The sequence below is a fragment of the Lipophrys pholis genome (genome assembly GCF_963383615.2).
Source record: "Lipophrys pholis genome assembly, chromosome: 15".
Lineage (NCBI taxonomy): Eukaryota > Metazoa > Chordata > Actinopteri > Blenniiformes > Blenniidae > Lipophrys > Lipophrys pholis.
Window position 1 is genome coordinate 16,969,856 of NC_137642.1, and position 72,089 is coordinate 17,041,944.

Sequence of the window (72,089 nt, forward strand, 5' to 3'; positions counted from 1 at the left end):
TGATGCTCTTAGCACTGTGGTGGTGTAATTGCACACTCGTAGGATTTAGTCGCCTTTGACTCTTCCTGCTTACTCACTCATGCCGTCCATCCTGTCAGCCTAAAAGTAAATGAAGGCCTTAACATATGGCATAAGGCTGAATGGAAGAGTTAGACTTGGGACTGTGTATTATCCAGTGTCGTACAGCTCGCTGGAAATGGGACTCAAGAAGTGTATTTTCAGCTGCATATTTATGGCGGGAGGGACTTAAAACGACATTGCTGAGCTCTTTCCCTCTGGCATGCAAACTTCAAAAGGAAAAACATTCACCATGTCACCATTAGTTGATTATGACTCAGCTATGGACCTTCTCTCAGAACAGTTTCACCAAGGCCTTTCCTTAACCTCATCCTCTGAAGATGAAGGGAAGAGGATGAACCCAGAAATGTGCACTGCAGGCGTAATAGCCTCTCAGAGTGTTGCCATGTGTGCATGGCCTTGTCTGGCTGTTGTCCCACTGTAGTGACAGTTGCCCTCAGGGTCTTAAGGATCTGCAAAAAAAAAAAAAAAAATGGCCAGTAGACTCTCGATCCTGGTGGAGTGATGTCAAGTCAATTCAGTGGTGTGAGCCAGTGTTACCCTCTGAGGAGAGAGCAAACGAGGGGAAGGAGAATGACAGCCATTATTGGCACATGGAGGGTTGGTCACCTTTGATCCGGCGGTGGAAGTATCACTCCTGTCTTCACAGCTGTGTTTGTCCCTTCCCTCCTCTTCCTCCTCCTCCTCTTCTTCCGTCTCTCTGTCTCTGCTCAAAACACTGGCAGCTTGTTCTCTTTCCCCATTCACGCCGGCTCTCTTCAAATACTGACTTAGCAGCTCAGGACTTCAGAGGTGCAGGATCGTGATGCCAACAGCAGCGGTGCTCTCATTTCCTCGAGCCACATTGTATTTACCTCCATCGCACGCGTGTAATCAACCTTTCTTGACAACATATCTATTTACAAACCCTGCAGTTAAAAACATAAATTGTGGTTGTGGCTTAGGGCTGCCCCCACAACACCAAGGAGCTGTGTACTCTCAGGCAGAACAGATTCTCTGGGCAACCCAAACCACCTGGGTCATAATAGAAATCTGCAGGAGGGTTGCAGGGGTGTTATGGGGCTTTGTGTGTTGGCCATGGACTCTGCACTTAGTCCATGAACTCTTTGGACTAAATCATTAACGGCAGACTTTGTAGTTTCACCATCAGACTACTTCCAGAAGTAACTTGGCTCAAATGGTTTTTGCTATCAAACTTATTTGCAAGGCAACACAGAATTTGTCACAAGTCTAGGGAATTGCTATGATATTTGGGCTGCTTCGACTTGACGCAGGATTTGATCACATTTTGAAGTTCTCAACATCTCATATATTTTAATCAAACTGAGAAAGCAACACCCGCTAGTACTGATATTTGAAGTCACAATAATGACAACAAACAAATCGGTTTGAGTGAGTGTCGTGTCGCACCAACTTTTAAAGAATGGCCTTTGAATTATTAACAAGAGAGATAAAATGCTAAGACGACATTGATATTACGCCCTTATAACCAGGGAGCAACTCAGTGTTGGCTATATAATCCCTCATTCATTTATTATTATTTAGGATGTTTGTTTGTTTTTTAACAATTATGTCCTTTCATTTTAACCTCCTCTATGCATGTTTTACCAATCACACCTAGTTTATAACTGACAGTTGTATTCCTCAAACACTGTTTGAAAACCTGTTGAAGTAAATGTACTCAACTACTCCTCTTGTATGCCCATTTGATTCTTATTGTATCCTCCGTTATTGCTCGCAAGGAAAATGTAATAATGATTTGCACATCAATATCAATATTTGCCAAGTCTTACAGAGATGCACTGCTGGTTGCTCTGGATTCATGTTTTTCTAATTGTGTCTCTTTTCACTGCCTGCAGACACACATATCCAGATTACCACCAGGGACGGTTCCTGGACAGTCTCTGGCCATCGAGGGAGGGGTGTGTCGGCTGATGGCTGTTGTGGAGTGAACACCATTCTCCCTCCTTCTGGGCTCCTTCAGCAATACACACACACACACACACACACACACACACACACACACACACACACACACACACACACACACACACACACACACACACACACACACACACACACACACACACACACACCTCCTCAGAGCCTTTGTGATGCCAGAAGTAATAAGCTGTGGCTGTTTTAACAGGTGTCCAGGAAGGAGGGAGGAGTGTGAGCTTCTACTTAGTGCACTTACAAGACTTCCTGTTGCCACTGTCTGCCTCCAGCATGTACACTATGCCCCTCTTAAATCCCCCTCGGTGTCACTTGGACTACACTTGATGCACCATTGCCTTGATGTTTTTTTTTTGTTGTTGTTGTTTTCTTTCATTTTTGTTACTCTCCTTATTAGAAGTGGCATGATTCTTTTTGTATATGAGCTATGATTCAAGGAAACAGGGTGGATGTTGTATTACTGAACAGATGCGACTGTTTTCAAACTTCAAGGAATTTCAAACGTGAGGCCATAGTTTAAATTCCTTTCCCATCCTTATCAATATATCAAAATGCACCTTATGGAAAGCCTCCCTGTCAATTTTGTTTTGTTCTGAGTGAAGAATTTGTAGCTGTGAAATTTAAACAGTGATGGGAAAGGCAATTGTTCAGCGGTAATGCGTGCAGGCTGACTTCCACATACACACATGCTGTTACTGCTCCTCCTGCACATTGTACAATGTAGCATATTGTGCATCGTAGGTTCATGATGAGTTTTATCTTCCCACCATAGGACGCTTTGCTTTTTGTTTTGAAATGTGATCACATATCTCCTGCATGTACACAAAGAAGCTGGAAGCCACTTTCTGTTCTTCTTCCAGAGTGAAGCTTATACATACATATATAGTGCTCAGGTAGCAGCATTTAACCCAGCCACCAAGCAGGACTGTTAGTCATGTAAATCAAATCATAGTTTATATTTGTACAGCCCCATTCACAGAGATTTGTATTTTCTTGTTAAAAAAAAAACCTCCAACAACATACAACGAAAGACTTAACGTATGCGTCAAGCCCATGAAATGGTGCTTCTGATAATTGTACTTGAAAAGACGAAAGTCTGATTTGAGACTTTTGTTGGGACGATCAACTTCTCAGATTTAGCTTTTTCCTTATTTAGTAGGAATCACAGTCCCAACAGAAACCACAGTAAACGCTTTTTTATTCTTTATTTGAAAATACAGCTAATATAAAATCTTATAAGCTATGAAAATCCTATGTGCGCCGCTCTATACCGTGCTTGAAATACAAATTAAAATCTACGTTGCTACATCTCCGTTTCTGCCTTTTGTTGCATTCTTCCAACTGTTAGGGGGGGAGACTTTCATCTCTATTTGAAGAGCAAGTTCGTGTAAACCCAAACTGACAGAATAAATATAATCTGAAGGGTAGACTGCCAAAAATGTATAGTCTAGGAATAAATTACATGCTGGACAGTAACTGGAATGAAAAAAAAAAGAATTCAGCAGAAGGAAAAGAAATAACACGAGAGGGGAAATCGTGAAGTCTGTGTTTGTAGAGGAATCAAAATTGTCGCGTGTTCTGCAAAATGCTTTGTTATTCTAAGTTGTGTCAGTTTGATTCCTTCCAAATAAACACCCACAGACTCTGATTAGAGAGGCTAGTTATTTATATCGGTTGTATCGGGGCTGCCCAGTTGCTGGCTCTGGATGGCGGCCACTGCACTGTCTGAGTGGAATGTGCAATAGAGCTGTTCAAGAAGATAAATATATTCAGCGTTTGAAGAGAGAAATGCCTCGCTGTCAGTGCTCCGTGCCTGGCTGTTGGATAGAAGAGCATTGATGATATCCAGCCAGTTTGCCTCTCAGGTGTAACATGTCACAGTGGCTCGACAGCGGTGGCTGGGCAGAGTGTGTTTGACAGGTCAGGAGGAGCATCGTGGGGTTGGTTGGCGAAGTGTCTGTTTTTTGTTCCACACCTACATGAGAGAGAAAAAACAGGCACACTACCTTGCCCCTCACCCACATGCGCACTATTCTCCATTAGACTGATTATGTGTTATTATAGAGCACCTTCATATCATCAGAACGATCTGGGTTGCTTGGAGACTCTCCTCTTCAAACATCGTCCCTCTTTGTCCTGGATCCCTTCTGCTTTGAAAATGGATCCTTGGTCTTTAAAAAAAAAAAAAAGAAGAAAGTGGATAAGATCCTGAGCCATTCAAGGTGTATCCAATGCCTCGTGCTCAGCAAGGCTCTTAAATGCAAAACAGACGGTGGAGCAAATAAAGATCAAAGGCAGCAGCCTTGCCTGTCTGGCCCGCTATCCTCACATGCCAAGCGGTGCTGTCACAGTGAGTCATGGCCATGCAGCTCCTGTGCTCACACACTGACACCCCCCAAAAAAAACCTCCCTGGCCACCTTCACACCGCTGCTGCCAGTTTGTACCATCCTTAAACATCAACACACTCGCACACGGTGGGCTTCGGACTAGACGCTGCAGGGAACTCAGGTTTTGTCAGGCTGAGCCGGGTTTCAGCTGTGTTACAGTGGTCTCTGTATGGAAACCTCTTCGGACTTCACTGTGTTGCTTTATCTCCTACATTTATTTCCAAAGGCTTTGTCATTTTTGAGGCCTAGATTTTAATTTCCATAGCATGACACACATTGTGGTGTGATGTATCATAAAGTACTGCAACACTGCAGTAACGCACATGTCAATGATTACTATGAAACTAGTGAGGTAGTTAAAACTGACATTACAGTAAACATATGTGTTTCTTTTTCACACATAAAACTATTTTAGAGTTTCAGTTTTTTTTGTCCAGCTCAGGGCACATTTGCATTATAACTGCAGCACTTGTCCTAATGGTTACTGCTTCACTAAACTCTTATTCACTGGAGAAACGTCAATCCTGAGCTGAGTCTGTCCTCCTGACAGCAAGATGAAATATGTCCAGTAGTTAGTACTATTAGCCTTAACATCCTGGAGTAATAAAATCAGGCCAACCGGACAAGGTCATGTATCATGGAAGATGTTTTCTTTCTTTTGAGATGCCTCGTACCTGGACAAATCAAACATTAGCCTGTATTGGAAGGACTTGTGGTGTCACAATTCAGGTTATAGAACTTCTTCCAAGTATCTCACTGTAAGCAAGTACAAATTTTAAGCACCTTGCATAACACTGTGTGTATATCAATCTTCATTTTGGATCTACCAATCATGACAAGGACACTGATTGTGGACAGGTGCCTCTAATGAAATACTCTTCTCTGCATGTTCTGGTGGTATTTGACATTGTTTTGGCATTACTCTGCAGTAGGTGCGGTCTGCAGCAGCACCTCCGCGATATCCTGAGGTTGAGGGAAGGTGCTGTGCCCACTCATATGTCCCATGTCTCCTTGACCTGTTTGTTCAGCTGTATAAGCCCGTTCCCTCCGCCTGCCTCCACAATGACCCACTCTGCCAAAAGATGTGAGACTATGGTAGAGAAAGAGCACCAGTGACCCCTCCACCCCCATCCTTTTTGTCAGGGGGGGTGCATTCTGGGTGAAGGTTTGAGATGTGGGGGGCTTTGGGTGGGTGTGTCCGAGGTAAGCAAGCAAACTCCTGTTGCAGGTCCGCTCCTACAGATTAGAAGAGCAAAAGCTTTTAATTAGGCTTTCAGTGCAGTTAGGGCCCTGCGGTATTGTGGCCCAGACACTTCCTGCATTGTGCTACACCACCAATAAAGTAGCGCAGCGAGGGAGTGAGCGAGAGAAAGTGAGAGAGAGAGAAGGAGAGAGGGTGGCTAAAAATGGCTTTACCACATCTGCAACACACCACAAAACAAAGAGATGCCTGATTGCCATCATGCACCCTGGTTATTTACCTACTGGAACGCACACTGCGGACAACAAAACCACCTGAACACCATTTATGGGAACTATTTCAGGCGGAATGAAAAGCAGAACATTCAAAGCTTTCTCTTAATTTATTGCATATCACATATCCAAGTTTCCACAGTTTTATTCTCTCTCTCTTTTTTTTTTTTAAGCTCTCTTTATTCCCACAGTTTGCCCTTGTGTGGAGATAAACTGAGAAGTCCCAGAGCCAACTCTGTCAAACTCGGTCTAAAACCGTTTGAGTACACTAGACAAAATTCCCTTCTCATAACAAAAATAGAGGCAGAATACCAACAATCATATCTTGGTGATGCTTAATGAGCCCTTTCGGATCCTTGACAATATACCACTAATATGGTGCTTTGCGTCCTTTGAAACAAACCAGAGTAGAGAGTCCCAGAAATAGTAACACAAAAGTGAGGCCTCTCACTGACGCCCTCACGTCAACGCAACAAGTTCTCTCTGTACGAGCGGGTCTACAGTTTCCTCCCATGCACTTCCACAGCAATTACAACTGTGGACTTTAAAAATCTGGAATTTTCACATACACACACACACACACAAACACAAACACAAACACAAACACCAGCACCTTGGCACAGGAACCACGGTGCAAAATGTGCTGGTGTTTAGTGTGGGAGGGGGGAGACGAAACCAGAGATGAAAAGTGAGGCGAGTGTACGAGTAATTGCCTGCTCCGGAGACACGTGGAGCCTGTCTGGAGAAGAGATACTGGGCCGGGGTGAGGTGGTGCTGGTGGAGGTATGTCATCAATTTGAGCTTGGCCCTTATGTTTCAAAATAAAGACGAAACACCTCGCTTTGATCTCTGCGGCCTGTTCAGCAGACGCTCCGCTGAGATAACCATCCACACCATTTACTGTAATCTTAGCCTTAAAAAGAGACGAGCAAGAGGCTTAAAAAAAAGGGCTTTACGCAACCGGGATCTGACGCTGCAGAGAGGAAGGCACGTTGTAAAAGAGCATACCTGTGTGATTCACTGTAAGTATTTCAGGGGGGGTTTGTTGATTAAGAAAAAAAGTTTGTGTCTGGGATAAACTGGGCGACAGATGCATGCAGAGGAATTTTGTATGAACAGTGAAGCAGCTAGGAGGCTGCGAGTGAGCGCCTCAGGGGTGCGGGACGTGCTGAGGCCTGCTGCTTGATAAAGATGAGCCCTGCATACAGCCAGCTGTGCCGCACACAGGACTGCAGGAATGAGGGCACCATGAATGGCTTTCTCTGTGCGACATTGACTGCAGCACTCAGCAGAGATGGGGAATGGTCAGAGGTCTCTGCCGCGGACACGCAGCAATGAGTGTGTGCAAGAGAGAGAGAGAGAGAGAGAAAGTGTGTGTGTATGTGTGTGTGTGTACACTGAGAAATTACTCAGGAATGTGAGGAGACATGCCAAAGACAAAGAATTTGAGTCGTATTCAAAGGAACCGTACTCTCCTCACCCTCCGAAGAAATATCACAATCCCATCAAAAGGCCAGGCCCGAGAGCCACGCTGTATGGAACTAATGGAAGTCTTGTGCGGTGGCTTAAGTCAGATGGAGGAGTTTAATTGATGAAATTAGATGCTTCTTTTTTTTTTTTTTTTTCTGCAGATGAACTTTCCTTCCAGCAACAAGAGAGGAAATTAATAGCAGCTGATTTCGCCCCTCTGTTTTATACCTTCAAGAGATCTTTTAGTGAAGAACACACCAATACGTATTCATTTTTTTTAAACATCTCATCATCAGGTGACTTTAAAAAAAAGGATTTATTTATAGATTTATATCTCAAAAATCTTTCCATACACTTAAATTCACACATTCTTTACGCTCTATTTCGGTTTAATTCTAACTCAACACAGGAATACGCACGTTGGTGGCAAAGGATGAGCTGGAGAGGAAATCTCAAATTAGCATTCAGCCACATGTGAAACCACAGACATCGACATCCAACTCAGACACAGCTACGACTTAATAAATACTTTACAAAAATAATGCAGGCTTTGTACAATGAAGGTCCGCCTCAGAGACACAAAGGACACAGTTAAATTACAGGGCTAAATTAATGACATTTTCTTAAAAAATAAAATAAAATGTGCATGCTAAATAAACATACTCACAAGCTTACATGAAGACCTGCATACTGTGAATCACAAATTGTGTTTGGGCACCTCAAAACCTTCCTGAGGGATTTTAAAACTCTACAAACTCGCACATAAAGCATCTATGCAAACACTATCTGGAAGGACATTTCTGTAATATAAATTTCCCTTTTAAAAATCTGAAGTTAGTTTTCCCTTTAGTGACCAAAAAGGTACAGTTTGCAAGAAAACGACTGGCAAAATTACAGAAGCCTGTTGAGGAAAAAAAAAAAAAAAAAGAAAAGAAAGAAAAAGCAACCTTTCTGCACCCGGTTTTGATTAAGTTGTAAAAGTTCCATGTGAGCAAGTATGGGTTGCGACTCTGTTAGATTTGAATTCCTCTTGGTTCAAAAGAGCAGTAAGTCTTTCCTCAGAGCCTAAAAGTTCATGTGTTACTTGACCTAAAAGAGCATAACAATGGTTTCAGCGCCATTTTTGAGGTTTAGCAGGGTATTTAAGCAGTGTGTCGTTTCTTTCCTGTTAGAATTCCCTTGCCTCTTCAAACTGTTTGTAGTAGTCCTCGTCCTGAGGGTTGTCTGGACACTTCTGCCCGTTGTTCGGTGGCCTGGCCTGGTTGTAGCGGCTCCAGTCTCCTTTGCAGATGATCCATGGCAGAATGTCCACCTTGTAGTGCAGGTCGGCCGAGAACTCTGTGCTGATGAGGTTGGGCGTGCCGGCCCCTTTGCCGCGTGTGATGAGCTTCATGCTGTCGTCGTAGCAGCAGTGCTGCGCCGCCAGCGTGGTCGACTCCAGGGTCAGCATGGACCTGATGCAGTAGCGGGCTGTGGGCTTGTAGATCTCCAGCTTCTCCTTCGGCCCGCTGGCGTCTTTCCAGCGGAAATCTCGGCGTGTGAGGGGGTCGTGCACGTCTGCCGTGCTGTAGGCCACCTCGGTCGGGTAGGAGCAAGGGCAGCTGGGTAGGTCGTTTGCCACCTTGGTCATGTACTTCTTCAAGAAATCGCTTTTGCAGTTCATCCACCTCTCGCAGCTGTCTGTGTCTGGAAGAAATGAAGACATTATTAAATGCCACAGCTCTGTCATAGCCATTCGACACCAAAACCGCAAGTGTGAGAAATTGTAATATGAAGGTGTGTTTTCACTGAGTTTATTAAGTCTCGACAGACAAAGAGAGCCCAGGGAGCATCATACTGTGCTGCTCCTGCCCTGCTGCACATTTCCTTCCCCGCGCTGTAATGGAGCACACCGCATGGAGCAGGAATGCTCAGCGCAGGAGCACTGCTGCCAGATGGATGCCACCGCCTTTGATAGTATAAGAACATATGAATGAGGGATAGTCTGGAGAAAGGCAAACTCTTACCAACACCAAAGAGCTCTGTGGCATTGAACTCATCTGTTCCAGCTAACAGGCTCACTTCAGTGGCTGCTGTCTTGAAGGCATCCTCAATACCTTTAGGGAGATGAATGCATAGTGAAAGGATCCAAAGGCACAAACACACAGGCTTAAAATACATGTATGCATACCGATCATGGCCATCTTTACTGATGCAGATTTTTTTCCTTAGTTATTTTTTTGCACCTGTTACAGTAAAACAATTGCTTACCGGGACAGTTGGGCATGTCACATGTTCTGGACTCAGTGGCTGTGCAGGCATAACCACAGGACCTGGTTCTCTTCTGGTTGCCATTTCCACAAGTGACACTGCAGGCCGACCAGTTACTCCAGTCCCCTTCTCCGTCAATGTAGTCTTGAATCAGACACAAAGGAAGAAGGATTCTCAGCTTTGATGCCACAAAATTGATATAGTAAGGTCTGTTTCCATAGATTACGAAAAAATGGGAAAATGAGAGCTCAATGCAGATTCCATGCTAGAATTTGCTGTCCCCTTATTATAACTTAACCTTTTGAAGACTAAGTTCCCCATGTGAGATCAATTCCTAATCCTCGAACCATGTCCTCACTGTCACACTGGAGTCTCAAAGAATGAAGGAAAGAAAGTGCATACACAATTAACTAAAGGCAGATCTGGTGAATCACGAAGTTTAGATCATATTCGCCAGTTTCTAAGATAAATTTGTGAAGTAACCAAATGGTATTTATGTGATTTCAAAAAAGTGCCACCACAGATCCAGGAGACAAATTACAAACACAATCTTTTTCTCTGCTGGTTAAGCACCCCCCCAAAAAAAACTATGGCACCATTCTTCATTCTCCATTCATGATGCAGAGGTTTGAAAATAGAATTTGAAATGGCAAGAAATCCTCTTCAACCCTAATAATGATTGAGTACATAAATGTATAAATGGAGGCAGTTAGTCAAAGGCTCGACCACCACCTCGCTGCTCCACCACCACTGCCCAAGCTGTTGCCGTACCGCACGCATGCACACACATATTGAAAGCCGCACTCCATCAATGAGAAGAATTAATGTGGGCATTTTGGGATGGAAGTATTTCTGGCTTGGCTCCAACTCCTCCTACACACCCCCCACTGCCATCTGCCCCTCATTATGAGCATTTGTATGAATACAGGCCAGATAGCCATCTACCACTGCTCCCCTCCCTTCTCCAAAAGCATATTAGGAAATCTTGATAATAACCTGCACTCAGACCACAGATGAAACCGCCCCGCGTGTTATCATCGGCCCATGATGGGTGACCTTCTCTGGCTTTCCACAATGATTATTAGGCTTAAAACCAAGACCATAATGATGATAAAATATTTCCTTGTCCATTAGTGGGGTATGAAATAAGGGATAAATGAGGGCTGACCACAGTGATAAGCCAGAACCATTAAGCGTGGGCTCTGGTTTGCACAAGTTTTTTTTTTTATAAAATATCCATTCTAACCACTATAGCGCAAGTGAATAAATTGAAAATTTCCACAGCACAAGCATTCCTGTTCAACCATGTTGGTTTGGGCATGCTACGACATGGTCCACACGCATACAGTACGACAGTGAGTGTAAATTCTTTCAGAGCAGATTTATCTGTGGGGTTACTTTTGGAGGGTGCTGTGAGAACTGTGAGGAAGCCTTAACAGGACTTTTGGCTCCATTCCTGTTGCTAAACTTTGATGTAGCGAGGCGTTTAAACTGTGTCACGTAGCGAGCTCCACAACACAGAGGAATCCATCTCATAAAAGCGTGTTAAAGGCTTCAATCAGGGGCTCCCAAAGGCTTGCCCGGGATGACTGCACTTATTATGGTGACAGCTTAAATCAGCAAATCTGTAAATTACAGATTCCACATCAGACCATGGCCATCTGTGGAAAACGTCGGGGACCGGCACTCAAATAAGTGCTTGTGGATGCAGCTCTATATTCTGCTAAGTGCATTCATTTCCTCGCAAACACACGCACTGCCTCCTGTCAGTCTCACCATATTCAGCTTGAGCTTTGCTGCCCCTCCTGTCCCAGTCCTCCGGTGGCCTGAGGAAGTTGCTGTCCTCTGTGTTGCCCCCGTAGGACCGATCATGCTCCTCCGTCTGATGGGTGGAGGAAGAGGAGGTGGATGAAGACGTGTGGGGCCACCAGTTTCTCCAGTTGGGAGAAGCCCAGCTGGGCTTGCTCTCCTTGCGGAGGCCTTTTTCTGGCTCGTGGCCCTCCAGCCCGTCCACAACTTCAATGGTCACCTGTGTCAAGAGAAACCAAGTTTAAGTTGACACTCTTGGATCTGGTGCAGTGGAGGGGCACTGTCTGATACCCCTGGCCTTGCACATAATACCCCCCCCCCCCCCTGTCCAAACACATGTGCTTTCCAGATGAGGGGGGAACACCACCCCTGCCCCACAGTCACCCTCCCACCTCTCGGGCTCTCTCCACCTAAACACAGAGTTCAAAGGGCTACTCAGCCTCCTCCAGACCATGAAAGCCAGATGAATCCCAGGATCAAAGACACCCCCCCACCCTCCCACCCACCTCCTGCCCTGCTCCCCACACCCTCGCGCCCTCGTTCAATTGGTTGCTTTACTCTCTTCCCACATCTTGAGATGTTAATACACTTTGTTCGTGTTCAAATTTTGCAGTGATGGCCTCAGAAATGGAAAGACCCCCTTTTTTATACGGATTAGACAGGAGGATGATTTAAACATGGCAGCGGTTACTCAACCATCTGCATCACTGAGGGCCCTTATGGGCAAAGGCTCGCCACACATTTACATAAGCTGCCGTCTGTCTTCCTGCACATGAGTTAGTGGTAGTGGCACATTTCTGGTTAGCGTCTGCCTTTCAGCTGTCATTATGATTGACATGAGGCTTCAGTGTCTATCTTAAGCTTCACTACCAGCCAGGAAGTGTGACCAGGGGGTGGGAAGGAGGATGGGAGGGGAGAAAAAGGGGGTAGTGATGTGCACCAAACTATTCTCATTAGTTCCTGTTTGCTCTTCCTGGCTTCTGTGCTTGAGTAGTCATGTCCTCAGAGAGCTAAAGCTTCAAAGTGCACTGACAGGTGCAGAGACACACATGGTCACCTGTATGTTGGGATTCTGTCCATTGATGTCGGCTTTGGAGAGATCTGGAAAATTGTGCAGATCTAGGAGGAAAGCACCGGGACTATCTTTGTGGACATTGCTGCCTTGCGGCCAGGGGAACGTCGCAGGCCGATGCCCCAACCGGTGTTCTGGACCAGACCGCCGATCTTCATGAGCCAGTTTTGCCGAGGAGCTGCTTTTAGCATTTATGTTGTTCTGCTGAGGAGAGAAAAAAAAGTGGTGTTAACTCCATGCAAATCAAAAAAGTTTAATTCTCTTAACAGTGAATGAATGTGAAAACTCCTAGGCATGAGCAGAGTGTGCACCCTTTGCAAAATTAGATTGATCTCTCTTGCTGACAGAGGTTCACATGGCCTTGACCTTTGTCATAAATCCTGCAGGCAGCAGAGTCTTTGCCCCTCAAAGCTCAAAAAGACAGAGTCGCCCATACTGTGGGACAAAACATCTCGCTGTGTTCCGTGCCTCTGTCTGTTCCCACCAAACTATAATCTATCTTAAACCAGTGTCCCGGCTAGACTGTATATTGTTTTTCCATTTTTAACTGACACGGACTACTCTGCAGCTTTACCATAGCAAAATGGTGTGGACATATATAGCATGTGCTGGTGCTCGCTGGAAGAAAAAAGCCCTGCAAGACACATGGTTTTCCTGCACTGGGGCTATACTGAGAAAACCTAAGCAAACATTGCAAAATAATTACATCTGCCTTCTTGTAGACAGAAAAACATTTGGTCTTCTGACAGGGGTGCTGTAAATCCGTCCCGCAAGGACAGTCGAGGCATATGTCCCGATCAGGTATGCACGGACGGAACAATTATTCCTCAATTGGACAGCCAAAAGTAGTCAGCAATCATCCATTCTGGGGGTGGCAGAAAATAAGATCAAAGAAAGCCATCAATCATGATCCTTGTTTTCTTTTTTCACGTCCCATTTCTTCCTCCCCAGTGTTTTCGCGGCCGGGCCTGAGGCCTGAGAATATGGCAGCAGGGCTGTACGGTTGCGGTGGCCAGTCACAGACAAAGTGTCAGCTCAGCCACATTGTGGCGGGTATAAAAGCCCCCAGTGGAGCTGTTTGTGTCCAGCCAAGGTGCACTCTCGGGCAATATAGACGCTGTAAATGGAGCCGCACAGCCAGAGAGGCAGGGTTATAAATGTACATGTAGCTTGTATTGGAACAGCAGAGGCAGAGGAGGTCGTACACAAACACTTCTGTATCCATTTGCTTTTCTTAATTAACAGCTATAGACGAGATTTAGGTAATATGACGGATTAAAGTGAATTTAAAAAAAGCCATAATTGCAAATGATTACACAGCGGGTGAGAAGAACTGTTTTTGGTTCTGAACTTTACCACTGAATAAGAAGAGGAGGGAATTTCTACTGTAGATAAGGGATGGGTTGGATGAGTTTGTAATTATCATAATTTTTGTTGCAAATCACACAAATTGAGGGAAAACGTGATTCCAGATATAACCACGAAAGTCTACAGGCTCAGAAAGAAAAGTGCTTAAAAAGAATCAAACATCATTTTCACAAAGCAGTTTGTGTATCAGTTATCAACCCTTCATGTGAACATCACAGGAGCCTCTTTGGTTCTATCACAAGGACTCAGGCTTTGTGATAACAACCTTTGATGGATCAAGTCTCCAGATATCACTGATGGGCTGTAATTAGGCTCCGCTGAGGGAGAAAAAGCCCAGCAGACCACTAACAGGTTTAAATATCTGTAAACAAAGTCAGCTGCTGTGGTTCATCTCAAGTGGGAGCTCTGATGAATTAAACTAGAATTTAACGGAATAAAACAGTTTTCTCTTCAGTCTCGACATGAATTTTCCCAGGACCAAATTGTATTATGTATTTCATTGAGGACTTGCAGGTTGAGATCATTTAGGAGCCATCTGTCAATACCTATTGACGTATTTAAACATTTTCAAGATCAAATATCAACTCAGAAAAACTAAGAAAAAGTAGAAAAATTTAAATAAACCAGAGTGATTCTGCAGCTTTAACTTTGACTTCTTCTTTTAGTGTCCTTTAGTATCCCTAAAAAACCTTTAGTTGAACTCAAAACGTGCACTGATTAAAAGGGTTTATGAGACATTTTGATAATGAAATGCAGATCCTCCCAAAACACCAACAAAATTAACTCTGACTTCTCTCTTTTTCTGCTCCGTTCTTTCAGTTTAGCTCAGAAAATGATCATTTCAATCTTGTGTCAAAAAATAGGATATCATATGTATTTTCCAGGTGTTTTGAAGATATATTGGAACTTCAACAGAGCATATTTTGTTGATTTTTCTATTAAAAGTTTTTTTATTTTATTTTTTTTTACTTTGTGGTAACCGTTTATGCCTCCACTCACTTTAAAATCGATCTCAAACAAGCCATATTTTTTTATTCAGCATTTGTGACTAAACTGAACCCAAACAAACTTTGAAGAGCCTTTTTGACACCACACAACATGGGTCCTGCAGACATAATTAGGCAGGTCTTTTCATTTTATGTTGTCCTCGCTGTTGAGGTCACTCCAGACCGACCATGAGCAGTTTGACATGTGTTCTCTGTCACCTGTAAAAACTGCACAGCTTACACCCTGAGTCAGTTCAGGCAATGTCAAATTGCTTTCATGAATGTGCTCAAATAACAGTTGCCAAAACCAGTCCCATTCTTTACTTAAGTAGAGGTCCAGATACTTGTGTAAAAAAAATATAAAAAAATGTCTTTGGTGAGAGTAAAACTACAGATTCAACTTCTTTAGGAGTGAAAGTAAGAAATATAGGCTTCAAAATGTACCCAACTTTATTGACACTTTCAGCCCTTTTCAGGGAATAACTATTAACTGTTGTAAGAATAATGCTATGTTTGTCAGTGTTAGCTTCATTACCAATGACATCGATTGAGATTAAACTTGTATCATAATTTTAGATGTAATTTGATCTTTATTATCAATAATTGCTACCATCACAAGCTTCGATCCTTTTGTTGTAGCTCTGAATGTCCTCTGTAAAGGTTAAAATAAGTAATGTACTATATAGGAATATAAGGAGGAGAAAGTTCAGATGTTTATGTAAAGAGGAAACATAAAAACAAGTAAAAAAAAAAATCTACTTGAGCGCAGCAATGGAGTACAGATACTTCATTGCTTACCAACCTTAGTTGAAATGAGTGAAAACTCTCCATGTGTACTCAGTTTGATGCCAACAGAGGCTGATTTTCCAACTGCAGATACATCAAACTCATATCTGGTACTGTACGTAATCCTAAATATGTGATTAAAGTAGGAAAATGAAATCACTTGTCAGATGTAGAAATCCAAGTGGCTTTACACCGCAAACCCTGCCATTTCACTAAACCTACATTTTAATCTGGAAGCCATGGCGATGTTTTGAAGTTTCTGACTGTGTCTGTTTTTGTTTTGATCCGATTTTTAGCAACACTTTGGAGGAGAAACACGAGACTTGGAACTCAAATCACAGGCCATTTATGTTTCGTATTATGTGGACTTTGGTAAATTGACTTTGCTTATGTAGGGATTTTACCACAGTTGCAGCACACTTTGTGTAAATGAGTGTGATGAATCGTGCACACAGCTGCAGTGCAAGGTGCTTGCATACTATGAAATCTGGGGCGTTAGGATGTACCAACTGAGCCACAGGTGTGTGGTGCAGTCTTAATTCCTGCTACTGTAGACAGAAACACCTCTCTATCTCACTTTTCAAAATAGTCCTCAGAGGAGTGTGGCACACAGGCTAATGAGCGGAATATGCTGATTTCTGTGATGTTAACAGGACTGAAACTCAGCATGGGAGCAAACTAATTTAAATCTTCAAAATTCAGCTGTCTCCCTTTGATCCCAAGCTCCTTTACTGCAGTTCCCATAACCCATTCGAGACCCCCCCCCCCCCCCCCCCGGCCCAACAAGAAACTTGTTATAGTTTGTAGATCAGAAGTGGCACACCCGTCCTCAGTAGATAAATAAACATTTGCGTACCCCCAGTATAAGGCATGTGACAGGCAAAGGATGATTTTTCTCTCCCACCCACATGAGTGTTGCGCTGAAAAGCATCTGGCACAATGTGGACTGCCTTCATTTCCTGCCAGCCTCCCCGGGGGGACGGACCCCTGAGTTGCTCCCAATTGAAAATAGAGTCATGCCCCTTTAAGCAGCCCTCACAAAGTGAGAAAGGGGGAAGCGGGAAAAGAAGAAGAGATACTGTGAGGAGGGGGTGGGGTGGGGTGGCTTGTGTTCATTCATGGCTTTTGGTTTTGGGTTTGGTGGTGTGTGTGTGTGTGTGTGTGTGTGTGTGTGTGTGTGTGTGTGTGTGTGTGTGTGTGTGTGTGTGTGTGTGTGTGTGTGTGTGTGTGTGTGTGTGTGTGTGTGTGTCATGCCATGCGGGGATGAGATGCAAATACGGTCTAGAAAATCACAATCCTCTGTAAAGTGTCAGCAGTTGTGTTGTGTGTCATCATTAAATATTTTATTACACTGACACAGTGGCTGACTGCCCTCCTGAATGAAGCTCCCACCAAAGACTGCCCTCTCTCTCTCTCTCTCTCTCTCTCTCTCTCTCTCTCTCTCTCTCTCTCCTCCCTCCCTCCACTTCAGGTGCACAGAGCTGCATCCTGTCGTTTGTGTTCCCCTGAATGGCTTTTTAAATATGACACCTTGGGATGACAATACACCCCCTGGCCCGTGACAAGCACGACTGAAACATGACATCACCGTCTTCAGTGAAGGGTTAGTGAAGCGTAAATGCACATCATCAGAGCATTCATGAGCAAAAAAAAAAGAAAAACTATTGAAGACCTTTCTTTGACTCCGTCACGAGCCAGAATCCTCTTGTAAATTTGAGTTTTTGACAAAAAGGATGTCAGAGTTTAAATAGGAGGCATGTGTTCAGTATTTCTTCACTCTGAGAAACTCCCTGCCGTTCCTCATCCTGCTCATCCTATCCGACATTTGGCTGGGTGACAAATATTCGATAAATTCCTGGAATATTTCTCCAGCTTTGCATGGCCTCATATCCAACAATACTGTTGCATAGAGGTATAGAGTGCTGGCAGTGATAGTCGAAGATAAAAGAAATTACTACTCACCATCCTCTGATGGAGTGAAAAATTCTTTCCATTCATCTCTCACAAGCCCTGATAAAGCATTTACACAAGCAAGCCTTTCCACTGGGCATAAATACCCATTTATCACTGGCAGAAGAAGTATTTCAGTAGCAAGCTAAATATACTTCAAAAAGCAGCTGAGTGATGCTTTACACCCTCGAAAAAAGCCTGTTGATCCCAGGCCCGTCCTAACCCTCGGGTCCGGATTTGGGTTCAGCTGGAGTCAGTGTGCTTTATGCTGATGTTAAAAAGAGCAGTTAAACCATTAAAAGTGTGCTTAAGTGGTGTCATGTTGACAAATGTCTCCCCTGTGAATCTTTGTGAAGGCACAATCATGACTGGAACATGAACCATCACGAAAGCACATTTCCACTGCTGACCATCAATCCGTTCTGATCATTTGGCATGATCTTGCAGGATCAGATAAAAACATTAAGGGCCTGATCTTGAGGAAGCACTGAAGACATGTTTATGTCCCCACTCTTCTGCCATCACGCTCTAAGAATGGTGGTAGTGACGGAGGGGGCAGCTCCAGGGGTTCGGCTCTGACCCCGCTGCCTTATCAAATGAAGGCTGGGGTGACAGTGATGAGCCCATGATGACAGAGAAGTGCCTGTGGGCACCATTTAACTCGAGACAATAGGGAGGTGTGTGTCTTGTGAGAGGGGGGGATGACCTCTGACCCTGCCTCATCTCCTTATGCCCTTCTGGCTCACCACAGTTCCCGGGGGACACCTTTGGGAGATCCATCCATGTGTCAATCTCCACAGACTCACAGGAACCCTCCCTCAGGGTATGGATGCTCCATTATACCTGGGTTCATGTCAGCACTTTATCAAACCCATCTGTGACTAGATGAGATGCCATCAGATATCACATTTCCAGAGCGACTTCCTGACTCACCTCTGTCAGCGCTGCGTCCTGGTCCAGGCTCACGGTTACGTTCCCTTGGGGCAGCGGGTTGCTCCGCAGGACAGTGATGTGCAAGGTGAGGAGAAGGAGTCCGAGGAGAAGCAGCAGCTCCGCCGCCAGCCGCACCATCCTCTTGACGCGGCCGCTCTTAGGAGCCTGCGTTGCGGCCGGAGCTCCGACTCCGCCTCCTCCCGGTGCACAGACTCCGATCTCCGGATCCGCCGGGGACGAGGAGCCGCAACACCACTTCGGAGCCACTTCGGGAATCAGAATGGCAAAAAATGAAGGGAAACGGATCGGAGCTGGGCAACCGAACAATCACAAAAACTGATGTAGTTTGCTGACTTTGTTTCCCCTTTTTCTAAAAATGTGTTACTATACAAATAAATATGTATCCGCTCCAAGTTATTATGATAAAGTTTGATGAAAGCCGAATGTGACTGAGCGCAGAACTGCAGGTATGGGAGCGCACTGGACTCTGCAGGCGGATCCAGCGTGCAGCATTGACACTCTCCGCTTGTTGCGCCCTCTTCAAATCTTCAAATCTCAGGAAAGTTGCAGCCCTGTGTTGTCCCGAAGTGTCCCCGCCACATTCGCAGCCCCCACGCCGCACTTTTTCCTCCACGTCCACCTTCACCCGCTTTTACGCATCTCTGCTTTTGTCCACATTCTGTGCGTTCCCAGTGCCACTAAAATTTAAAGAAGGGGGTAAAATAAATAAATAAAGCAGTTACAGGTATTTAAAAATAGATTCCCCCCCCCCCCCCTTAGTTAAAGCTTCACGATGGAGGTCAAGCGGCTTCAAAAACAGTATTCATCCATTGCTGGTGTGGATTTGTGCGCCCGTGGAAACGAAGGCTCTGGAGAGTCCTGCCGGAGGAAGAAAGTCAAACCATTTCAGGCTCCAGCTCCAGCCAGACACACGCTGTTCTTGTTGTGTGCGCTCCTGAGGTGGTTTTATACTAGACGCCCCTGTGCAGGCTCCCTCCCCCTGATTAACTCTTTCGTTCCTCTCCAACGGTCCCCGAACACACTCAAGTCCCACCAGACGCATCTCTGAAACGCAACAGTCACAAAGTAGAATTAAATTTGAGGGACGCCTGAGGGTGGCTAAAATGAAGGTTGCAACTGATTTATCTTCAATAACTAGGCCACAAAGTGGAAACAAGCGTTTCAGTTATTACTGCTTCTATTAGCAAAGTTCCTTGTTTCTCTTTACTAAATATGCTGCGCTTCATTTTCAGCGGTCAACTTTAATAGTAGGGCTGAGTGGTGTAGTGGTTAACACTCTCCATGCGTGGGATTTCAACCCGGTCTAAAAAAAAAAATGCATATAGAGGTTAATTATTCGTGGAGCGTGCCTGTAAATCTGTGTTTATATGTGTATAGGTACATCGTTTACTCCAACATCCGACTTTTTAATGCAGTTAGTCCATCAAGACGAAGTGTCCTTGGTGGTTCCCGGGGACGCACCGGGGGGCACACCGGGGACGACAGCGGCGCGTCGCAGCTCAGACACCCGTGGGCGCCGCGGCGGGGGTCTCCCTCTCTCCTTGCCTCTCATGTGTAAAGGCGCAGTCTGCTCGTCACGTGAAACGGAAGGTGCGGTAACACTTCACTTAAGTTAGACAAATGGTGCGTAATGTGATTAGACTTATCGTCCTCTTCAAAGGGCAGGTCGCTGTGTCAAACCAGGCACCAAGCAGGGACCCAGTTCCTGCGTACGGGTGGGTGACAGAGAGGAGGAAGTCACACACCCAGGATCATTTGTTTGCTGTTGATGTCTCAGTATAGTTTGGGCACAAATTAAAGGATAAAACTGCCAATGAAGAGGAACGTCTCCTACTGCACACAGTCCCAGACTGGACTACTTAAGTCAACTAATATTTGGACTAATTTATGTTATTTTTCACAAACTTCCATGTTGGGAGATGAGACAAAATAAGAGAAATCCGGGGGAAAAAAAAGTGTAGTTTAAAAAGCAGATGCTGGAAATAATATAAATTTGAACAAAAGAAAAAGCTAAAACAAACTAAGGTTTAGAAAAAAAACTAACTAGAATGTCCTTTTAACCATCTCACATGCATTTTTATAATAAATGGTTATTAGCTTTCTCTTCAAAAGCATACATTGAACATCCTTCAACAAATGTCATTCATTGCTTATATATTTTCCTTCAAATATATTTACGGTAAAAACTCTGGAGCTCTGGCCTCCAACGATCATTCACTACTTGGTTTGTAGCTAAAAGTGGTGGCTTGAGGGAACCTTTGAATTTATTGAGTTTCATCCAACATTTACCCCTACTGTTATCCAGCGTGAGTGAGTTTACAGAGTTTATCAGTTTCACCGACGCAGGACAGTCGACACATTTTAGAAACACATTTATTTGATTACTTTTGTCCAGTCCGCTGGTGACTTCCCAAGAAAATACAAATGATTCAGCAGACAGAGATGAATCTCTTCCAAACAAATCACCCTGTTTAACAATTTAATTTCTCATTGTCCACTGGAATTTGAGTCTCCCATAAAAGGCAGTTATTTTTCATTGAGAAACCAACTTCCAGAAGATTTATAAACTCATTCCTTAACTTATTTCAGTAGATAAATCTTTATTCCACAGATAAACACTGCCAAACAGTAAACAATGAGCAGCATGGAAAAGTTCAACTTTTCAAACATGATACATGATAATTAAAAAATGTACTGAATGTACAGAATATCAGCACAGCTTAGGGCGAATCATAACTGCTGACAACTGAAACATTTAGTTTGATTTATTTCTTAAATCATAATTCGTTTTGTCTCCTGCAGCATAAATAGTGACACAAGTGAACCATAAAGTGATTGTTATCCAAAACAAAGGTTTTTTTGTTACTGTGTTTACACATTACTGTAGTATCATGTACATTTATTCAAACATGATGTTTTTACATGTGAAATCAGAGAAAAATCCCCTAATCGTCGGCCTTAAGTTAACAAGTCAAGGGTTTCTTCTGTCAGAGCTAACTATAGAATAGAAATACTTTATAGAATAAAGAATGTATAATTTAGTTAATAGAGGGTCTAAATAGGCTCACAAGTATCTCTCGAGACTAACCCAATCAGACATTTGATCAAAGGCATACAGATATACCACCAATGAGCCTCCGTTCTGATAAAACACACTGAACATTATTCTACTTCACTGCACTCGTAGTTTAACAAGAGCAGTTTCAGGAAAAAAGGACTTCACCGTATTAGAGCTGTCCAAGCCATGTAAATCTGTCCTCTGCCTGCTTCACTTCAAAACTCTCTTTGCGGAGTAGAAAAATCTCTTGTCTAAATGGAAAACAGAGAGTGGTGAGAATGGCTTGCCTGCTTTGGACACAGTGGTGGACATCAAAGGCGTAGCAGAGGATCCCCCTTCAGAATAGCAGCTACATGCCATTCCAATAAGTGCAGTGTATTTGGATCCGCAGTTCAAAAGAGGCTGGCGCAGGCAGGCAGGTCTCTGGGGCCTAGCCACCAGTAGTCTGGCTGCACAGATGTTTTGAATGCCAACACTGACCATTTGCCACTTGTGCTGAAGTTGAAGACGCCGACAAGTGACTGGGGGAGAGTTTGGCATGGTTCATGCTTCCCACCTTGCCCGACAGTCTGGGAGTATCACCAACGCTGTCACTTTGCCCGACGGGTCTATTTGAAACTCAAAACCTTATAGTGGAGAGTAATGACATAATAACAAAGGCCATATATTTATGACAACGGACTTTTTAATAATCCATCAGAAAATATACACCAGAGAAAAATGCAAAAACTAAAAAAAAATCATTAACATTTCTTCACAGAGTGAAATGGGAAAAGCCACCAGTGTCGTAATCTCTTTAAGCTTAATTTCATTTTCAAAATTCTATGTCAAAAGCAAGTTTCTGGTAAATTTCAGCCAGTAAGAATTTGGCTTTCTGAATAATCTCAGTGCAGATTAGTGTCTCTGACAATCCATGAGAATCAATTGAGGCTACGCACATCTGTCTTCTGCTTTAAACCCACGCTGCGTTTAACAATGTTCACATTTAGACTAAAGGTGGCCATAAACAAAGACTAATAACAGACAGCCGTATGTTAGTGCGCCCTGATGCAACATTTGAGGCAAACTCTCCTCCATATCTTCATACCGGAATATATTGCTCTGAAGTCACAGATTTGAGGATTAAAGACACAGTTTTCTATTGTTTCCATCTACAAGAGCCAGATGTGCAATATTCACTTACAGAATAAAGCGACCAAATACAAAGAACACATTTCAAGGGGGTTTGTCCTTTAGGGAGCAAAGGAGTTTTTCTACTTTACCAGGAATCATATACAGCTTTTTTTTTTTTTTTTTTCCCCTTATCTCCACATTGTAAAATATTATCACTAAGATGTTTATGGGGAGGAAAACACAGACATGGCAACGTGCTGGTGCAAAAAAACGAGTGTGGACAAGATCCACTCTGCGAAGGCACATTTATCATCCATCTATAATCCTTCCTGTGTTAATCAAATGATTACCCCATACCGCCAGAATTTAGAGTTCAGTGCTAATTGCTAGGTAAGGTTTCTGTTGGCTCAGGTGCTGCATACTCGGCATGCTTACCTGCCCAACTGTAAGGCACTTTGTGTGTGGAAGAGAACAGCAGGTCTTTAAAACATCAACAATTAAGCTGTTAAGACGGGGCAAATATGAGCAGTCTCGCCACAAAACAAGCCATGACACCTTTTTTATTCAGCGTGCCCGTTGTCGAGATTTAACTGCATGTCAAAGAAGTAATTGCAGGATGATCTATTATTTACAGGAAGCCTATAATTTACTGAGCGGGGGGGGGGGGGGGGGGGGGGGGGGGGGGGGGGGGGGGTCTTTAATAAGAGAAACAGATTTGTACAAAAACGCCAAACCTTTGTCTTTCTTTGCTCGATCTGTTTGACCGCGGGTTCTGGAAATTACCCTGCATTTGGGAAATTAACGCAAAGTGAATCTTTGGGAAATTTAAATGATAGTTTAGAGAGTTACTCGTCATGTTAAATTTGTGCTTTCTTATAAAAAAAAAAAAAATCATAATCAAGTGCAGGAAGGTAGCAACGTAAACAAAAGTAAACTTGTTGGGCTGATTTAAAAGTACAGTTTCTATTTATTTTAATATAGAACACAAAACTCCTTTTAGCCGTTCGTCAACGGGTGCATATTATTAGCAACACAAATAAAGCACGACTGTTGACTAATATACATTTATAAGTTGACCATATTTAATGTCCAAATACAGACATAAACAATAGTTTAAAACACTGAACTAAACCTTTGAACTAGATATCGAAATCATCTTCATGACAGAACTAATAAGATGTAACTCATCTCATTATACAGAACATATTATTTTACACTCTGCAGTGGGTTGTAGTCCAGTCCATCGGTGCTTGTGCAATAATGTTTTACAAACATATTAGGTATTGCTATTTGACAGAATCCCAGGTTTTCTTAAATAAAACCCAAAACAAAAAGGATGTTGAATCATAATGTGTCACAGAAGAATAAATACCAGCTGCCACACATTTGTCCCCTCGTCTGCTGTGAGATATGGGTGTCGCCCTGCGTCTTGTGGCATGGACGCCTTGTTTTGACACCGGGAAGTGAAGGTGTCAAAGGTCACATCAGCTGTCCAGCTCAAAGTCTGTGTATTCACAGAGGTCGGGTCGAGAGGCGTATTTTCGTCGTGAGAATTTCAGGCAGAGATTGTCTCCCACCTCGTTCATATGGTGCAGCACCTGAGGATCAGGAAAACGCCGCGTGACCGTTTTGTTCAGACAAACAAACAAACAAGAAAAGCCTGACAAGTGTTTTGTTGGGAAACCTCCGTACCTGGTTCAGCATGTCTCTGGTGTGCGCCGCAGACAAACAGAAGCGGGCTCGCGCCTCCGTTATCGGAGTGGCTGGAAATCCGACGACGACCACCCCAATTTTTCTCTGCAGCATTTCTCGTGCAAAAGCCCTGATGAGCAACAGAAAAAAAAAAAAAAGGGAACAAATACCCGTTTTAGCACGCAACCACACTGAAGTCTTTCTACTGGTATCCTGCTGACAGGACTTGGCATGTGCACAACTCATAACTCCCACAGTCTTTATGATTTACAATAAAAGAGTCAAAACCTTGCAGAAAACAGAGAAATAAGAGCTTTGCATCCAAATTGTAGTCATCACAATGGTCTCCAGGACCTCGGCAGTTTGACTGTCCAATCACAGACAAGGTTCACGAACATGTCCCTCATTTCCCACACGAGCTTGTCAGTATAGTGAAAAACACACAGTAATATTGAATAACTGCCAGTAATTGTTGAAAATTGCCAAAAGAACTCACTCAATGTGCCTTTTTTTTTTTTTTTAACAGGGTTAAGAGACAAAACCTAAATGTGTTTCACTCTCTACTACGACTTGTGTGGTCAATTGACCTGTGAAGTCCAGTTTGGTAGTTTTATTTTTTTTAAATTCAAGTGAAATTCGTGTGAAAGTCTTGGGAAACATGAGTTTGAAAATACAGTTTGAGATACTTATACGATATTTAACTGACATCTCGACGGAGCACGTTTAATGTACAACTAACAGAAATATAGAGTGTTAATAATCTTAAGTTATTTTAGCCTAATTGGACAAGTGAAATGTCAAGTTAAAACAACCATCCGTTATTGAACACAAGCAAATTACGTTAAGTTAGTTCAACATAACTCTAGGATGTAGACTTAAATAAATCATTTCAGTCATACTTCCTCAAAAGACATTGTTGATATCGCAAGTATAATTCTTCCCAACCAGCTAACACAACTTTGGTTTGGTAAATACATCAATACTAACTTCCTCTTTTGGTGTCTTTTTAGATTGTGATGTCATTACAATCTATGCTTTTACATATCTCAATAAAAATGTCAAGAAAATCTAATTTACCAATATCAAAGCTGATCATGCCTTCTTAATATGCCTTCATTTGTGGTCGGCGTGAACAATGTTGAGCAAATATGTTTGCATGTCTGTATAAAGAGTGAATGGACTGCACTGTGCAATAAGCTCTTTCCCCGCACCTCTACAAAGGGTAATCAGAAGTTGCCTCGAGAATACAAAACTAACTAACTGCCCATTTCACATTTATGAGGTCTGAAGTCTCCAAAGTGAGCGCAGAGATCCACATTAGTACGAGGAAGCATTTGCTGCTTCGCCTCATCACATTAAAACTCCAGAGGAACGAGGCTCCTTCCAGCCGTTCAGCATGCAGCCGGGATGTATGGTTTGAATGACTCGTGATGATTTCTGTAAAGCACTGTGAATTAAAAAGAGCTTATAGCTGGGAGTTGTGACGGCCTAGAAGCACCACACTGCATCGTTGATGAGTCCAGAACGGGGAAATGGGTCATTTCAAGCCAAAGGAGGCGATTTGGAGAAGTCACACTTAAAAATGTGGTCAGATAATAAAAAAGTGGTTTAATGAATGAAGCTGTGAACGATTTAGAATGTTTCAGTTAACTTGAGGACTTGCAGACACAATATGCTATGAATACTATTGTAAAACAAGTGTCAAATACTATAGATCTTGAAAATATTAAAATCAAGCAGCACCATAATCATCTAGTACATGCCTGTTTCCCGGAATAATAAATGGCAGTAATGAAACTTAAGCTTTGTACAACCACCATCAGCACCGACTTTAACAGAGCCATGTAAAATCACAGGCTACATGAGAGTCCCTTCTGATTATAGCAATTACAAGACAGGATCTGTCTTTTTATGGATATTAATGATGACTGGTAATGAAAGACACTTTATACTCAATTGATTATATACCTAGGAGATGGAAACAGTCTGAGGTTATGACTAATCAATACCTGATGTTGTCTCTCAAGTGGTTACAGACAGCGACAGTCTGACCTACTGATTCATGGAAAATCTGGAGAAAGTACTATGGCTGCTATTCAAGTCACTCAGAGATGGTGCGCGGCGAGCCGGTGGGAAATTTCGAAACAACGGATGTTATTATTCACTTGTTTGGGAAAAAGCTGAAGCGCACACACACACAACTTTCTGTTAGTCGAAAGAGGCAAAAAGACTCTAAAAGAGGCAGGTGTGGCGAGAATTCAAGTATACTTACACCACTTTGCCCGGCATGTAGAGCAGGACGGGAACCACAGGTGAGTCATCATTGCCGTAGATGATGAAGCCCATCTCCTTCAGCCGAGCCCTGAAGTACCTGGTGTTCTTTGCCAGTTGGCGGATGCGTCTAATGCCTCCAATTAAAACAAGAACACCAGCAGATGTACATGAGTAAATCACCTACTCACTGAATTCCCCCCACCCCCCCCCTTGTCCCACGTCTCCGCTGCCCACCGCAGGGTGGGACATCACCTGTCAGTAGTAGCTAATGTAGTGTGAGTTCCTCACAGAGCCGTTTCATTCCCAGTCCCGCGCCTCCATCTGGGCCGTTCCAGCCTCCACTATGAAGTTGCTCATGATTACAACTCAGCTGCAGCAGCAGATGGTTCAGTTTTGTTCGCCTGACGGCATGGTATACACACTCGCTACGATGCCAGAATAGGGGGGCTTGCAAATTACATGTGATGGATTTCGCACAGAATTAGTGACTGCGGACCGTTACTGGAATGCGGCCATTACTGAAACTGAATACAAATAACGCTTAAATATCAGATGTCTCTCAGACAAATGTATTAGGAAAGAAATCGGTAACAGCAGAGGCAGGCGGTGCTCTGCCGACCCCCCGTGTTCCCGGACAATCACAATCACTGGGGAGTCTGTTTCTCTGTGGCAGCAGTGCAGTTTGGCATTGGCCAGCCTTGGAGCACAGCTCTGTTTCCCTGTGATTACCTGGGAACAGATTGGCAGTTCCTTCAAAGGGACGTAAGAGAGCACTTTAAATCCCCTTATCTCAGCAGAGAGGGAGCGAGAGAGAGAGGGAGCGCGAGAGAGAGAGAGAGAGAGAGAGAGAGAGAGAGAGAGAGAGAGAGAGAGAGAGAGAGAGAGAGAGAGAGAGAGAGAGAGAGAGAGAGAGAGAGAGAGAAAGCGGGGGAAAAAAAAACATAACATTCGGACATATGCCAAAAAACATGGGCCCCATTTTGTAAATTGTTTCTCTCTGCTGAGGTAGAGGGCACGGAGGTCGAAAACCTGCTGCCAGACGCCCAAATCATATGAGTGGGCGAGAGTGTGTGGATGTTGCTGTCTGACAGAGGAGTGTGAAATTCGACATCAAAGAGAAAGATAACTAAGAAAAAGGTGAGAGAAAAGAGAAATTATGGCTTATTTAGTTGAAACTCTAAAACCTCCTTTTCCTAAAAACGATAAAAAAAAAAAGTTTTTGCAATAGTAGTTTCCCGTCAGTGGATAGGGTGAGAGGCTTTCATTTTGAAGCTGCTGCGGCAAACGTATGTTTATTTTCACATGAGTGTTTCAAGTCTGCTCTGTCAGTTGACAAGTATCTGCACCAGATAAATTTGTCTTGCATATATAACAACGATAATAGAACAAGGAGATATTTCATATCTGGTGCATACTCAACAGCAGATCATAATACCATCAGGTAAGAATAACATATGATAAAATATATAAACTTAAGATATACCTTGAAAAGACAGAGTCAGGTAGAGTTAAAAGTTAAAAGGCAAGTAGTAACTGGAATAGGCGGAGCTTTAAGCCGCCCTTGTTCACATTTTGGCATCTTGCTTCTGCAGACAGATGGAAACAACTTTAAACAAGAGACAGGTTGAATCAGCTCTTTGTGACTGGGCCTTCTTCAAAGCTCTCATCTTATATTACAGTAGGCTGAGATCTTCACTCAGAAGCTTTGTTATTTTTCTGTTTTCCTACTTTGCACAAACTCAAGAAGTGTCCTGTCACAGCTCCAGCCATAATGATCTATCTCAGCCAAATGTCAGTGCAGCACTCGAGCCAGGCCTGCTACTTGCTCGTTTTACTGTAATTTGCATGGTGTAGTAGTAGTTTCCTCCAGGACGCTGATTTTACGGCTGAAAGGGTTTTTCAAAGTAGGATTTGCATGTGCTCCCTGAGCCCTGAGTTTTTTCACTGCTCTTGAAAAACTAGCTGAGGCAATTGGCTGTATTTATGTGCGTTTTTGCGATCATTCTCTGCATTTCATCCTCTGCGGCCATAATGGCCCGAATTTCAATACAGTGGGTATACTGTACACCAATCTCTCATACCACAACCTGCCTTCTCCTTTTGCAGCTGGAGAAACAACAATGATGCATGATGAATTCTGGCACATTTCTATCAGGCCTCCAGGAGCTTGTGAGTTGTAACAAACTGAACCTGTTAATGTACCACTTCTGATAGCTACTGACCACTGCAGACCAGAAACAGAGCTGCAGCTTTGGAAACGCTCTGATGCAGTTTTCTGGGCACCACATTTGCTTATTTCTCACTAAATCATCATGCTTGCCCAGTTTTCTGTTTCTAATACATCAACTTGAAGGAGAAAATGTTTACTCACTGCCTCTTATATTCCACTCACTATCGAGTGGCATGATAAATAGGAACCCACATTTATTCACTCCCCGGCCATAATGTTATGGCTGATTGTCGTAGGTGGGAAGATGGATTGATATTAAGTTCCGTAAAACTGCACCAAACAAGTAATACGCTTTGCTCGCTGCTGTTTCCTGTCATTGTGATTATTTTTTGGTTATGATGGACACAGATGCTGGATTCTTGAAAGACTACACTGTTTGCCGTGTTCCCTCTCCTCCATAAGACACGTCAAGACTGATGTTTTCACAACAGCTATATCACTGGGCTACGTCAGATGAAAAGCATGTCTGGTCCAGAGCCAGATGAAGAAGTTACTCATCTCTGCAAGGAAGTACAATGCACCTCACCGGGTAAAGCGCCAGGCTCTCGCCCCTGCAGGGATTAACCCTCTGTGTAGCGGTGCTCTGCAGCAACGCAAATATGGATAGTTTTGTACGCTGCATGGTTCACGTGGCGGACTAATTTTGCCTTACGGCGCATGCTTAAAGACCGTAAACATGGGTGTATAAAACTCTGCAAGATCTGTAATTGCTCACCACTAGATGTACTAATATTCCCACAAGTACTGCTTCCATTACAAGAACGACATCAACTGAGGAGTCACTCGGGTGGTATTGCGACTGGTCCGATAACGACCGCTCCCCTTTTCCTGATGCCCGATGCTATTACAGCAGTCACTTTTTAGAGGACCAGCGTTCCACGCAGCACACCACATGAGAATGATTTCCTTCACGTTAGGGTCACGTGTGCTCGGGGACTGCATGTCGCCCTTCTCCTTACCACTGCAGACCCCTGTAATTGCTTCCACATTTCCTGACTAAGCAGCTGTTTGTATTTCCCTGCAGGTCTCGCTGCTGATGTTAACATCGGTAGTGTCCTCTGGATTTAGTTTGCTGTTGTTTCCATAAAAAAAAATCATAGAAATGTGTAAAACTTTTTTACAAGCCAGACAAAATATCTGTCTGAGTTAAGAGGATTTCCGAAGTATAATGATTAAAAAAAAAAAAGAAAGAAAAAAAAAAAGTGTGGCATTTACTGGAAGGAGTCATCCTGAGCTCAGATCCTTACCCACTGTGCTCCCGTCTTTTCCCATAATGCATTTCATGGCGCGTATGATCTGCTCAGTGACAGGAGGGGACATGGCTGAGGCGTACACTGCACTGTGAGAATGACTGCGCAGATAATCCACCAGCTCCTGCAATATGGAAAACAGACAATCAATACAGAAACCACACTGTAAACCTTAGGACTGATTGCTTCAGATCATCTGTTGGACAAACGTGTGGCACTGCAGTTTTCTCTTAGCGCCACTAGAGAGAGCTCATGTCTAATCAACACCTGAGATGCAATTAAAATACTCCAAGTGACTCCTCCGTCACTAGGAGTATTTTAGCACCGACTGCAAAATGGGTCTGGAGGAATTCCTACTCTCCACTCTGGAGAAGAAAGAACCAGCAACCAATTGAAGCAGAATCGGGACTGCCATCCTCATTATTTGGAAATGTCAAAAGGAGATGGATTCTGTGAGCGGTTGTGAAGAGAGGAGCAGGATTTCCAAAAACTTGCTTTGGTCATGGATCCCTGGAGCATGTGTGTGAGTGTATGTAAGTGGTCTGAGGTTGGGAGCCGGCCTGGAGCTATGACGGGCTGCTGCTCGGCGGCTACCCAGTGGAGAGCGGGTGCAGGGTGATGACACATAGCCGGAGATGCTGTCTGGCCAGCATTTCCACTCACCACCACCATCTGTCCCTGCGGCTCGCAAACACACATACACACACACACACAAACACACATGCGGGTGAGGGATTTTAGTGGGAAATGCTCAAATGTAGGATAAGAACCCTGAAACAACCTGACATCTGTTTTCATTTATGGCAGGAGATTTTCACAGCTTTGTGGCCCCGCAGGATTTTGGTGCGACCAAGATAAACCAGTTAAGAGAACATGTCCGAAATCCATCCCAGGCCGGGGGCAGGGAGTGACAGCTCAGAGTGTTTCCTTAGCCGCACGGTGACCGCAATACTGATGTGGCAATACACGGCCCACAAAGCCACGGAGCGCACGCTCGCTTGTGCATACTTGGTTCTTCAGCGGATGCATTTAATAACCTACTTTGAGTGCGGCCCAGGCGTGGAGCGAAGGGTTAATGCCGCCTCTTACATACAAGGTTAAAGTGAATTAGAAGGAAGTTAGAATGTATTCATAGGGGCATTTATTTTTGGTTCCCTCATAAAATAGCTATAACATGACTGTTTTCCAGAGCACATCTGCAGAGTCTTTTGTTGGTCAACCCGAATCCACTTAATGTAGGACTTGGTGGATTTTACCACAACAACAAATACGTCAAATCTGAAGGTTCCCTCTTTTTTCTTTCAGGAGTTTACAACAGCCAGCTGTCAAACCAGGCAGGGTGTTCATACTTCAAACATTATCATGCTTGTTAAAAGTCATCCTGTTAAATCTGGAGCGCAGTTCCGATGCCTGCCACAAGAAGAGGCTGGATCTCCGCCAGCTTTACCTTCTTATTATGGCAGAGCGGGGCCCAGCCAACATCAGGCGAAAGGGAGGAAGGTTCGTTCTCTGAATACCTAATTCAAACAACATGGCCGTTTGCTCTGTTGCTTTCTAATCAACTGCTACAAAAACCGGTGTGGTTATGTACTAAAGTGTAGTTTTTTTAATGGAGTAAAAAAGAAATTACAAAGGCCCGGATTCACAGCTTGGGAAACATTTGTTGGACACATGAGCACTCGGAGCATTGTGGTATGTAATAAAGCCAACATGACCGTCTCTTTTTTAAAATCTTTTCTAATCAATGATTAAAACAGAGAAATATTTACACATTGTCTTCAATAGCTAAAACAAAATCCTCTGCAGGACGCGTTTCAACCCGCTCTGGAAGCAGGAAGGTTCGACTCAGACAAACCCTGTCAAGAAGGTATCAAGAAGTTTGTGTAGTGTTTTGACTATCCGCCAGAACATCTCACCACAGGCTTTGGGAATTGTTTCATTGTGATTAATCCCACCTTTTTATTCCCTGACATTTCTCCTGAGCCTCTCTGGGTGCAGACGGATTACTTTAGCATAGCAACCAGGCGAGTATCTGCCTAACTGGAAAACTCAACACATCTACCGCAGTGTTTACTAGTTCACTCTTTTATAGGTGGTGTGCTATGAACCGGTGATATGTGAGGGAATGAAAACAGCAGTGATGGATGGCATTCCCTTTTAGGGAGGGCAGGGTTGTTAATAAGTGTAACACCACACTGCTGCTATTCTTAGAGAGAACAAAAAGATGGCACTGTCCCTTCTGGCACAATTGCACTTCTGTGTTGTGCTGCACGGGGCCATGTTGTGTATCTGCTGTGTTACAATTAGGCGGTTCTGTCAGAAAGGTGGAGAATCTGGGCTGTTTTGGCAAACTGATGGTCTGCTTGCTGTGAAACTGTGATGGGGACTTTTATTGGTTGCCATCTCCCCCTTTGGAACAAACTCCACGGAAAATAACATTTGGTGCTTTTCTGCTGGTCCTTCGAAGGGGCGCCACAGCAGATCGTATGAGCCGTATGTCTTATTTGGCAGCAGTTTTATTTGGCAGCCATTTCTGATGCAACCTGAGCAGTTGGTAGTTAAGGGGCTTGCTCAGTGGTGGCCGCTCGTCAGGGGGATTGAAACCAGCAAACTTCTAGTTACAAGCTCGCTTCCAAAACCTTACCATTTTAGAATAACACTGTGTTGTGTTTTATAAATGTCTTTTATTATGTAAAACTCTTCAAATCCTCTAGTTGACAAGAACCTTCAAGTATATTGATTTGCTTCTCTTGTTATTAGGGGAAAAAAAGATCACAAGACTTTTGGGTTTTAAGTCATGAATCTGATTATTTGCGGATCAGCTGAAAAAAAAAAAAAAAAAAAAGGACGTGGCCAAAGCCTAACATTTCTGTATGAAATAATGAATAATTTCAAGTCATTCGTTTTGGCTGAATTAAGTTCATTTTGTCGTCTTAAACTTTCCATGGTTTTTAAGAATAGCAAGGTAAAAACATCCTGCATTACTTTGCCGGTGAAAAAGAAAATTTTACTTTTCATTTGTTTTCATCAGAAATTTTTGAATTGAAATGGCGATTTGTTTTTCTAAGCTTCAACAATAATTCATGCATTTTGATGTAACTTGGATCACCTACTTCATGAGCCCTGGTTGTTTCTTGTGTCTGCTTACATCATGCTAAAGCCAAAGAGCTGTGTCCCCTGTATCTTTGGAAGATAAACTATATAAAACACCTTTAGCCCCTCTGCTTCACTGTGAGTTGTATTACAAAAAACTCTGGACAATCGGTTAAGAAGTGTTACTGTTATAGTTTCTCTTTCAAATTAGTGCAATAACTTTAACATTTTGTTATGGGAATATAAACGCATTGGTTTCAGAGGGTTAAATGTCAGACAAGAGAGCTAAACAAAGATGCACAGGAACCTTTTTCCCAGCGATATAGCCTCCAGAAGCCCCAAAAGACTTTGTGAAGGTCCCCATCATCACGTCCACATCAGCTGGGTTCACATTGAACAGCTCCGTCACGCCCCTCCCAGATGGCCCCACTGCTCCGATACTGTGGGCTTCGTCCAAATACAGATAAGCCTTGTACTTCTTCTTCAGAGCAACGATTTCAGGTAGCCTCACCACCGAGCCCTCCATACTGATGACAGAGAATCACAAAACAAGGAGCGCAGTTACAAAAAAAACGTCCACATGGACACACACATTCCATCAATTTTCAACTGCGTCTGCTGCGTGTCATCTCTTCATCTGTACATGCACGTTACATAATTTGACATGCCACAGTCCTGCAAAGAATCTTTCACTTCGCTCCCACCTCACTACTCCCATCTCTTCCTCCCCTCTGATGCAAACCTTTTAGGGCTACAAATAGACAGCATGAGTGATTATATAGCTGGGAAATGGAGCAATCTCCGAGCTGCTACAGCTGGTATGGTTGAGACAGTCCGCAGCCCAACATGACATAAGACAGGGGTTTCACCAGGACTGAGGTGGACATCAAAGGCAGGCCCGGGATATAGCTAAAGTATGCTTAGTCTTTATCCTAGCCTTTTGATGTTACCGGGAGGCGATAGATAGAGAATTAGTTTTTTCAGAGCTGTATTGAAAGGAGACATTCTGCTCTCCCTCTCATGTCTTGCGGTCGACAATACCCAGGTTGCTGTGCATCTAAGCACCATAGTAATGCTAAAACTGATGACTATGTTTGAAGTTCTCTCTGTTATTGATATGAAAAAAATAAAAAATAAAATATATATATATATATATATATATAAAATCGTAAAACAATTATCTCTGCAGTGTCCCATTTCCAGTCAGAAAGACTGAAATGTTGGTGCAAATCAGGGCGAAAAGAGGGATGAAAGAAGAAAGGAAAATGGCCGTGATAAACAGTTGGAGCTGGGGGTGTAGCCAAGTCAATCTCTGTGGTTCCATTTGGCCTTGATTTGGAGCTAATGAGCAGATGGAGAGGGTCACTAAGACTCAGGATAGCTCACCGCAGGCAGAGCCACACAATACCTTTCTCCTTTCTTTAGTAATCAAACAGCATTCAACCACACATACACACAAAGAAACACACCGTTATTCAGGAGTAGAAAGGGAAGCAATTGAAAAAGAGTCCATTACAGGGATGGCTAAGCACGGGCTCACCTCAGGTAACTAATAAAGATTTGTACCTGAGTTTTGTCAAGCAATCCTCAGCTACAAAACCACCTGGAAGCCCGAACGTGCAGAGATTGATACAAGATCTCGATGGAGCAGCGATGTGCATCAGTGAGAGCGACTACACAAATGTGTGGGTTGTGTGTAACATCAGCTGACCTATAGATTCCTTCCACCATGATGAGAATCTTCTTCCAGGGCCTGTGGGTCCGAGGCTGCCCGGAGCAAACCGCCTCTTTTAGCATCTTCTCCAGACTATGCATGTCTGGATGCACAAAGCGACACAGAGCACACAAACGCACACAAAACAGTGAGGCAGGGAAAAACAAGCGAGTGAAGAAAGCAGTCAAAACAAAAATAATCTCAAATCAAATTGGTATGGCAGCTGCGACCGAGATTTAATCATGTCCTGTGAAATCAGGCACAACTAAACTCTTTCCATGCACAAAGATGTGTGTGGCAACAATCAAATCAGAGCTCTCAGGGAACTGCATCTCAAAGAAAACATCAGTATTTAAAGCGCTAATTTCCACAGGGCAAGGCATTTTACATAGCACACACACAAAGCACAGCTTTATGTGCCAGAAACGCCTTCCACAAACAACACACAGGAAATACTTTTGAAATGTCTGTATCACACAGTGTTACTAATTGCACCAAATATGGCCAAACACATGCAATCCAGTCTGCATGACTGCTTAAAATCATGACCTGGGTTTTGGCCACAGCGAAAGAACTTTCCAGAGCGATTTGTAGCTTTTCAGAAAGTAAGGTAAACTATTATAACCTTCATTGCTGGCCAGCAGATGGCAGTGTTTAATAGCTGTAGTTGATAGAATGTCATTGGATGTGTGACAGCAATCCAACCATTTCCTGCTGAGCAGCAGGGAAACCTGTCATAACTAATAATCTGTCAGAGATGATTGATATTGCTGCTTCAACACAGAAACAGGTTTGCTTTAGAGGCAGCAGCTGCTTCGCTGTGAGAGAATGCCATCCCGAAGCTGAGGAAAACACAGCACACTTAATGTTTGCAATATCTCGACAGAAGGTATCAGACAGAAAAGGAGAATTCCATTGTGAATGTTCACAGTTATCTTGTAATCCATAACTTCATACGAGATATTATGAAAGTATCATAAGGATCATTATCAATGCTGTTATTGATATCCATGAATATCAAAATATCCTTTCTGCTGTGAACCCTGTCTGGCATACAGTCTACTTGCCAAATAATCAGTACAATAAATCAAATGAGTAAAAGGAAAAGGTATCTTTTCCAACCCCTTTGATGTTCCGACAAGGAACTCCAACAATGTTTAACTGCAGGAACCGGTCCACCCACTCACAGGTATGAAATTCCATCTCGGTCACTCCTATAACATTGCTCGTGCTCGAAACGAGTCATTCCAAAGACTTTCACAAAGCACATGACCCAGAAATATTATTGTATCACTTTTTGCAGTTGACTTGACCTGGTTTAACCCTCTTTCGTAAATATTCTGCCTGTGATAAAGGGGTTGGAGAGTCTGGTGCTGGAGGTTTAGAGGAGGGGTGTTGAGGGGTCAGCGGCTCAGGTGCCTGAGGGCTCTTTGCCTTCAGACAGGCCTCTGGGATCTCCTTGAAGGACCCATAACCGGCTCTGCTTGTACCTGTCAGGACACATTTGCTGGTGAAGGACTGGCTCATTCCTCCAGTGCACTGACGGAAAAGGGATGTTACCCTTTTTCCTGCAAGCCAAACCATCCGTAATAAATATGTTCTGTTCATATTTCTCTACGTTGAATGAGTTGACAAGATAATAGAGAATGATGTTCGACCAAGGTGACATTTTTAAATGAATAAATATTTTTGCTCTCCCGCTGCTGATGCAAAAAGCACATTCGTCACTGTAAAATTAACTCTTTTCCTTAAAGCTGCTAGATTTGCTGCTGAAACTAAGAAAATTGAGAATTTCACCATACATCCCTCCATCTTTCATACTCCGTTTTAACAACCAGGGCCACGAGGGGCTAAAGCTGATCGCCGTGACAACTCAGACAATCCCAGACATTCACACTCACAGAGTCACCATTAAACCAAACATACTTGTTTTTGGATAGTAGGAGAAAGCCAGACGACGTGGGTTAAAAAAAACAACAACTATGCATGCACAGAGGAAGACATATAACCTCCCCTCAGAAAAACATTGAGCCAGAAATCAAACCAAGGAGTTCCTGCTGTGAGACGAGAGCGCTATCAACTATACCAATGCATGGCCTGAGGAGGTCGTGCCAAAGGCAAATTCTATACTGAACGAAAAATAAAGTGTTTCTCACTGAAGCAACACTTTGGCTTGAAGACAAGCAAAACTCGATAGCGCAAGCCGTTCCAGCAGGTAAAAAGAAACTGACACTTCATCAGCAGTCGGTCGCACAAATCAGAGAAGGTTCGGTGCTGGTGGATATGGTGGTGAAACACACAGGGAGTGAGTGTTAATGATATAAAGATGTTGATAAATGAATACAACATCGATTTCTACACTTTCAACACAAAATAGTGTGTTTTTCCATTCGGAGACAAAAAGCAAACATGAGGAAATGATAAAAGCCACTGGACTCACTGTTGTGCTTGAACACCCGGATGGTCGCTCCCGACAGTCTGGCCCCCAAAACGAGAGATGTGTGATTCAGCTCATCGCTCAGTATCAAACAACCCTGGAAATCAGCAGAGAGTTCAGGCTGTTATTTAGATTGTAATCAGGAGGATTCTGGGTGCCAGTAAATAAGCAGCATGCCACAGTATCATTTTAAAGGTCTTACAAACTGTTCAATATCACAATGTAGTAATCATTTATTTGAATTGAAAATTTCCATAGATATGCTTTGATGATATTTTCTCCCGAGTTGTCTATAGATTAACCCTATTATAACGCCAAACGGATGAAATCGTACAATTGGGTGCTCCTGATCCAAAACATTTGCATACGACTGCTTGTTTTCTATGCATTTAAGATTATCGTTTGTTTTGTGAGGTGTATAATTCTGTATAATAAGAAATGACCCAGATGAAGAAGGAAAATTGCAGTCATACCTTCATCCTAACCATCTCTACATTCTCCATAGACGATAACTTGTACTTCTATCAAATCTTTACTTTTTTCGTGTCTCATACAGTTTTGACACATTACAATTTTCATAATGGGAAATACAAGCACTTCTTACTCCATAAAAATCAGCATGCAAATGTATTCGGTTGTTTCACAAAAGTCTCTGCAGGACATTAGCATATATAACACTGGAGCTGTAAGCATTTGACTGCATTAGTCTGAATGAAGTCTTGTAGAGAGTATGTTGACACCATCTCAGTGACAGATATGTCTGCTTTGGCCTAAGGTCCAGCTGGCTGGGTCCCTGGTCTACCAGCAGCTGTCACTCTAATGTCGTTCTGCCTGCACGGCGAGGCCCGTTTTGGGCGCAGCTTGTCCCTGTAGGACAGAGTTGGCAGCGAGGTTGACCCCCACCCCCTTCCCCCTTCCTCATCCTCTGCAGGGTTACTATGGGGGCTGCAGCCTAAGGGGCCACTACACCTCTTGAGCTGCATAAACGACCCTCATTTCATTGCTTAAGAGGCGAACCTCCTCTTCCCCCTGTCCAGTCCAATCACAGATATTCATGCTGTGTGTTGCCCCTGGTAACCCGCCGCCCTCTACGTGAGCCGGACTGGCGTGCCAAGAGGCCGAAGTATGGGTAATCACACCCTTGAGTAGTGCTCTCAACAAAACCCGTCCTTCCTCGTCTAAGTGTCGGAAAGCAGCCATGTATGTCGGGAGCCTCATCCTTCTGGCTACTGTAACGCTTAATTATGATTTTAATTAACAGGAGAGGAGCGGGAGTTTAGTTGACTGTTATTCATTAATTTAGGCCACATTCAAGAAAGGAACAAAAGCTCGGCTAATTAGATTAATATCCAGTGTGAAAATTACCCCCATATACAACAGGATTTACTGCTTGAAGTGTGTAGCATTTAATTTAATCCCATACCTTGCCAACAAGAGCTGGAATGTTCATCGAGTTGGTGGCGAAACCCATCCCAAACGTCATAGAAGATTCCACTCCCAAGAAGTTGGCCACAAGTTCCTCAAGCTCTTCGTGGATGCTCAGGTTACCTACAAGACGGAAATCACAAAAAAGGATGAGTCACCTGCTGCTATATTGGGTAGTCCTTTAGTCCCGAGGTTTTGCTGGTCTTTGTGATCCAATCACAAAACCTGACAGAGATGAATGTCTCCTGATAAAAAGTGAAAGACCCCAAAGGCAATTGCCCGGATCAGCCCCGGTGCCTCTCGCTCTCTGGGGATTTGAAGAGACTTAGAAAGACTCAAGATGTGGCAAAATTTGTAATTTAGCTCCAACTACCCTTTTTTTCATCCCAGGTAATATGAAGACAGGGTTCTACAAGGTGTAAAATGGTTCTGCAGCACATTCGGGGAGCTCAGGCAGTTGGTTATAACCCGATGTGACAGGTGAGGACCAGATTTCATTTAGAAAATTGATCAGATTGTAATCTGGGGCCTGACATGGTGTTTTTTTTCTAAGCTGTGCAATAAATGTTGGAGTTTTCAGGTATCTGCCCTTGTGGCCACCTGCTAAATGAAAGAATGACTGTGATAATTGTGAGCTACAAGGAGAAAGGTGGGCAGTAAAAAGCTAACACACAGTCTGTAACTCCTGCTGGCTTTTGGCAGTGTTATATTAAATGTGCAGCGTTCAAAGTAGAAAGCATAACATGAGAATTTTAAAAGTAGAATTCACAGTTATTACTTACTATAATGATACGCTGCTCTATACCGCTGAAGTAAAGTTATTTGATCAATAATTCTAACTCAGTGATGCCTGACAGTCAATGAGTCTTTTAATTGCGCAATAAATCCTTACGTGCATTTACGTTTTAATATAAAAAATAGGGCATTAATTGCGTATACATGGAATTCCAATCATGATCAATGGCAATCAGAAGCCGCTGCAAGCAGACATTGAAAGTTCAAACAGAGTGGATGTTTCAGTTAAAAGGCCGGAAAATGGATATTGAGTGATGTGCAGAAAACCATAATGCAGGGAAGCCACTCTGTCTCTATGATGATTCCCATTCAATGCTTTCCATCAGGCCTTGAGCCAAGTCAAATCGATTCATACATTTCCTCAACCACTCAGCCCCTGCTGGCATGTGAAGACCCCCCCCCCCTTTTTTTTTTTTTTTTAATTAGGCTGCATTGGCATTTCTTGTCTTCATTGGATATTTCACTCAGTCGCGTCTTTATACACAAGCTGTGCCATTGCAGAATCATGGGACACTGCCTCTGGTCTTGACACTGCTCAGGTAACAGCCAGTGGATGGTACGTCCGGCTCAGCATGCTTTCCTCAATTAGCCGATAAAAATATGACACGTCTCCCTCATTCAGCCTGGTCACCTGTCATCTGTAGTTAACAAGATCGCTTTTCTGCCACTGCAAAGATCAAAGTCTCATCATGAGACAACTAAAACAACCAAATTATCATTGCCAGGTGGTTAAAGGCATTATTCCAGCCAGACCATAAAGATAGTGAGTATGTGACTGTTGCAGGAGTTAAAGCGGTCTCCTTTATTATAAACATGTGGCTGAGGCTACTCTCTAAGATTTTTGAATCAAGACAAGATGGCTCTCAGTGTGGAGGAGTCAATCATTCATTTCCCTAACCTTGTCTGGAGTCACAATAGCCGAGCACAGCATTTTGCCTAAAGATGCAAAACGGACACTCCTCTTTAGTATATTAGTTTGCATTGAGCCAACCTTCTCGGTGCTTGGTAGCTCCACCTGGTGTTTTGTCATTCATTCCAGTGTTTGACATCATTATCGGATTTGCTGTACGTTAACGATCGCAGGAGCCAAGGGAACAATGAGCAAACCATTAAAGGATGATCCATGAATGGTTGACGTGCTTATTTATTCACAGGGTGTGCTTTCAGGGCTCTCTCTGCATTCACTCTTACAAGCAAATTCAGTAATAAGAAAAGAACAAATATCACTGTTCCAGAATCTACATGAACTGTGAAACCGTGATTAAAACCTTCCATTTCTTTTTTCTCTCAACGCGATTAAACTGGAGGCGACATTGTGTACATCATAATCTGCAAACATTTCAAAAAAAAAAAAAAAAAAAGCTTAAACTTCAGCGAGATATTATAAAAGACTCCTGTTACATGATCGAAGCAGCATGAGTGGACTAGAAAGCATCTGGAAGGTTTTAATGTGATTCTTGAAAGTCTGTTAGGACCAAAAACCAGAGTGAAATGGGAACCATAAAGGATTGTTTACTCTTACTGTTGTGATTCTTTTTAATACATTCAAAACGAATTGTATAAAAGGACACACATGGCCAGGATATTTTAATTTGGAGTATCCCTAATACAAATGACATGATGAGGGTGTTACCACTTTTTTACAAAAAAGCTGGACTATTTAATAATCTATGATTAACAGGGTCTCGTGGGAGAAGTGCTTGTTATTTCTTAACCCTCTTGGTGATCCAGCGAAACCCCGGCCACAACAGTCCCATTTTGAAAGAGAAACAAACATATAAATAAATCGCATAAATGAATAATGGATGCGGAGGTCTGTGTGCACGAGTGGGAGTGTAGGGCGGCGTGAGTCTGACAAACACACACGTAACTAACAATCACATGCCCTTTAATTCCTTTGCTTTCCTCTGTTCTTGTCGAACTGCTGATATCGAGCAACTCGACTGGCTTTGAGCTTGTTTGTCAGCTCACCGTCTGCCAGCCTGCTCTCAGCAGATATACAGTGTGCCGGCGTCAGAAGTGTCATAAACTAAACATCGTCGACGGTAAGAAAAAAGAAAAACCAGTTTCTCCAGTAAACTTTTCAAACACTGCCTCGTCTGCAGCCCTGCATTATGCTTACTCATCGGCAGGTTTCAAGCAATAAACCCACAACTGATGGCCAAACATTTTATAACAACTCCTGCAACATTAAAGGTTGGATCAATATCATTTCATCATGTTTCTCCCAAATTATTCATACTAAATTTCACAATCACAACGTAAATTATTAAACCGTTGACATGAACCAGTGGTGTCCCAGAGGGACCTCAGTAGAGCCATGTCATTAAAATTAAAGTATTATAACCTTTAATACCAATAACTTATTCTTTCCCACTTGGATTATTGCAAAGAGGTACATAGACATTCACAATATAAAAATCAACAAACAAAACACGAGATATCTTCACTACAAAAACAGGGAATTTCCCATTAACACATTTTTCAAAGAGTGCCCTATGAAGTTAAAAAGATAAAACCCATCATTCATAATTCACAAAAAGCCACAGATCCCATGCTCTAATCATCCTCCAATAAATTCATGTATATTCCTTTTTGCATTCTTGCACACCTCACTCATCGAAATGGACCAGCATGTAATGATCTGAACCCAAGATCAAACCGTGCATAATTTAGAAAAAATCTAAAAAATTCATGCAACGTTGCCGCCACTACGATACAATTAAACATGCATTCAGTATAATTTACAAGAAATCTAATGAGTTATAAGACGTGAGATGTGGCAGAAATACCCATTTTACCCAAGTTTCCATTTCTTGGTATTTTTGAGCCACAAGTGTCATCGAGCTTGATTCATCTCGAAACTGAACACCGCAGCGTCAGACTCACCTATTTCCTGCCGTGTGCTGCAAACCCCAGCGCCGTACTGGAGCGTTTTGTCGGCCACGGTTTTGAGGAAATCCTCGTTGTTTTCAGCAAAGCCCAGGTAATTGTAGGAGCCCATGTTGATGACGTTGTGCAGCGTCTTCCCAGTAAACCTGCGAAGACAAGATGGATCAATTAGAAATCGATTTAGGTCCGTCTAATTCCTTACAGGCTTAAAAACGAATTTACATACCATCCAAGGCAAACTACTGCATTACGTTACAAAAAAAGTAACTCATCGACAAATCATTAAAAAGGTGCACAAAAACGCAAAATTGCTACGAGACAAACACTTTGCAAACATTCCCAACATGCAGACTTGCACATGATGGTGCAAACAATTACTGCTGAAGCGTATCTATAATAACAATGCACTAAAAAAAAAAAAAAAAATCATTGCAGTACAATTGCAAATTTTAAAAGCAAGTTACCAGAGTATGAAAAATGATAAACATTCAATTAAAGTGGCTATTGGCAAATGTGCAATGGATTGGGTAATCAGTGTAGTTATGTTGTAAAATGTAAATGATATCAAACGGTATTTTAGCGACAGCAGTCCCCGTAATGTTTAAGCAATGATAAAAGAGTGTCGCTGTAAAAGCAAACCCTGGTAAAAGACCACATAGGCCACAGTCTGTTAAGGGTGCCCATCCTCAGCATACATTACCAAAAGTTTTGAAGTATTTCAGGAGAACTTCTCCATTTCCTCAACTGACCCACTTCTCGCAGCTCCTGTAAACCGAGGGCATCTGCACCTCTTTACCCATTCATCGCACATCGCCACAACAGACAAGCCGACTGCCCCGTTTCTACTTTTTGCAGTCACGTTAAATCTCTTTAAACATGTAATCCACGCTCGCCTCTTTACCAATTCATAATGTCATTTCCCTTCCCCGTGGCTCTGTTCACATCCTTTTTCATAATATATTCTCTGACCCTGCTGTGCAGCGCCGAGGAATATCAACTGTGGTCTTAAAACTCGGCAAATGACATATCTTTGGCAATGACAAATATTCATGGCTCTATCTTAACCACCCATCTAGTTTACAGGGAAGCTGTTCTAGACTGAAACGGCATGTGTACACAGCGAAACTTGGTGGTTTACTACGACAAGTTCCAAGTAAGTCAAGTGCGGCATGAAAACATGACACAACAAACATGATCAAGACATTGGTATGTACCCTGCGGCATCAGCTCAGAGGATGCAACACTTCTCGTATGTCCTGTTGACAGTTGGAGGACCACAGGTCAGACTTGTTGCTAAACATACGACAATTGTGCTTTAATAGGAACTCGCCACTGCTGGGAGATAGAAACTCACAAGCTAAAGTCTCTCAGATCTTTGTCTATTTTCATATGCATACCAATTGTTTTTATGAAATCACAGGTGAAGGAGCTGCCGGAAAGGAGAGCACAGGTTATACAGAGCCAGCTTAGGTATGGATCCGAAGAGACACACAACACAAGATGTATATACTTTATATGCGAGTAGTTTACAGTACCTGAATGTCCAGTTGTAGTCATCAGACACCCTTTCCATCAGGTCGAAGACGGGTCCTGGCAGGCTGCATATGGGCCGGTTCCAGTTGTCTCGTACCCTCATGTACAAGTTTCTCGTGTAAAAATTCTCAAAGTCTTGGTAAAGAGGTATAAAATCCTGTGGACAAGGAGACACACTTTTCAACATAAAGGGCAAATATGATGTATTTTCCTGACCGTGAGAGGGCTTATATATTTAGCAAGCTCAGCATTAGCAACAAAAGGTTTAAAAACATGGATGTAGTCTTTAATTATCTTTAGACCATCAAAAACATTCGGGCAACGATTTTCAATTTGAAAACAAGTGAGCTGAGTAAATCTGGATACATTTGATATTATTTCTGTCCGTTTTGCCCGCTCTGTAAATAACGGTCCACAATTTTACACTTGAAATGTTCAAAGCTATTCTTCTTTCCCTTCCAAAGTCCCTTTTAGAGGCCGGTCCGAGATCAAGGCACGCCCAAAGCTTTGACTGCTCTGAGGTTGTGGAAATTAGATATGCACATCCCATTGAATACCACTCCGGGCAGTTTAGGAGTGTTTGTGCTGGAGCCACTCCTAGAGGAGTATGGGCGAAAGGAGGAAGACATTCCAGACAGGTCGCCGGTCCCGTCACAGGGAAAAACACGCCGTTTCAAAGTCACCAATTAACTTCAAAAATTCTTTATTTTGGAATGTGTAAAGAAGTTTGTGTTGTCGTTTATCTGGAGATTACACAATGCAAACTCGAGACAGAAAAGCCAATTAAATAGAAACTGGGGACCTTCCTGCAAAGAGGCCAGAGGCTAACCTCTACACAAATACAAAGCTCTTCCGATTCTAGAGCAGACTTGGAAAAACTGCCCTTTGCATTCTTAATTTTTTTTTTTTGGAAGCCTCTATTTTTGTGTGTTGGTGAGAAGGGGGTCTCCATCCCTCCTTATAGGCAATTTCAAGGGGCTTCGAAGAAAGACGTTTCTAAACCATTCATGATCTTAAAACCTGAAAGCAAACCTGCATGGTATTCTTTCTAAAAAGACACACAGACATACTGACTGAAAGGAATAAAGACAGAAAAATAACAATAAAACATAGCAAAGGAACTTGAGTTTCCCTCCCCCAGCTGGTTTCATTGTAGCACACTGAACTGCTTCTAAGAACGTCTGTCGACCCGCTCCGACCTCTGATTTGGACACATCGACTCTCAACAACATCCAAAAGAAGGAGTGTTCAAAATAAATCAATGTGCAGTTTCCCAAGCCTGCTCTTGATTTTAGAAAGTGTCTTGTTTTTTTTTTTTTCCCCTTGTGCAAATCTAATTTTGACAACCTCAGAGCAGGCACACCCTCGGGCCCCCTCTTGTGATCGCTGGCGCCGCCCCAAGGGAGTCCCAGACCCCAGTTTGGGAATCAGTGTTTTTGATACAGGCTTGACTGAGACAAAAGTGACTCCCAAAAAATTTAATAAAGAAAATACCATATATAGCACCGATATATATACCGTATGAGCTTTTGTGTTTCCATGATGTTTTTTTATTCTCACATCCCAAAAGGCTGTGCTCAGAAATCTGAAGCACAGTAACAACGAAAGAGCACGAATCCTCTGAGATTTAATTAGATCTTCAGGAGATACTCTCTGTGGTGTCCTGTCTCACCCGTGGCAACAATACAGAACAGAAGAACACACAGAGAGAAAGCACAGAAAGGGAGCTTAAGGAACGATTTTTTTTAAAATGATTTGAGGAAAACAAAGTGTGTAGGGACACCACGTATAAACAGTGCGCGTGTGTGTGTTCATCAGCTTCCAATAGATCTACGTCTGTGCTGATTTCCTGTTTTACCTACCTTCTGTTCCGGTCTTTCCCGAGCCAGGTGGCACTTCTCTAGGCCCACGGCTCGGAGGAAGTCCCTGAAGTAGCCAAACAGGGTGACAATGCCGAAGCCCAGGTATGTCATGACGGCCACATACATGGGAGCTTGGTCAAAGGATTCCTGCCTGTGCTGCCTGGAGGCGACGCCATTCCCGAGGCCATTCATCTATACAACAAAACGGCACACATAAGCTGTCTTACATTGCAGACATGAGGGACAACAGAGCACAATATTGTCTGAATAAAAGTGCCTCCATTTCAAATGAAGGGTTGTGTTTACTGCTTCAATTAGCTGTGGAAAAAAAAGAAAAAAAGAAAAGGCAGTGATCTATGCACATGGTGGTGGTGGTGGTGGGCTGTCAGTTTCAGATTCAGCATTGTTCTACTCCTCGGGGGTAATTCAGTTACAGTCTCGTATAAAAACAGAATCTGTCAAATATTCAGACAGCCTGTCTGGTTTTGGGAACCAGGCCTGAAAATAAGACAGAAAACTAGTTCATTCATCTCATTTGGTTTTCTTCCTGTTTTTTGTTTTTTTAATGGCGTAATGATTACACTAGGTGTGTGATTGAGATAATGGCAAATGAGACAAGACACGAAGCAAAAACAGGCCTACAAAAATCTTACATTTGTTTTGGTGTGAAAATGCTTTGTCCCACACATTTGGTTTAGCTCTTGTATTTAACCAACTTCAGCCAATCCCAGCTAAGTCACAGAGGAACCACACATTCATATTTAGAGCCAGCACTTCAAATGCAAGTTCTGTGTTGGAAACTAGAATACCCAAACAGGAAGAACGTGCAAACTCCACAAAGAAAAGGCCTAAAAACCCTGACATGAACCAGAAATATTATCACCGTCAGGCAAAAGTGCTGGATATCGAATTTAAATGTTTAAACTATTAATCCTGAAAATCCGGTGCTGGTGGCTGCACAATACATGAATGTGTTGATGCAACTCAGCAAAATATTTTGTTTACAACACCTTTGATGCTCTAAAAGAACAGATCGTTATCTCAAGTTGCCCATATCTACTGGCCCCTCATCAGCGATTAGCACATTGCAATTGTGTGTGCTGGAATGTACAAAAGAAAAAAAAAAAAAAAAAATATCAAGTAAACACAGCCTTTACCTGCACAGCCCGAGGGCAGAAAAATTCTGCTCTGGCAGAAAGGACACAGATTCAGGGAGGGGCCATTGGTGATTTCTGTTTACAATGTTCAATGTACAATGAGGGACTGGACGTTCTACGCATAGTTTGCACTAAAACCTCCATCAACCAAGTGTCATTTGTCCATTCAACTGTTGACTGATGACCCGTGTGTCTAGTGCATTTCTCCGTGGAAGCCTTGTGCGGCTGTGAGATCTGGTTGGGATTGCAAGAAGAAGAAGAAGCTGATCCTTCCCTGGAAGTTTCAAAGTTTTTGTTCACGCCACACATTCAAATTCATCTTGACAGAGACAGCATTTGCACATACTTAAAAGGTGATAAATAGCCGCACCTTAAAGCAACAGGCGCTCGAAACAAGCTGAAACACAAGATGACTGCGTTTTGAAAATCAACGTGGAGCAGCTCTCACACACACAAACACACACACACACACACACCTCTGTCTTGTTGTGATGGCCATTCCTGCGGTGCCCGGCAGTCTGCTTCAGTCCGCTCTGGCCGATCTCAGGCTGGACGTCACGCGTTTCCATAATCCTGCAGCTTGACGCTTCTCCTCGGTGTGACTGTCACGCACAGCCGGTGTGTGTTTCTACCTCCAAAGGTGACTTGACTTCCTCCTTCTGTTTCGGTTCAGCCTCTTTTGCAACGTTGAAACCCAAGCACGTGTTCAAAACTACGACCGTTGAGGAAAGAAAAAAAAAAAAACCCAAACACTTCTGGTAGTTCTCGCTTTGGATGTCTGACAATGTGCAACTTCTCCTTTATATGAAACAATGCATTTTGTCCTGACTCTGCAGTTTCACGCAAAAAAACAAAACAAAATAAAAAGTTCCTGTTTTGAAAATGTTTTTCAAAGTTCTTGGAGTGAAACTTTTATTAGAAAAAATCCGCACATTATTTGAAATGATATAAAGTGACGTCCCGAACAGAATGTCGCTTGTTAAAAAATGGGAAAAGTATTTATATTGCATCTTCCGAATTAGAATGCTTCATAATTAAAAAGAATAAGAGATTAAAAAATACATTAAAATTTAATTACATCAGTTCCATATTATAAGATTAAAAAAGAGACAAAAATCATGCATTTGAATGTGTTTTTAATTAATATATAATTAATAATCGTTGTTTTTATTGAATGGTTGATTAATTTTTTTAAACCTCAGCTCTTACACATATTTGAGATGTGAAGCTGAAAAGCCACTCCAACCTGAAAGTAGAGCAACACAATTAACTTCCAATTTATTAATAACTTCTATTATAATATGACAAATAGTATAATGTAGACTGGTCATTTTCATGTCTGAATAGCACATGACTTAATTTTGTGAAAATATTAAGACGTCCTAAACATGAGTGGAGGGATGCAGGTTCGAATCCTGGTCCAACCAGAATACTAAACTCTTATTAATACTTTTGGTGGCTGTAAATTAAGAATCAGTTAATGGGGAAAGTAACATATGTGTTGCTTTTACATGAAATGTGCACATAAAGTGACATGCAGGCTTCACGTGTCAGCTCAGTTTGTACTAATGAGCTTCAGCTGGTCTAGTGAGACGATGGCGCGTGCACATGCTATTTCGGTGTGTTTCACTTAATCTGACAATAATAGTCATTGCCCATGTTCCCCGAGGGGACTGTGGAGTAACACCTGTTTTCCAAAGAACTGGATTTATGACATTTGTATTTTTTAGTGAAAGAGAGTGAGATAACAGCTGAGATGAACTGAGGAGGCACATTCCCCTCATTTCTTCCTTGGTAAGGAATGCTTTTGTTATTGTTGCACCCTTCTGAGATATTTGAGCTAAATTATTCCAGGAATTAATTTGATTCATATTGCAGGAATTAGTTAAGCATGTTCACTGACAATGACATGTAGTTTGTATCAAAATGTATTAAGTTTATCATAAAATCACAGAAAATGTAGTTCCAGCATTTACTGATATACAACTGGCGGTGGTGGATTACAAGTTAAGGACACAGGCGTGGTCACTGGTTTGAATCCCTCTTGTCACACTTGTGGTTTCCTGAACAAGGCCCTCAACTTCCTACTAGCTGATCATGTGACCATTGGAGGGAGCGGCTGAAACTGTGTGCACTCGTTTAGCAATGCAACAGTAATAAATAAACTAATGTACCTTTATTTATTGGCATGTCAACTGGCAGGTTCCTCAACACCAGGATCTGATAGTCTTAATCCCACTCTTGAACTATATTTTAGTAAATATGCAGTACGAAATAAGGAAATGGCAACTTCCAGCTTTTGAGTAGTAATGTGTAACCTTGAAGCTCAGCTTAATGATACACTTTGTATCCCCCCCCATAAATTGCTTCTGGCTTTGTTCCACTTCTGAGACAGGAAATGTGCCAGCATATGCAGTGGCTGCAGTTACTCTTTTGAGTTGATGATTTACTGATGTGTCATGAATCGTGCACTTTTATTGGCATAGGTCAAAATCAAAATAACACTGTAAACTCACATCTGCATGCAGGCTGCTTACAGCCCGGTGTCCGCCTACATTTTTGAGATGTTCTCTTTTGGGCAAACACATAGACACAGTCTGGCTGTAAAAGGTCAACGTCTACTCCGCGGTCTTGTGGCGTACTGAGAGATTGTGGGTGAGCTGCGAATCTGAATACACGCACTTCCGTGACTGTGCATTCAGTGCAAGGTGGTGTGACAGGTTTACTCTGAGATTGACCTGTTTTGGCTTTGTTTAGCAGGATGCAAGAAGGATACGGTGTAAGTGGTATCAAAGGTAAACCACTGGTTAGGAATGCAGGCGCATGTCTGACGTTATTGTGTGAAAACATTTGCATCAGAGTATCTGCTGTGCTGTATTTTTGGAGGGCGGGGCTTTTGTTGCTGTTGTGTGTTAAAACAAGGGGCAGATTTTATCATGCAACCCAAAGTGCGTTGAGCATTTTACACCATGTCGTATCTCTGTGTTCTTTTTTAACATAAAGTCTTTTATCACTGGTGGTTTGAACAAGTCTATTCTGCATATGCATTCACAGTTGGACAAGCATCAATTGAACCTTTTCCCACCGTGAAACAATCTGAAATTGTGCAGTCTCCTTGACGTCTGTCTGCAGTTCTGAAATCTTCATTTAAATTGTAGAGCTGGTAGAATCAGGTCTTCTTTGAATGCATCGTGTGATGTTTTGGCTGCAAACACTAAGGCCCTGTGGGATGACACGTGTCATCTGCCATCATTTCAGAGCTGCATTTACTTGACACTAAGTGATGAGGGTTGGTGTTGTCTAATAACTCCAGACCGTCGTCGGGGAGGGCGGCGGGGGAAAACGCAGTCTGACACTTGCATGGGGGTAAAGGAGGAAAACTGACAGGAGTGCCGGGAGATTGTGGGTATTGCAGTTTGAGTGAAGCAGAGTGAAAAGGACATTTGATGAATCCAGATTAGTCGGCTCGCATCCAACTGTTACAGAGAGAATGACTGAATGGAGGGCAGCATGCAGCAGTCTTCGTAAATTAAAGGTACTCGCAGTTCTCGGTGCCTCGTAGCGTAGCTGGGAGTCTTCGCCGGAGCCGTCACAGCGGCTGGTGCCTCCTTTCCTTCACCGTAGGATTGCTTTTCACCACTGGGACCAGATGTAACCTACATCTGTCAGGCTTCATTAGCTACTTCATCTCCACAGAATTGTTCATTTTGGATTCACAAATGTTTGTCTTTCTTAATTCTACAATTCAGCTCACACATTTGGAAAATGAGTTACTGCTAAAGTTTCAGTTATAAATTTTATCTTGCGGATGAACATATTGCCACTCCCGAGTTTAACTGAAATTGATCGACCCATAAGGAAGATCTTAAAATTAGGCTAATTTCCAGAGGGAAATTCTCCATTTTATACTTCAGCAAGCATCACTTATATTTCACTGTTTGATTAAAGATTTGACTTCATTTCTTTGCATGAACAGTATCCTCCTAATCACGATTGATGTTTTCATTTCCTGACTGATATACCTCACCTCCCTGGTTTCTCCCTTCCGCATTTATGATTATTAGATGCTGTTTTTTCTGTTTAAGATGGCAACAATTATTTTGAATCCTCAATGAAAGAGATTTCTGAGCATGGACATGGATGAATGGCGGAATGCAGTGTATGGGGAATAAGCTGCCCACAGTGCGCAGTGGAACATTTTCATCTACGTTGCTTTCATCTTAATTTTATGTAAAATGGGCTTTCCCTAAATACATGATGAATACTAATCCATATTTGATCTGCCTGCATGTTTTTAATAGACTTACACTCACAATGTTGCGAGCTTGGGGACTTATCTATTTTCTTCATGGATTTATGTGTGCCGCAAATTTATTTTTGTGGTTAGCTCCTGAAGAAAAAAATAAATAAAAAGTTTGTGTTTTTAAAACACTGCTGAGTCCAAGTCACACTAATGAAAGATTTTTGAAAAGTCGCTTCCAACACATATGGGATGTCCTGCCATCTTGTGGCACAGTAACAAACATGCAGCCCTGTCTTCACACACGCACCACACTGTCTCTCACTGTAATTAAATGATGAGTGAATGAGCAAACGTGTTTGCACCAGCAGATGGACAGGCCTTTGCTCACACGTATTTGCTTACAGTAATACTTAAAGCCCGGCCCTATCCAGGATTTAGACTGTTGTTTATGGATGAACTCATGTCATGCTGTGCTGTACGAGTTCAGTTGTAATGCAGAGCTATATTTAAACTTCCCCTGGGGTGCCATTAAATCATGTAATTTCTTCGTCAGGCCTGGCTGACCTCATTTTAATTCCCACATCAGACAGCATTAAGGAAAAAAAAAAACACATTAAAAAAAGTGGAATATTGAATTTGTATCTACTGTGCCGTCGTAAGTTTTAAATATAAGCACAGTTTCAGACATTTCTGTCGTGTTGGAATTACAAACGGAATATGCTCAAATTCTTTGGATATTGATGTAGGGAAGGCAGGATGAGTGTGATTAGTGAAGGCTGGTGACAATTAGTATTACCGGGGCCCTGACATAGCCAACCGCTCCCAGCAGGAAACCCAGTGAATTTCAACAGCTCAGACAATTACAAATGAATGTGGCCCATTTATCAAAATTTGTTTTGATTTGTTTCTTCATGTCAACAATTGAAAACAAACTTGAGGCATTTTTACTTTCACACATGCAGAACACATTGCAGAAATAGCAACGAGACCACAGGCAGCACAGAGAAATAGAGATATCCTAAAAGAGTTGCGGTGAGGAAAAACGGGGCATGTATGCAGCATACCTCTGGGTCCATGGTTTTGTTTCATCCATCCTATATTAAGCTGATTACAGACTAAGGCAGGTTACAGCATCACAGTGCAAACACACACACATATTTCTATTATGGGTAATTTCAAATCACCATTAGCTCAACTTTGTATTTCTGTTCCGTGGAAGGAATGCAGAGTAGGAAAAACATGCAAACTCTCACTGAACCTCTCACTGTGAGGCAAGATTGCTGACCGCCACAACACTGTGGGGTGCCATTTAAAAAGGGTTTAGAAATATAAATGAATGAAACACTTTGCCTTTTTGTCTTTTGCAGCATCACTATTGTCCATCTGCTCCTGTGCGTGATATTATTGTGTGTTGGTTTGTGTTAGCTGCCAGGAGGGAGCATTCAAAAGCCAGTGGTACATTTGGGCCAACAAGACAAATAACTTGGATGCGTTTGATATCATGAAACGACCGCACTGCTTCTTACGCTTTGTGGCAAACAAGAATACCAAATGTCTTTCTTACTCAGCAGCCCATGATATGAAACTTTATATGTGTTTTTGCTGTATTATTTTGGGGAAAGAGTGAACAGACTGAAATTGCACTTTTTGTTACAATCTCATAGACCCCCCCCCCCCCCAAAAAAAAATTCCATAAAGCTTAGGTTTTTTGGGAGGATTTTTAACTATGTATTTGACAGCATGAGCTGTTAATGCTACGGACTGTACATGTCGTCAATAAGTCCCTCGTGACACTTGGTCTGGTCTGTTGGCTCCAGAAAAGCAGCAGCTCCTCTAACCTTGAGTGGGTGTTTGGATCCACAGGGGATGGAAGAGTCCCCTGTTCTTCTTCAGAAGCAAGCAAGAGACGAAGGGGGAGAAAAGACAGTCTCACAGACGGATATTTATAGAGAGAGTGGGAGAAAGTGAGATTGTGGCTTGAAAGGTTAAAGGGAGCGGCAGAATGACTAAGGAGGAGAATGACAGAGTTGTTGAGTGAAACATTGGTGGAGATGGTGGAGAATAGAGATGAAGTAAGTCGGTGTAAAAGCCGATGACGCTGCAGACATCACCAGAGGCTGTGTCGAAAGCGGCTGTAAATCGCTGTGCCTCTGTAGGTCAGGTTAGCACTTTATTGTCTGTGTTGACCCTAATTAAGTCCTGCAGATATTGTGAATGAGTCACCGAAGGGCTGGAGGAAATATCTTCTTAGTGTATGTCCTGTATTTATATGCCCATTATTTCCCCACTGCCTCATCCACCCCACCCTCTATAACGTTACTTCACAGCAATGATGCTAACAGAAGATTATTAGCACCATGAGAGATTTTGAAATATTTATATGCCGCAGAAATAATATAGGTGGCTCAGTTTATTAGCACAGTCAGCTGAAGTGCAAACGGCGCTTTCTGAACCTTTATTAATGTTGAATCGCTCATACATAAGTCAGAGCTTGAATTCAAAGTCCTAATATTCCCATCTGGGCAGAATTATGTCACTAAGCAGACAGCTAAACCAGTAAATTACCTCCTCTGAAGTAAAATTTCTCCAAATCTGTTGCTCTTTTTTCATCGCTGACAACTGAAGAAAGCATTTGTTGGAGGCACCCAGGAATCTATTGGCCCTGTGACACTGAGACTCTGCAAGGCTCCAGACTCCCAGTGAGCCTCCCCCTCAGCTGTAATTACTGTTTCCCATCTAGTGGGATTGGCCCGATCCGGCCCACTGAGACTCTGCACTAAATCTTCTTGATGTTGTCAGTTAGCTATCCAGATAGGTAGCTCGACTGGCAAAAAATAAAAAAGCCGGGCCTCCTGGAGGTGAGCGCCACTGCCGGGGTAATTGATGTATGGGCCACAGTGGGCAGATTTTAACGGATTGTGTCTCCTCCCACACTGGGCCATTCGAAAGTCACTGTCACAGTGGGCAAATGTGTCCGGGAGGATAGATGGGACTTTTCCGTGTACAGAGCAGGGTGGAAAAAAATGTTGTCTTCCCTGACGAGACACACAGTGGTGCTGACAGCCATTTTCCTGCTGAAAGACGAAGGAGTTTATAGAAGCCCAGCTGTCAAGGGGAGGAATAGATGAGGATATGTGGTGGGAGGTGTTACTTACAGCTCAGATGCAATTCATTGTTCTTCTGTGTATGGTTAGTGCACACATTATAAAAAGAGAATATTTCAGTCAGTCGGATTGATTATTTTGAGAACGGTCAATACAGCAATGTGACCCATTTGTGTGAAAATTACAAACTGAATAAAGTCACTAGTCACAATGTAACTAGTTATTTGATGATGGGAACCATTGTATTATTTTTAAGTGCCTTTGTTTTAAATACACATAGTTGTATTATTTTATTGTTGCTGTGACAAATTAGTTGAGCTTTCAGCTTTGTGTGAGTGAACGCACTAAGTCATTTGCTCATTAAAAAAAAAGGCTGAAGTCATTTGGAGAAAAATGCTCTATTATGTGGCTGTCATGTTCTCAAAAGAAACCGATTTATGACCTGAAACAAGAAAATAGCTGAGATAAACCATGAACATGCAGACAATAGCAAAACGTTCTAAAAGTAAACGAATACACTCCTCACAATAAGTTAGGGTCATTCAGTTTTTGGGGGAGATTTCAGGATGAACGAAAAAAGCACTGTAACTTTTACAGGTGAACTTAATGTGACCTTCTCTAAACTTTTGAATGTGCATGTCCAACTGTTCAGTGTTTCAGTACTTTTTGCACAACTTGTTGTTCCCCAACATAGTGTTTGATCCACGAATCGACCAATAAATATCCTGATTCGATTAGAATTGGTATTTAAACAGTCCTCCTCATCATGCTCTTCACATTTTGACATCATGAGACCTAGACAACACCTAACAATTTATAAACAGAACCTCGCTTGCTTAAGGTTTTAAACAGGATCTTCTCAGACAGATGGGCCCTCTGAACTTAGAGCGTCACAGAGTGTCTTCAGCAGGTTGAGCAGAGATACAGAGACACTGAAAAAGTATAGATGTCGACATCCTTTGGTCACGTCCCACACTGTTAACTGCTTCATGGTGAACAAGTGCCCTGTAGAACTAGATAATGAATGCCACTGAACTCCAGGTACATTTAAGGAAGGTGAGAAGCACCAAGCATCACGTCAGACCATTAGAAACAGTTTACATCAGCGTGGTCTGCGTGCCAGACCACCTGCAAGGTACCTGAACAAACCACCAGGCACCCGTCGTCATCGTTTTGATGGAACAAGGAGCATTTACTCTGAAGGAGGGACCAGTGGGCCTCAATGCTGTTCTCTGATGAAAGTCCATTCACTTTGAGCAGAAATGATAACCGCCAACGGTGTTGGAGACGTCAAGGACAGCGCTATGCATCAGCCACTGTTGTCACCAGACGAGCCTTTGGAGGTGGTGTTACATTGTGGGCAGGTCTAGTCAATACAGAGCTGCCCGACACTAAATGAATTGTGCAGTGACAAGCTCATACTACCTGAATAACATCGTGAATCCAGTCAATGTGCCCCTGTATGAACAAAAATACATTGTTTCATTAAATTGGGTGAGATGAGGAAATCAACCATTGCATGACCTCCTTTCATGATGTAACATGACTGCAAGCATGAACTTTTTACATTTTCTATAAGTTTCATCCATCTTGTGTCGAGCTTTATCCAGGTCAGGGAAGTTTGTAGGAGGCTGAGATGGGCTGATTTATTCTCTGTACAGTGTCACTAGTGAGACTAGTTCATTGTGTGTTAATCGAAGTCTTAATTCATTTGTGACATTGAAGTGACAGTGTACAAAACACGCAGCAAATTGAAACAATGACAAAGCATATGCAGTCAGATTCATTACGTACAGTCATTCCCAGCTGTGCGTGTGTCTGTGCCAGGCTGCACGATAAGTGGGACCAGTTGTGCTCAGAGCTGGTCTGCCATGCAATCAAATTGGAAGAGAAAAAAGAGCAAGAGAGACGGATCGCTGAAGGCTTTTTATTTCAAGCCTGCATAGTGGAGCACAGTTTTTATGAGAGTATCAATCCACATTAGAGCGCACTGCTGTTCCACTCATTTACAACACTTTGCCTGTCCTCAATGGGAATATTGCTGTTACTGTATTTTAAAGTTACATTCACTGTTTTATACTCTACCAGCTTCAACTTGAGATTATTGTTAATAAGCCTTGGAAGCTGTGCAGAGCTTTCTTCACTGCAAGGCTTGTGCTGGCTTGTGCGAGGCAACTCGTGGAGAGAACTTGCCAGTCGCCCCTTTTATATTTGTAAAATGTGCAATTGCGAACTTGGAGGCACAAGCTTGTGCTTAAGTAATTACATTTCCATTCATACATACATCTTCTTCATGGTCGTGGGGGTCTGGAGTGGATTTCAATATTAGTGAGCGAAAGGCACATCTGCTGTCGGTCACATTGCAAATACACAGAGACAGTCACCCACACGAGAACCTGCATAGTCCACATAGGAAGACACCCAACCGGACTCGAACTAGAAGTATTCTTGTTGTGTTAATCACTACAACACCCCTGCCCTCACAGCACAGCAATTTTTAGAAGAAGAATGACATTTGTGTTCCCGAAAAGAGACGGTATCGGCTGGCTAATCACATCACCTGCTTTTTTCATGTTCACATATGCTTGTGTTATTTGATGTTTCTGGTCTGATCTGTGGACTTTGCAGTGGGTGGCTACACTGCACTTTTCTCACAGTACTGTCACTTTGCAAGAGTCCTGGGAAAGAAAATGTCGATACAGGAAACTCCCAGAGCAAAGAAAGGACTTAATGGTTCACTTTTACCCCTTGAAACAAGGATCAATAAAACAAATGGAGGCATTTAACACTATTTTTCAAGTGTCAAGTATATTCTTTAAGTAAATATAGCAGTTGCTTGGATTCTGCTGTGAAGGTTTAGAAGAAATTTACCTACTTGACTTTGTAGAAAAGTGCTTTGTAAACAGCTTCCCGTTTTAAAAACCCGATGAAATTTCATAAGGTTCAGTTCCCTGTTGGTCACATCACTGCTGAGTGGGCGCTGCACTACAAACTCACCATTAGGTAACACTTAAAAAAAAAATCTTGCCTTGGATTTGGTGCTAAAAGCTGAAGTGTTAAAATTTCACAGATTTGTTGAGTAATGCTTCTGTTTGTGAAGCTGAGAAAAGCATTGGAGCTGTGCTCCTTCTGCTCACGTCGTTGTGACCATGAGCATCCAAAAGACGGCTGCGTACCCTTTTAGTGGTTAAACCTGTTGGAGAAATACTTCTTGTTCAGGAGTGTTGGGGTTAGTGACTATAATGGTGCACTTCACTTTTCATGTTTATTTTAGACAAAGTCGACTAGATTATCTCAACTCTTCTCTGCTATTCAGTATTAATAAAATGATTTCACTTGAAAAGAAGAAAGCCAACCCTAAACAACCTCATGACTGAAACGATAATGTGCTGATTGGATTTTGGCATGTGGTGATTTTCAGTTTGGCTTGTGCTGTGCCGTATCTGTATTTATTTCTGAAAAAGTGACATTGGAAAATTATGCTGTCTGGCTGCGACACGGGTGGCCACAGGCCTGTGGGTCTGAAAGGCGAGGGGTTAGCGGGGCCCTGTGTGCAGGCAGAGAGGGGGAGAAAAGTGAGGTGAGTGACTAGCGGGTATGTGTCAACCCTCTTCCTATATTAAATGCAGAGGGAGGACAAGGATGCTCGCTAATTGGGGCGAGACGTAAAAGTCGCTGTCACTCATCATCATTTTCACTAATATGTTTGGAGGCAAAAGCCAGCTGAAGCATACAAGTGAATGATCAGTCACTGGAGTCGGGGGCAGCTGAGTGAAGGCTGCAATTCTACTCAAAACATCTTTTCTGGACACAGCTCTTACACTGATGAGATTGGTGCCATACTGTGCTGCTGAATAGAGCGCTGCCTGCTTTAATTATTGAACATCTGTACATTTAATTTGCCAGGCAATTTCAGAGAGCAGCCCTGTGAGACCAAGCCTTGCACTGATATTTCTCTACAACCCGTCCAACAGTGAATCACTTGCTCAATATTGCCGGTGCCATAGATTGTCATAATGTTCATAATGGAGTACAGGTCCTGGCCTTCCCGTTTCTATAATTTTCCCCTGACCTTGATTTGTTCCCTTCTTTCAGGACCCCTCGTGTACGGTCCTGAGGGAAATGATGGCAAAGAGAAGGACAGTGGAGAGCAGCCCCTGGAAGCGACTGTGAAATTAACAGGAGAACGTGTTACTCTGGCATGCTGCTTAACCAGTGTGAAAAACAGATAGTGACAGCGATAACAAATCCAGTAATGGCACAATAAGTCCTCTTGCTACTGTTGTGTTTAACACACTCTTGAGCTGTTTTGTAGTCCTCCCTGACCAATGTTGCAGAATAACACTGATGCTGCTTCAGCGATTGTGCCAACATGAAAATGGCTGGTCTGATGACAACATGATTTAATGCTGCACAATAGTCTATTTGTGTTTCCCCCTTACGCTGTGGGAATCTTTTTCAAATAGATTTAAAACTATGTTCAAACAGACATAGTTAAGCTTAATTTGTTGCATAATTAACTTGATGCTGGGGTATTTTCTAATTGAGATCTATTACTAGGACATGGCAGAGCCTCTTGTTTGTAATTCCTGCTGTTGAATCTAACAAATCAAACAACGTTGAAAAGTTATATGGTTTAATTTGAGTGGCTTTTAAGATCTCATTTTCATAACCCTCTAACTGGGAAAACAACAGCAATTATGGTTGTGATATTAGCATGAAATGACACCCATGAACTGCAGTCATGCAGCAGGTGGGTAATTGGCCCTGAGCTGTGCGGTAGGCTCTCTGTGGGACTGTCCTTGTCTCCTGATGGGGACACCGGCCACTCCACTGGGCGGTCTTATCAGCTCACTGCCCTCCGAGCCACATGCAGTATTTTTTATAATTCACCGTGTGAGACAGGCACGGTCAGAGAGACGCTGCAGTCGTGTACTGCAACAAGCTGTATGCCCATCATGCTTTTTCACATGAACAAGGAATGTGTCTGTCCTCCTTAGTCTGTTTACTCTTACTTCCATCACTTGTACAGTTTGTGGGTTATTTGTATGCAGGCAATGTGTTGGTGAGAGACAGAGAGTTTTATTGCTGCGAATGAAACTGGACTCCAGAGGCCTCCATGGTGTTAATTGAGGTGTAATGTGATTTGTTTTGCTGGCCCCTTCCAGCAGACTTTCCCAGTCCATTGAATCAGATCCCCCCGTGATTACTCTCTAATGGCCTTGGTTACGTCTGTGTGCTTTAAACAACCCACAACTGCTAAGGATAAAATGATAAGGTTAATGCTGCAGTGACACTATGCAAAGTGAATAACCATTTAAACAGTTGTGGTTTTACGGCACCACTGCAGTGTATTTAAGAGAGCTGGGCCTAAACACAAAGGCTGTTTCCAAACAGATGTGAAGCCACAGGGCTGACGCTGGAGCAGTAACATTAGCATCTGGTGAACATCAATATTTTTGTGCATCACTGCATGACAGGTAACAAATAAGCCACTCAGCATTGCAGGTGAAGCTTTGTGAACAAAAGGCAACTAACAGTCAGCATTCGTCAAGCAGGAACAGATACATTTCCCTTTAGGTCATACAGTTTAAAAGTCCTCTCTTCAGTTCATTATAAGCCTGAAGCAATTGTACGTCATCATTCCCAGAATATAATTATGCGTCCCAGCAGTGTGAGTTGGTAGAGTCTGTTAATTTTATAATGGCTTCATATCAATGTAATGTGCTCCTCTCGCTTGCAGCTGCAAAGAATCATTATGCACATGTCCTGTCAAATCTGAGGACGCAGTTATTCATGGAAAGCCAAAGACCTTGTCGTGATAAATTTACTTGGAGCTACTTCACATCAGCAAGCTTTTTGACTTCATGAAAATAGGAGAAGCTTCTCTTCACAATGCATGTGACAATGCAGTATCAGTCAAACTTTCAAAACTAAGGTCCATACCTGAACAGTTCAAATAACAGCAAAGCTACCTAGAGCACAAGCCTCAGGATACCGTAGTGGTTAGCAGTGAGGGTATCCCAGGTTAAAGTCTAGGTTTTTGGGCCTGGAGTTTGCATGTTCCAGGGGCCTGAGTTTCTATTGCAAATCTGGTTACCTCCAAAAGTCAGTAACCATGTATTATAGATGAATTGGTGACTCTGAAATTGTTGTAAACCTGAGTGTTTGATCGTCTGTCTCTGTGCTTGTAATGTGATTGACTGGTGTCATGTCCAGAGTGTAACGTGCCAGTTGGATAAAGTGGTACAGAAGACAGACGGACACCTGGAGCGCAGTTCTTCAATTTCAGTTAATGCAATGCTGCTCTCGCTCTGTGGGGGGACTCTCATATTCCCATATGGTGAAAACCTCTGACCCTTAAAAATAAATTGCACTCTGCCTACTGTCAGAAATCAAACACGTTTGGATGAACTATGGCTTTAATCTTACAATCACTCTCCTCAACATACAGAGACGCAGGTGCTGCATTTGAGTGATTTGAGCCAGATCTTTTGCTTACCATATTCAGGAGAAGTGAAAAACACCATTGGGCTTTTCTTTTCTATTACAAAAGGAGCAGGCCGCCAGGTTCAGGTCTGTGGGGAATTTATTAATGTATTATAGGTAAGCATGTTGCTGTGTGGCGCTGTATGGGCTGAAACCGATCACTCTTGAGTGACCTTTCTGCATTGGTGCCACTGCACTGCAGTTCATGAATGTTTAATGGAAAGGCTGGCTGTTTTGGGCCTGCCAGCCTGAGTTTGCTGCTTGACAGGAACATGCTAACTCAAAGGCAGAGCAGAGGTTAAAAACAGCGGGTGCTACCAACACAAGATGCAAGACACAAGTCCTGACAAAGAAACACCCCCATTAGACCCATACAAAACAGGTGAGACACAAGTGGCCACTTTGCTGTCACATTTGTGTAATTTGATAACATATTTAATATCCATAAACTGATTATCTTGTGCTGTTTAGTCCTACAGGCACAGAACAAGCACAGGTGAGAGCTATGTAGAGCACAATAGAATAAGAAACTGGAACAACAGGATGTGGTGGAGAGTTATCAGCATATACTCTCAACACATCTTAAAGGTAAAAGCTGAAAATAAGACAACAACAAGGAACAGCTTGCACAAAGAAAACAACACGGCAGTGACAGGAGTTGAGAAAAGAACCCGTATTTGTGAGGGAACTGAGGTGATACATGAGACTGTGGAGAAAAAAAATGTGTGGAGAGGAACTTATCTGCCAAGCGGACAGTAATGTGTACAAAAATTACTGAATTTATATCTTTAAAAAAAGCACACAACCCATCATATCCCTGAAACAAACCCCCAACTGGTGTGTGGATGCCACGTTTGACAATAAAGGAACAAACGGCATCAAATCAAATCAAAGTCCTGCACTCTCTGTTTGCAAGATAAACACAATCAGCCTCTCATTTCTGTCTGACAGCATCACACTCTTCCACCTGCATGCAGGAGACAGCACAAAGGGAATACTAGTCAAGTGTGTCATGAAGTGTGAGTGTGTCTCAGAGAGAAACAGAAAGACAAAGGCTACCTTCCACCTTCAAGAGCAGGGAAAGTTTTACTTTGGTGGAGCCTTGCGTTTTACTGCCATGGTGGTGTGATGTGATAAAACTGTCAGCTCGGAGCTGAAAGAGAGAGGGAGAGAGCAGGTAGATGAGTCATTTGTGTGTGTGTGAGAGAGTGTGCACACGCGCGCGCATTTATATATGAGGGTGCAATTTAACAAAGAGGGGTGGTGACGGTGGGGGTCTCTTCCCCCACGCATCCACCTTTTGCTGGGGAGGATAAAATCGATGTTCCTCTCTGTGAGTTAAGTTACTTCACTGTGAGACCTGACAACACAACACATCAAGGAGCCTAAATGTGTCTGCATAAAACAGCTGTACACTCTCATGAAAGAAGTACGAAAGGCCCATCAAGTCTAAGATCAAATGCCGACATGAACTTGTGTTACGCGAGGTAGCTCATTCTGGTTGAGGTTGGACTTCCTGAAGAATCTCATGATGGAAGATATTGTTGACAGCTGTTGAGATTTATAGGCAGTAACAGTCATAGTAGGGAGGGAGCTCGTTCAAAGCTTTTACTTTATAAGTGGAAGTCAAGTAGGTTTTCTTTAAATGCCTGCAGATGACATACGTGCTACAGCATCTAATCCGAGTCGGGTTCGCAGGGCGCTGGAGTCGGTTCCAGCTGGCTGTAGGTGAAGGCAGGATACACATTAATCAGGTTGCCAGTCCTTCACATGGGAAACGCTGAGACACAGTCACACACTCACGTTCACATTCCCACCGAGATGGCATGTTTGAATGACAAATCAACTTCAAATCCTTACATGCCTGTTCACTGTTGCTTTTTCATTGTAATTTTCTATTTATTTGTCCCTTGTGCTGATTTCTTCACAAATTGCATGCTAAATAAACAGTATGCCGTTTTATGGAAATAATACAACTAAATGAGGATGAGATTTACAGACGTGGACGCAACTTGTCTTGTTTTTTAGTCACTGGCCTTTACTGATATTGCATATATTTCTCATCATAACTTAGCCACTTCACTTTTTAACTTAGTAGAATAATTATACTTCAGTATTTAGAATGTTTATATTGAGTTTATTTTTCTATACACTTTCTTAAAAGCCCATTTTTTTGGTTGATTGTTTTATTTGTTGCAATTTCGTTATGGGCATGGAAGCATTTGCATAATAACAATAAAAGGATTCTGATTCTGATAACTTGCACGTAACATATAGAGGATATATAGAATCTAAATTACCTCAATGACACATCATACTCAGTGATTCAAACATCACCTTGAGCTGTCTTTTTAAATTTCCATTGGGTCTAAGTTTAGCGAAGCGCTGAAGAGGGAAATGGATGATAGAGCCCTTTTCTGTCGGTGCCGGGGCTGTGATGCGGAGAGCGGGTCTCATTGATAATGCATCAGGAGGGGGAAAAAAAAAAAAATCCATCAGGACCACATCCATTAAATGCATGAAGCCGACATTTATGCATGAAAGTGTACGTGGCCTCTCGCTCTGAAATTGCGGCCGAGCTAAGTGGAGCTGTCCTCTGCGGTTGTCTCTGGGCACGGTTCGCTCAGGTCTCATGGTCGCAGTGGCTACCCCAGACATCCTTCCCCCTCTGCTTCCAGACAAAAGAATTAAGCATTCATGAGGCATCTTTTTGACAACGCCAAATTCAACATTGTTTGGTTACGGCGGCCTCCCCGCCCTTTCCTCCTTCCACACACCATATCTGTTGGCCCACTTGATAAAGCCTTCAGGTGAAAACATAAAGCCAGTGTGGAGTGATTACCAAACGTGCTCCTGCAGAGGAAGGACTGGCAGTTCTCTCTCTTTGTTGTGCATCTGACCTTTGAAAATATCACAGATTAAATCTTTAATTATTTATGAAGGCTAGTGGAAAAGGGGGGATCCTTCCACATATGATGGGGTGTTGCATTGTCAGAGAAAAGAATGACTGTTGTTGTTTAAAAAACAATAAAAAATCTCTTGCTTTTTATACAACTGGAACACAAACAGTCATCTGCTGAGACATCAGGTGTTATTATGTTGTTTATGTTGCCCTTTCTGTGTGTAATGCTTTTAGAGGTTGATAACTGGATTTGGGTTTACCTCCAAAATCTAACGCAAGTATAACCTCCTCTCAACATGTGCTTCAAATGGTTTGGTGAACTTCAAAACAGCCACCCAGCTCAGATCTTTCCTCATTTCATTTATCCTCATTCTCCAAACATTTCTGACACAATCATTTTAAAGTAATCAAATAGTCATTATGCAAAAAGAAAACAAACAGAGAAAACAAGTATGTTATATGGAGGGAAACTAATTCCCCCCAGAATAGTTTAACCAGTGTTTGATGTGCTAATTTCCCTTTTCACGGAAACTGCCAGTAAATGTCAGGAAGGGACACTGGGGAGGGTCTGAACATCTCAATTAAAGAGCACTAACATGCATCATTCCAAACAACCGAGAAATGAAAGGCATCGTTTAGATTGATCTACAGCATCAGTGAGAATAAATCAGAGGCGCGACCTAATAATGCAACACTCCAGGGTGTGCCTGGAACCCGCAGATAGGAACTCACAACAGTGTCAGCATAATGACAATCCAGTTGAATGTCGCATTTGGAAACTGGCCACCGTCACTGTGGAGTTAAAACGGTGATGTTTCTCAGAGAAACAGCTGTACTTCACTAATGGCTGAATCATGCGTCCAGTCTGTTTTTCATTTCAGGACCGAACTGCGGTTGAGGGTAATAAAATAATTTGTATGCTCTTCCAGTTGACCTTCCGAGAGGCTTTAACACCGCATTATGTAAAAACCTGAACCTGATATGTTTTCTCGCATTTTCTAATTGTAATGATTCTAAGTTACATGTTGTGGTGGAGTTCTTTTTTTAAAAATGAAAATTAAATATGTTGCTTCATATAATCACTAACCGAGATCAAAGTCTTCATAAAAATCAAAATACACTAAAATAACTTTACTTTTATGCATGCTGGCGTGAATGATATCCCATAAGTAACATCAATTGGTCAAAATGGCATAAATTATGGATAAAACATGATTAGAACCAATACTTATTGAGACATAGAGGTGGTATTATATCTATCATTATTTTTGGTCCCACTGTAGAGGAGAGATTATTTTCATAAGAAAGTATTTTGAGAACATCTAAAGGTCTACCTGAATGTTTGATTACCAGATATATTGTAATATAACTTAAGTTTCTATCCACACAGACCTTAGATGTGAATATAAATTTAAAATACAAGACATCATTCCTAATGTTACCTTTTACAGTGGTTTCTACTGATATAAACTTTTGTTTTTGTGAATGCAATAATTTGGTGTTAAACAGAGTGAAGGAAAATGCCATTTTTCCATTAGAAACTCTCAAAAACTAACGAGCTAATGTTTCCATTGTTAATGAACACATAATTAGAATCAAAATATTCAAAGACATCTTAAAACCTTACGTATTCATATCAGATTAGTTACTCAGCATGAATTCTAAATGAGAAACTATTCACATTTAAATTTCGCTTTACAGAGTGATGAGCACCAAAATAAATCACACCTAGTGTAATAGCCGCTGCAATATTTAAGAATTTATTACATGATGCAATTTTTTATATTGCATTCAGGCTTTTTATTTCAAAATGTGGGTGTTATCGTATGATGTAATAAAAAGTACATGATGTTGAGGTATTACATAATGCCGTGTTAGAGGGGCTGCAGATACATGCACACAGATTATAGCCATTATTTTAATTGTGGCACTATGCCAGTGCGGATGTTTCATTTTAAGCATTGACATTCAGTCAGATTAGAATTCATCTTGTATCAAAAAAAGCTAAGAATGTGACGTACGTGCGAAAAAATATGAATTCTATCCAGGAAAGCAAGAAGTCTTCCCATTGAACCATTATGATGTAACTCAGTGACTCTTGAATTGTCCAGATATGCAGGTCAAAACTTGACGGGTGAAATTAAAAAGTCAGAGAAAAACCAAACTTACAAATACTTTTTCAATTTTTAGGAAACCATCGAATGTTCATGGCTGAGGAAACCCAATCAGAGATCAGCCAGAAACACATGCTGCAGATGTTTTTGGAGCACATCAGTGAATTGCTCAAATTCTCCACCATGAATATTGATATTGTTGTTTGCTGACTTGCCTGATTTTTATAGGACTCTGTCAGACGTTGAAGAATTACTTGTGTTGAAGAAAATAATTGCAGGACACTGCCAATGCTCATCAGCGCCAACCTGTGGCAGGTTCATTAAAGTCATCTTGACACTTCCAGGCTAAAATGGTGCTATTAGTTTTTAGATCAGGCTACATTTTTGAAGGATTAGTGATTTTAAACTGGTGTGTCGCAACCCCAAAGTGGGCAACCAGCCTGTTTATACTGGGTCGAAGGACTTTGATGATCGGGCAAAAAAAAAAAAGTGAAGGCAGAAATCAATGTAGCATCGTCGAACCACACTCCTCGACATCAAGTGAGTTGACGACTGCCATTTTACTCTGTAGAACCAGACCCATAGTTTGTTTACATTTTCTCGGTTATGACAAAGAATATGAGATAAGATTTTCATTATATTGAGGACAAAAATGTCCAATTTTGTGTTGAGATGTTTGCACGTGGAAGCCATCAAAACTGAAATGCATATATTTTGAAACTACAGTTGACTCAAAATTGCTGGAGAACTTAGAGTGAGGAGCTTTTGTTTTAATTAAAATGCTGCTAATTAAGCGCACATTTTTAGTGGGGTACTTTCAGTTTGTTGGAGGACATCGGGGTCACTTGTTTTAGTTTAATTAATTTGAAAAGTTGAAGGTTTTTCTTGGTTAAGTGGTAATGATGGGTCCTGGCGCTGGATCAAATGGGAAACTGCACAAAAGGAGAAAGCTAAAAATATACAATATTTATTCAGTTTAAGCACGTACATGAATGTATTTTAGCATCATCCCCTCAAACAACTTGATGGCTGAAGGTACTGCTTTGATGAATCGTTTCTATTTAGATCAAGCAGGAGTTCAGAATAAGTCCCGCTGCCTTGAACGACAAAATATTTGCACTCTTAAAATTTGTGCACTTAGCAAGTTGCGGAGCATTGTTTAGAAACTGCTCAAGTGAACATAAAAGCGTTGACTCCCATTAATCAGAGTCCGAATTCATTTGCCACGAATGAGGAAGTGACTTGCATTTATCTTGGTGACACTGTGTGGGAAGAAAGTTATAGCTCGGAAAACCTAATAAAAAAAAGGTGGTTTTATAGTGCGGCAGCAAGAGGGCTCACATTTATCTCAAGAGGAGGACAGCGTGAATGAGGGCGCACACATACATGTGTGGTTGTTCTGAAAGGCAGCGTGAACGAGGGAGCATTTGTTACTGGCCCAGATAGCTGATTGTTGTCCTCTTATTTACATGTATCTGCTCTTGCACATCCATCTGTTGGAGCTGCTTGCTGATGCCTTGTTTGTGTAGTGGAGACAGTAGAAATCTTCATATTCTATTTCATCTTTTTTTTTTTACATGCAAAACATCCATGTGTATTAAATAGCTTGAAGCATTTACATTTGTTAAGGAAGGAGCATATCTGGTACGAGCCTTTACCTGCTGTTGCATGTGCAATATGCTGTGATTGAATGATGTAAAGTTATTCCTCAATAGATTCTCTTTATTTTACACCCCATGCATTGTTCAGCATTTACCTGAGCTGCACCTTTTAGCCAGGATCATTTTGATCAGCTTTTTTGCTTGGTCAGGAGGTCCTCATATGTTGCCACGATGTAATGGAGCACGGCTTCTGCTCGCGCCGTAAATCTGTTGCCGTCTTTGCTTGTTATACCGCTCAAGATATTCTCCAGCATCGAGCTGAAATGCAAATGTAAGATGTTGAAGATTAAAAGAATTACTTGGATTCTGAAAAAAAAAAAAAAAAAAGAGTCTGCATTTAAGGCTTTAGATGACCCAGTTTCCAGGCATCCATCCAATGGCTTAGTCGCTCTGGAGGCTTCTAAATGTAGTATTTGTGGATTCACTTTGCAGTGTGTGTGTTTGTATTTGTGCGCTTGTGTGCAAATGCGTCTGCCTGCACAGGCACACGTACATGCAAATTGTTTTTTGTGTTTACAGCTTTTTCCTGACTTCCGCCTGTGGTTTAAGCATCCATGCATTTAAAAAGAAGAGTAAAAAAATAACTAGATAAAATAAAAATAATATATATATATATATATATATATATATATATGTATGTATGTGTGTGTGTGTGTGTGTGTGTATATATATGTCTATATATATATATATATATATATATATATATATAAAAAACTCCTCAAACCTTCATAAGATGTATTCACGAAGAGCACAACGCCCATCAGTCTGCTCCTGGTGTCAGCATGGGGCTGCTCCCTGTGTTAGTCAGGTTCTTAATATAGGAAGATATCATGGGGTCCCTGCAGCCCCCCGGCACACAGGGCAAGTACTCAGAGAAACGTAAGAGACAGACGATGTCATGAATGAGGTTGTCTCAAGGCAGTGCCCCGGCTGACAGGTACTCTACATGAAATGCAGGAATTCTTTGAAAACAGGAACTTGTGTTGCTGCAGAAATGAGCACCCGCTCATTGAAAAGAAGAGAAACAAGAGAAGAGAGAATACCCCGAATCATGGCTTTCTCTCCTCTATGGCAGCACTGACACAGAGATGCTTGAGAGAGAATCTAATTTAATTTATTCTTGCTCAGATAGCCACTTGTAAAACATTATAAGGTGTAATTTTCCATTGACTAAGCAGCTCCCCTCATTTTCTTTGAACCGAATGAGTGCACGCGTCACACAACACTTTTAAGAATCTTCAGCAATGCGTAAGATCCTGATTACACTTTCAATTTAATGTAATTATCTGATTTAATTTTACCGTTCATTTGTTCACGCATATCAATGTGAGAGACCCACTGCGTTCAAATCATTTCCTTTAAAATTACAGGGTGACCTATGGATGATGTAGTTATTTCATATATTGTGTCTGATCAGAGCAGAGTCTTTTCTTTGGTGTTCACGTGCTCATGAGATTGATTTCATCTGAAGAACCTCTTAGAAGATCAAAATCCTCTTAGTAGTTCATGCATGTAGCTGATTGCATAATTTATGAGGTCGATCAACATGCAGTGTGTCATAAAGTGGCTGCTTAGTCAGAAAAGGGGAAAATTAACTGAAGGATATGGAATTAGGATTGATATGATTACAGGCAGAGATGTAATGCTACTTTGAAAAGACATGATCAACTGCACACAATGATTAATCAAAGTTTAACAGGCTCAATTTACTTCATTTTAAACAGCACTCTTGGCTGCTATTTGGTGTCTTAAAATCATACTTAGTTTTACAGAAGGAGGTTAAAATGAACGCAGCCCGGGGCTCTGATTAGCTCACTTTTAAGAGTATTCTTACTCATGGTTGGGGAAAAATACACGAACACAATTGGGTCTTTTTTTTTTTGATTTTATTTTAACAGCAGAAATCCCAGCTGTATGCACAAGCTTAGAAGCCCTAAGCGAGTTCCATATCTTTTTTTCTTTCAGTTTTGCAGTGAGTAAAAATAGGATTTGTGGTCTGTGGATGGTGAGTTTATTCCATTCACATTGTGTTCAGTGCTGCAGAGCAACAAAAGCAGGTTTCAGTGCTCCATCCGTGCCTATGCAGAAAGTATTCAGGAACGGCACTGAGCTGGAAGTAACTAACGATTTGGAGGCATGCTGGTCTAGTCTGGTACAGTAACACTGGGAGAAATGGTCAGTCTCAGGAACCGTCTGTTCCAGGTCATCTTCTAATCCCAAGGTGTGATCTCTCATTTTACAGTGTGTGTGTGTGTGTGTGTGTGTGTGTGTGTGTGTGTGTGTGTGTGTGTGTGTGTGTGTGTGTGTGTGTGTGTGTGTGTGTGTGTGTGTGTGTGTGTGTGTGTGTGTGTGTGTGTGTGTGTGTGTGTGTGTGTGTGCTAACAAACTGTTAACACAAATTTACCATGATTATTGAGAAGTTATTCTGATTATTACTGTTATTATTAGGTCAACCAACCATTGTTTCACTGTGTACAAAATATTTAGTTTTATGGACTGGTGTAACATCTAAATTGCTGCTGTTAATGATACTTCATCATGTCAGCTTGAACATCAGATTTGAGTGCGCTGTCACAGACATTGCACAAAAACGAACTTTTACCGTGGTTTTGTCTTACAAGACAGCAGCATTCCTACTTTTTGCCGGTACAATGCGTCAGTCCTGATGTGTTGTTTCCTCATCCTCCCTCTGGGATGTGTGAACCGGGGAGAGAAAAGGCTAGACACAGGCTGAAGGAGAGGCGGGGAAAAGTGCAGCACAGCAAACTTCAATGCGCAGCATGCCCTCATCTTTTTCATTTGGAGATCAGAGTTTGCAGTTTTTCTAAGGGAACTGAAGAATTAGTAAATCCAATTCCCCTGATAGGCTGAATAGTACATGCAGCAAGCTGATTAGATGGGGCTATCATGTGGTGATGGCTCACCAAGGTTAGAACAGCATCTCAACATGCTCTCATTAAACCTGCTGATTTTGTTTGATGAGTCAAACCAAACCCATTCAGAGGTTGAGATGCAAGCAGACAAGCGGAGCCTCCAGGCTTATTTTGTGATGTAGCTAAAAGATAAACATCAGAGTGCTTTGTCTGTCGGACTTTGTGGAGAACTGCTGCACCCCAGACTGTGAGGAATTACCGGTAAACAAGCGAATGCATTTACGATAAAATATCTTTTCTCAGTCCTTGTCAGATTGGCAGCGCTATTGAGAATCATATTGGCACACAGTCCCACCCCGGGGCTTGGGGATTACATGTGCTGCGTACATGTTAAAGCCTCTAAATGTTAAAGCCTCCGCAGTGCTGCTCTGACTACACAATCATCCCCCTTACTCCGGAGCTGTACTACTGGTCATGAGGCCTCCTCGCTCCCTGGATGCCGGCTGCTTACTTCCAGATCAGCAGGGCTCTGCAGTGCCTGCGAAGGTCAGGCCATGAGTAGATTTGTCAGTGTACACTAGTGTTCACCTGGGAGCAGCCACTGGAGCACTCCATCGCTTCTATTTTAAGGACCTGTTATTTTTAGTGGGGATGATGTCCAGAAATCAGCTGGAGTCATTGTTTTCCTCATTTCACTTGAACCTGTAATACGTTTGATGGACGCCCATCTGGTTGTACTACAGTCGTGTGTCTGTATACACACACACACACACACACACACACACACACACACACACACACACACACACACACACACACACACACACACACACACACACACACACACACACACTTTTGCAAGCACACAACAGATCTGCCAATTTCAAGGGGGGGAATTGAGGACCTGGAGCCAAGTAATACCATGCAGGGCAGAGCATATTCAGTTAGCCCCTGGCAGTTCCTCACCCTTACCTATCGTCATTGCATCACATTTCAATATTTCACAGAGGTGTGCCGCCAACGCGCTGCTGACACATCAAAGGGCTGCGGCAAATCTGCTCTCCTCCTCAGCACCTCACTGCTCCGTCGCAGCCGTTACGGAGAAGGCCAGACAGGCGTGGGGCGAGGCCAGGCATGACTAAAGACCTCAGCAGACACATTAAAAAATGGATTCTCTATTTCCCACTCCGGTGACTCAAAGTTATCGGCCGGCCTGTGGGTAGAGGTACCCTGGTCCAGAGTGATTAACGCTGAGGGTTAAGAATAGAAATGATTTGGATCATAAATGTGTAAGACACTGTAGATAAGTTTTTTTTTTAATGCAGTACTTTCACGGACTCCTGCTTTTTGGCTTGAACTTACTATTAAATATCTATTCGCTGTCTGTGAAGTTTATTTTCTAATGCACCCGGACAGCCTGCTAAGCTGTAAGTTGTTCCTTAAGCACATACATAACAGTTAATCAGATCTTTAGTTCACAAGCTTAAGAAACATAAGAAGAGAAATAATTAAAAGTGAAGTCTCCTGAGCAGTGGTATAAATCTAATGCTTTGCTGTGGTGTCACTGTGTTCGGCAGTAACAGGTTAGTATGGGATTACTATTCTGAAGTTACTGAAATGTCATTACTCACTATTTGG

The 72,089-nt window shown here is 42.4% G+C and overlaps 3 protein-coding genes across 5 annotated transcripts in view; 1 reads left to right on the top strand and 2 right to left on the bottom strand.

The window, feature by feature from the left end:
* Positions 1–3,348, top strand: part of tasp1 (taspase, threonine aspartase, 1) — a 25,606-nt gene extending 22,258 nt beyond the window's left edge. Inside the window, exon 14 of the mRNA XM_080480981.1 lies at positions 1,938–3,348. Within this exon, the coding sequence (XP_080337107.1) occupies positions 1,938–2,030 (93 nt within the window). The 3' untranslated portion in view covers positions 2,031–3,348. The remainder of the gene's footprint in view (positions 1–1,937) is intronic.
* A 4,180-nt stretch (positions 3,349–7,528) lies between these two features.
* ism1 (isthmin 1) lies at positions 7,529–19,438 on the bottom strand. Of its 2 annotated transcripts, none has more exons than XM_080481510.1 (7): positions 18,874–19,438; positions 18,520–18,785; positions 12,482–12,697; positions 11,392–11,644; positions 9,616–9,759; positions 9,372–9,461; positions 7,529–9,051 (listed from the first exon to the last, which is right to left on the bottom strand). In XM_080481510.1, coding segments are annotated over exons 1-7 (1,488 nt in total). In that variant the 5' UTR covers positions 18,875–19,438; the 3' UTR covers positions 7,529–8,533. The 2 variants fall into 2 exon arrangements, with proteins under 2 accessions (XP_080337636.1, XP_080337635.1); XM_080481509.1 differs by having other exon boundaries at positions 12,482–12,700.
* A 4,038-nt stretch (positions 19,439–23,476) lies between these two features.
* Positions 23,477–47,841, bottom strand: sptlc3 (serine palmitoyltransferase, long chain base subunit 3). 2 transcript variants are annotated; one of them, XR_013936085.1, is made up of 13 exons: positions 47,542–47,726; positions 45,909–46,100; positions 44,049–44,203; positions 42,511–42,659; positions 38,825–38,949; positions 37,405–37,498; positions 34,962–35,067; positions 33,558–33,777; positions 30,155–30,281; positions 26,676–26,811; positions 24,404–24,533; positions 24,096–24,309; positions 23,477–23,495 (listed from the first exon to the last, which is right to left on the bottom strand). XR_013936085.1 is itself a non-coding variant. In XM_080482248.1 (12 exons), exons 1-12 carry the CDS (start codon positions 47,632–47,634, stop codon positions 24,196–24,198), a joined length of 1,641 nt encoding a protein of 546 aa, XP_080338374.1. In that variant the 5' UTR covers positions 47,635–47,841; the 3' UTR covers positions 23,772–24,195. The 2 variants fall into 2 exon arrangements, 1 of the variants encoding a protein (XP_080338374.1); XM_080482248.1 differs by lacking the exon at positions 23,477–23,495 and having other exon boundaries at positions 23,772–24,309; positions 47,542–47,841.
* Between the last annotated feature and the right edge of the window lie 24,248 nt (positions 47,842–72,089).

What these genes read in the sequence shown, in the direction of transcription:
- ism1 (XM_080481509.1), bottom strand. An exon ending in AGGACGCAGCGCTGACAGAG is followed by an intron (nt 12,701 to 18,519) that starts GTGAGTCAGGAA and finishes TTCTCTCCTCAG; the next exon opens with CAGAACAACATAAATGCTAA. An exon ending in CAAAGCTCAAGCTGAATATG is followed by an intron (nt 9,760 to 11,391) that starts GTGAGACTGACA and finishes GTCTGATTCAAG; the next exon opens with ACTACATTGACGGAGAAGGG.
- sptlc3 (XM_080482248.1), bottom strand. Translation starts at nt 47,634, where the DNA reads ATGGAAACGCGTGACGTCCAGCCTGAGATCGGCCAGAGCGGACTGAAG. An exon ending in GGGAAAGACCGGAACAGAAG is followed by an intron (nt 44,204 to 45,908) that starts GTAGGTAAAACA and finishes CCTTGTCCACAG; the next exon opens with GATTTTATACCTCTTTACCA. An exon ending in GACTACAACTGGACATTCAG is followed by an intron (nt 42,660 to 44,048) that starts GTACTGTAAACT and finishes TTGTCTTCGCAG; the next exon opens with GTTTACTGGGAAGACGCTGC.